Below are 72,089 nucleotides of genomic sequence, written 5' to 3' on the forward strand. Positions count from 1 at the left end.
TATTCTGTGTTATAAGTTATAAAAAGTTGGTGTTCAGAGTTCATAGACTTGCTTTAATCCTTAAGTTTGTTCAATTACTCCAAATAAATGTAAAATTGTTGTGAGCAAAAACTTATTTTCATGTTTCTATTATCAGGTTACATTGCATGCGAAAGAGGTTCCTGTGGTAGTGAAATGCATGTCATGTACCTGCTCTGCTGGGAAAGCACTGTGCAACCACATTGTGGCATTATTGTTTCAAAGTGCTCACTACTGTACCATGGGATTCAAGACAGTGCCATTGCCACTGTCATGCACCAGCTCACTGCAGACCTGGCACCGGCCTAGGACACATGTAATACTTTAACATTCATTACATTTAATGATGTTGGGCTAGAATTTTGTAATGACATTTGTCAATTAATAATTTCTCATCAATATATTACAGGGAATTGCTCCTGAGGCAACAAATGACATGGTAGTGCGTAAACCAGTGCCAAAGACTAAGGATCATGCCTGAACTGGAGTGAAATGTACACTGTACAGAGCATATGGTGGTAAGTCTGAATGAACACACGTCCAAATATTTTAATGTATAATAGAACATTGATTAGTATCTTTTCCCTTTAAGCCTTCAGTTGATATCTTCTGCAAATTATGAACATTTCTTAATTTTCTTCATATGTAAGGGTTTGGGGCAGCTCAAAACATTTTCATGTGTATTTATAGAGAGGTGATATGTGTTGGTGTCTGCTAAAACATGAAAGGTCAGGTGACAATGATATGTACATTTAACTTGACATATCTTACTTTTTTGTCAGGGCCTCTTCCAGATCCTCACATCATTGCCAGTGCTGAGAAACTTCAAGACAAACGCCCACAACCAGGCATTTGCAAATTGCTGCACGGGCTCGAGGCCCTTAATTTTGTGGACTCTAAATTTGGCCCTGTGCCATTTGGGTCTTTGCTCTCTTACCAGTGCCCTCCCGAGATAAGTAGAGACATTATTAAACACCCTGGTGCCCCTGGATTTCCTCAGTTGCCTTTAGAAGGTTACAATTTTAAGTTTAATTTCCAATTTGAGCCCAACTACAAGCAACAATGCCACTTAGAGAGCCTTAAGGTGTCAAGGGAGATGTCTGCTGCAATTGAGGAAGAAACACGACTGCAGTCAGAATGCCAGCTGTGGACCCAGGTACGCAAACCCCGACTTACAGCCAGCAGATTTGGTGAAATATGCCATGTCCGTGGAGAGTCTACTGCAAAATCCTTGGCTGCTCGCATTCTGAGAGGAACTCCTCAGACAGCTGCTATGAAAAGAGGGCTGGACCTGGAACCTGACATACTGAGGCAATATTCAGAGTTTTGTGATGTCTCTGTGACGCAGTGTGGGGTCATCATCCACCCTGATGCACCTTACCTTGCAGCCAGCCCTGATGCTAAAGTCTTCAACCCCAGAGAAACACCTCCATTTGGGTTGGCAGAGGTAAAGAGTTGTGATGTTGAAGATGTTGCTCAAGTTAAACACCTGATCACAGTTCGAGGCCAGGTCTGCCTTAAGAAAAGCCACAAATATTATTATCAGGTTCAAGGCCAGCTGGCCTTAAGTGGACTTCAGTGGTGTGATTTTATAACAGATACCCACACTGACTTCACAGTTGAAAGAGTATTTAGGGATGAGGAGATCATCAACTCAACAAGTTATTTTTATCACAACATCTACATGGATGCATTATTACGTTGAGGCAGAATTTTCAAATGTAAATAGTTATATGTACATCTGTGATGCATGTAATTCCTGTTGTAAATACTTTTTCATTTTACAACTTCAGTCAATGTTGCATTGTATGTAAATATATATGGGCTTTATAGTCTGTCTTGGTCACTTTTTGCTTATGTTCCATGGTTGCAAGGAACTGCTTCCAATCTTGTTTGTAGCTTTGAGCTGCTATGGAAGCTTTTTATTAGTTTCATTCACCTCACTTATATGCTATTATCAAATATGTAAATAAAAAATTGACAAGTTTTAAAAATATTGTTGTTCTTTTAATGGTTAAGGTGTAAATGCATTTTACTCTGGATAAACTTTTTACAGAATGCTTCACAACATTGTTTATTAATAACATACAAATCCCTATGTTCATAGAAAAGATAGTAAATGTAACAAATTTAAAAAATATATTACAAAGCACTTGTATTTACAGTATCAAATTTAAAAATATATTACAAAGCACTTGTATTTACAGTATATCTACACAGTGTCAAACGGCTAAAAGTACTGTAGAATTAGTCTCACCCAAGAAAGGAAACACTTCAGACGGGTTTGTCCCCTTTGATATCAAGAGGTCCCTGATAGTTTGAGAGTAGGCAACAGATGGCCCACAGCTGATTGACTGAACCTGCCATAGAAAGAGGAACAAGCCCATCCCAAATGTGGTACTCCTTCACCCTGCGTATCGCCCTCTCAACTAAAATTCTCAGACGGGCAATAGCCTGTGTTTTCTGGGTGTCCTCTGTGCTGAGCTGATTTGATGTTTTCAGTGGAGGGATGATGAGGGTTGCCCCCACCTGTGACAGCATCTTCTCAATGTGGAACCCCTTGTCAGCCATTACTCCATCTTCTGGTTGAAGTAACTGCAAGATCTGTGATTGGCGAGTTATTTCTATATCGGAGATGGAGCCTGTGTACAATTTAGATACAAATGTGATAACCCCACATGGGGCAATGCCAATTAGACCTTTAAAGGTGGTGTGGTTTTTATATTTGGAAAATGTTTCCGACTGTAGTAAGAGAGAAGATGCTGTTTCACAACGGATCTCGGTGCAGTCTATTATCACTCTCACCTGAGGGCAGTAGAGCTTGAACTTGTCAGGCATTGTGGCCTGCACTTGCTCTCTCGTCATCCACAATGGTAGCGAGCCAAGAACCTGGTAAAGGTAGCTTGTCCATGTTAAGATGATGCGACTAACCGTAGACAAGCTGACCTCGAAGAGGGATGACAGGGTTTTCTCCTGAAGCCCAGCTGCAACACGACAGAGAAACATGAACAGTTCATCAATGAGCGGAAGTTTTCGCTGAGGGCTTGGTGTCTCTTGTGCTGTTCGCTGTGCCTTGGACCAGTACAAAAGCCTTGAAGCAGAAGGGTAAACTGACTCCCAAAACACAGTGAAGACCTCCTTTGAGCTGAACCTAGTGTAATAACGAAAGTCCTCATCTGTGACACAGAACTTGAAAATCAGAGGCTGCTGCTGCTGCTGCTTAACCGTCAGCTGCTGGATTTCACGTTCTAGTGACAAAACCTGAAGCTCCAACTCTTGAATTCTCCTTGTGGCAGCATCCAGTTTACCTTTAAAGCAAGAAAAAACATACACCTTAATGGTTATCATTGAGTCATATACTAGTTTTCACTTCGTCTTCATTATTGGATGTTATTTGTTAGTGAGCTTGACAGTAATTCTTGGCTTTTATGAAATGAAGAGACTACAATAACTAAGATTACAATGTAATTTCTGTAATGGTTCTCAATCATCCAAATCATTATCATATTGTGTGGTATTATTCAGAGTAACTGAGTTTCCTGTAAAAGCATTTTACAGTAAGCACAGCTGCTCTGCCGACGAACCCTATAGTTACAAAGTAATTTTTTGCCACATAGAAAAACCTGTTAATCTGTTTTTGAATTACTAACCAGGAGAAGGATGGCAGGCATAGTCATGATCTTTTGCTACTCCACCCGCAGGCAGTGCCTCTTCTGTGAAGTCTCCTACAGGCATCTCCTGAGATTCATCTAGGACTGCAGCCCTAAAATGCTTCCTTGCTCTCTGGTAAACCGGCTGTCGAGCTTGTGAGGCTCTTCCTAGAGATGTGAAATAGATACACATAAATGTCAATATGGATATTTAGTAATAATTTCTCAGAACCAAAAAAGTATGTGTAATACCACCACAAATGCAATTATAACAAATGGCAATTTAAATGCCAACAGGATGATTTATTATGGTTTATATATGGACTAATAAGCTGTATAAAAAAAATACAGCTATTAATAAACATTTCTTCGTTTATTTCATACAAGCATACTTGTATGTAAACTGTAAATAATGTAATAAATTATGATTTATTGTTATTTTAAAGTACTACCAGGCTTAATAATGTCCTACCTTTACCCCAGTCATTCCAGGGGAATCTAGACGGCGTTGCTCCTTTCTTAATCCTGGTTCGTCCACTGGCTGATGTACATATATCCTCTGGGGTAAAGTGCTGACTACACACGTAAGTGCTCCCACGGAGGATTTTAAAACTCGGTCCCTCGTCTCTTTTGATCGCCCTAACCCAACGGGCACGTATTTCAGCGTCCACTGGAAAATCGTGGAAACTTAAATAGGGAAATTTATGTTTGTTGTTTGAACAACAAGGAACACTACAATAGCATCTACAAGATGACTGTGCCATGCTTATTGGATGGGAAACTGGTGAAAAATGAAAACAGGAAGAAATAAAGTAGTAAAGCAGTTATTAAAAGTTATTAAAGCAGGCTGACCGCGATTTATCTTGTTGCTAGCTAGTCTAACTTTCCCCTCCACGACAGAGACACGTTAAAGAATGCTATAAGTTACTGGAAATTATCATTAACGTTATCAAAATACGCTAAATATAAGAACCAATAACGCTAAATATGTAAACATTATTATTTTAAACTTTACCTTTCGTGTTGTTAGTTATCACCTTTTGTATTCTCCTGAAGTAACGTTAACCAGCACGCGCAAGTTAAAACGGAAGTACGTATACCCTGCTTTGCGGAAAAGCGGAAGTTTTCTGACGTCATTGTGAAAAGGGTCAATAGACCAATTTCGAGCCGACGTCACAGTTACGTCACGGCGCTAGCTGGTGGCAAAAGGAAGGGAAAACTGAAGGCGGCCAATACAAACCAGCACAGATTCGGCTACATAATAAGGAGCTTAAATTATTATTATTGTTATTAAATGTCATCTTTTTGTGTTGTTGGGTGCAAGAATCAACGGAGTACAGGCTCCAATTTGAAATTTTATCGCATAATGTTTTCTAAATGATTGTGATTATTTGTGAATCATCTATGATTTTATACATAGTTTTGATTGATTGTGACTTTACTTTTTGAAGAACCTGGTAAAAAAGGGTAATCAAATACATAGTTAAAAAATGAATATGCTGTATCTGGAATTTTTATTTAATCACATCGTTAAAATTGCACCGTAATGTCACTTACATTGTCGTCTTTGTGTCTGGCCGTGGCGCTGGCTAGGCAGAACTGCGGGTCGTAGGCTACCACACAAGGCTTAAATTGTACGTGACCATTACAGTTATAGGCATCTAAAGATTTATATGCACTCAGTTTCTCTTTACACTCAGTTTCTCTATCGGGTAGGTGTAGAAGTCAGGCCACTCAACCGGAGGTAGCGTTGACGTTAATCCTGTCAGATCGTCCATTCATTGACTGAGCGCGTACAGGTCAGCCAATCTGGAATGTACGTTAAAATAAAATTTTCCAAATAACAATCGCGGTCCTGGACAGTGAGTGACCTTGCACATTAAGATAAAATCGGATTTTCTCCAGTCATTATTAAAAAAACAAGCTTACAAAACTTGCAAACCAACGTTAGTAAAGCGGCCAGAGGGATCGTTCTGCCACCACCTAAGCTCCGCCCACACAAAAACGTCACCATGTTTACCAACTGAAAATTGGTCTATAGGCAACCTTTACCATGCTATTTGCATGACGTGCATTTGATATATATTTTTTTCGTTTTAGGCTTTGTAATCTGATGGCCATTGTTAATGTAAGTGCTTTTAAGTAGTGTTACAGTTATAGTCTGTGGTAAAAAAAAAAAAAATGCTGTCAAATTCTGTCATTCTGTTGCTAATGCTGTTTTCAAATGTAGTAGGCCTATTCCTGATTGCCATCCCATGGTCCTACAACTAACGTTACTCCCTAATTCAAAGAAGTTAGACGGTGTTATCCTTCAAGCAGATAAGTAGAGATTATTCAGCAAATCTCATTAATTTGTAATATGTTTTATGTTTTGGTTCTGTTGATCAAGGTTGTGCTGTCCTTTTTAAAAATTGTTTCAGGAATTTGCATCGCTGACTTATTTCCTGGTATTAGATTAGATTAGATTAGATTCAACTTTATTGTCATTACACAAGTACAGGTACAAGGCAACGAAATGCAGTTTAGGTCTAACCAGAAGTGCAATAGCAGCAAGTGCAGGATATACAGTGGTTCCATAAGTGCAGAACATGGATATGTACTGAATAAATATAGAGTTGAATACTATTATAAACAAAAATTTACAGATAGATTGTCCTATGAATATAATATACAGATAACTATTACTGTGAACAGAGTTTACAGCTAGATATGTACTGAATATAATAATATACAGATGGCTATTACTATAAACAGAATGTTTACAGATAGATATGTACTGAATATAATATACAGATGGCTGTTACTATAAACAGAATTTTACAGATAGATATGTTCTATGAATATATATACAGATGGCTGTTACTATAAACAGAATGTGAGCATAATATACAGATGGCTATTACTATAAACAGAATTTAACAAATAGATATATGTATAAGTTAGGCTAATGAGCAGTATAACAATGGATTTAAAGTAGTGCAAATAAAGTTTGGACAGAAGCTATCCGAGTGAAAGTGCAGTGGAAAGTAATTGCATATTACAGTTAAGGTACGATATTGCAATGTATATATAAACAGTCGGTACTGTAAATAAACAGTCGGCAGTGCAAATTGAGCATATTCCAGTCAAGGTAGTAGTGCAAGATGCATATGTAAACAGTTGTTACTGTAATAACAGTCAGCAGTGCAAATGAACATTATAGTATTGCAAATAACAAAATGGAGGCAGGTGTGAGGAGGGAGAGGAGAGTCAATCAGTATATGAGGGGAGTGGGATCAATGAGGGTTAGAGTTTAATAAAGAGACAGCTCTGGGGAAAAAACTGTTCTTTAGTCTGCTGGTCCTGGTCCGGAGGCACCTGAAACGCCTGCCGGAGGGCAGGAGAGAAAACAGTCTGTGGGCTGGGTGAGAGGAGTCCTTAAGGATGCTGCGAGCTCGATGCAGACAGCGTTTCCTCTGGATGTGCTCGATGGCAGGTAGTGGAGTCCCAGTGATGCGCTGGGCGGTTTTCACCACCCGCTGCAGTGCCTTGCGCTCTGCAACAGAACAGCTCCCATACCACACTGTAGCACAGTTGGTCAGGATGCTTTCTATTGCACAGCGATAGAAGTTCACCAGGATAGTGGAGGAAAGCTGATTCTTCCTCAGTGTCCTCAGGAAGAAAAGGCGCTGGTGAGCCTTCTTGACCAGGCTGGAGGTGTTGGTTGTCCAGGTCATGTCCGCCGAGATGTGGATCCCCAGGAACTTGAAACTGGAGACACGCTCAACAGCCATTCCATTGATGTGGATGGTGTCGTGTGTGCCTCTTGACACTTTCCTGAAGTCCACGATGAGCTCCTTCGTTTTGGTGGTGTTGAGGAGCTGGTTATTTTCGGTGCACCATGTGGCCAGGTGCTTGATCTCCTCCCTATAGGCAGTCTCATCGTTGTTGCTGATGAGACCAATCACCGTAGTGTCGTCCGCAAACTTGACGATGGAATTAGATCCGTACACAGGCTTGCAGTCGGAGGTGAAGAGGGAGTAGAGGAACGGGCTTAGCACACAGCCCTGTGGTACACCAGTGTTGAGTGTGATGGATGTGGAGCAGTTGGAGCCTGATCGAACATTCTGGGGTCTGTTGGTCAAGAAGTCCAAAATCCAGTTGCACATGGAGGTGTTGAAGCCCAGGTCTCCAAGTTTGGCTATTAACTTAGTTGGGATGACAGTGTTGAATGCTGAGCTGAAGTCAACAAACAGCATGCGTGCATAAGTGTTCTTATTGTCCAGATGTGTGAGCACAGAGTGCAGTGCCATGGAGACTGCATCCTCTGTGCTCCTATTGCTACGGTAGGCAAACTGGTGTGAGTCCAATGTGGATGGTAGAGAGTCTTTTAGGTGTGCCAGGACCAGCCGCTCAAAGCACTTCATTACGATGGGTGTGAGTGCTACAGGGCGGTAGTCATTAAGGCACTTCGGGCTGGAGTGTTTTGGCACTGGCACAATGGAAGTGCATTTAAAGCATGTTGGTACAGCTGCTTGGGCAAGAGACAGGTTGAAAATGTCTGTAAAAACCCCAGCGAGCTGCTCCGCACATGCCCTGAGTACGCGTCCAGGGATGTTGTCTGGTCCAGCAGCCTTGTGCGCGCTGATCCTGCTCAGTGCATTGCAGACATCTGTGGAGGAGAGTGTGATCGGTGGGTGGTCAGCTGAGGATTTGAGCTTGGTGGCAGTTTCTCTGTTGTCTCTTTCAAAGCGAGCATAAAAGTCATTTAGCTCGTTCAGGAAGTTGACATCAGTGGCTGCGGGGGTGGAGTGAGAGGGTTTGTAGTCACTGATGGCCTGAATGCCCTGCCACATGCGCCGAGGGTCAGCGTTGGAAAAGTGTCCCTCTATCTTAAGCTTGTAGCAGTGCTTGGCCTCTTTGATGCCCCTTTTCAGATTTGCTCTGGATGTGCTATAGGCTTGTGCATCTCCTGATCTGAAGGCAGTATTGCGTGTCTTCAATAGGAGTCGCACTTCCCTGTTCATCCATGGCTTCTGATTTGGGTATGTGGTGATCTGCTTCTGGGTTGTAACACTGTCAATGGTGGTATTAATATAATCCAGTACAGAGGAGGTGTAGCAGTCAATGTCCGTGTGAGAGCCACTGGTGGCTTGAGAAGCAAACATACTCCAGTCTGTGTGTAGAAACCTTTCCTGGAGTGAGAAGTCTGCCCCCGCAGGCCACACCTTGATGGTCTTCACTGATGGCTTCACGCGATTGATCAGAGGTGCATATTTGGGGGTGAGGAACAAAGAAAGGTGATCTGACTGTCCCAAGTGGGGGAGGGGTGTCGCGACGTAAGCTTCAGCCATGTTTGTGTAAACATGGTCTAAGGTTTTGTTTCCTCTGGTGTGACAGGAAACATGCTGGTGAAATTTCGGTAGCACTGACTTTAAGTTTGAATGATTAAAATCACCCGCAACAATAAACGCAGCTTCCGGGTGAACGGTCTGTTGTTTACTGATGGCTGCGTGAAGTTCTTTCATAGCAAACTTGGCATCAGCATCCGGGGGAATATAGGCTGCAGTTATAATAGTGGAAGTGAACTCCCGCGGTAGATAAAACGGTCTACATTTAACCATGAGAAACTCAAGGTTAGCTGAACAATGTCTCCCAACAATAGCAGAGTTTGTGCACCAAGCTTTGTTAATGTAAATGCACAATCCACCACCTCTGGTCTTACCGGAGCCATGTAATGTTCTATCCGCCCGGAATGTATGGCGTCCCGCTAGCTCGATAGCGTTGTCCGGTATTCCGCTGTTTAACCATGTTTCCGTGAAAATTAGAACATTACAGTTCAAAAGTAAACATTAAAGGGGTAGATGAAACCTAAAATGAAAAGCCATCATTTACTCACCCCACTGCAAAATATGTTTTTCTTAATTAGTGTTTTTATTTTGTTTCCAGTCCAGATATCTACAATTCTTACATGAAGAAGCATTTAATAGACACGTAAAAATTGTCTTGTTTTCTGAAAGAATAAGTCAAAATTAAGTGAGTTTATGCTTAAAACAAACAAAATTATATGCCAGTGCATTTTAGCATTCTAACCAATTTTAATTTTTAGTTGAAAAATGTAATTCATAGAACTATGAATAGACAACTACATCGAACCACAGTGGAACCCACAGTAGTTATTTTAATTATTAATATTATTTATTTATTCTTTTTTTTTTTCTTTTTTTTTCTTCCATTACAGGTCAATCTCTAAGCAACCAGTGCTGGATATTAAGTTTGGAAGGTCAAGGTGTGTGTGAAGGATCATAGCCTCTTCATCACTGGCCTGGCAGCGCTGTTTGCCTCCTCCTATAACTTCAGCTTGCAGTACCAGGAAGAGGCAGCACCTTGAGTTTGTTCAGAGGTTAGTCATTGGCATATTTGCCATTCATATATATATATATATATATATATATATATATATATATATATATATATATATATGTATATGTATATATGTATATGTATATATATATATATATATATATATTAGACTGAATTGTGTCACTAACCTTGACTTGACAGTATTTATTATGTTGACTACTGGTATGAACAATATGGCCCTGGTTTCCATACAGGGCTTAGCTTAAGCCAGGTCTAGGCCTTAATTGTCACATGCCTGTCCTGTCTTGTGTAGCACATGTGGTGTTTGTGTTCCTGTCTCTGTTTTGACCCCACCCTCCTTGTTATCTCATTATTGGTTTCATTTGCCCCACCTGTTGTTCCTCATCACCTGCCTGATTTGTCCCTTTTATAAGTTCCTTTGTGTTTGCAGTCTGTGTCGGATCGTTGTCTTGTACATGTCTCCTGTTCCCCCGTGACCCTGTTTGGTATGTTCATTTTTGAAGTTGTGGTTGTTTTGTATTTAGTTATGTTTTCCCCCTCGTGGGTTTTGTTTTGTGGTTAGTGTTTCTTTTTGTAATAAATATCGTTTTTTCCCTTTGCATTTTGAGTCCTCCTCCCTTGTTTTCTGTAATTCACGTGACATTAATAAAATTAGGGTATTTAAGCAGCTTTTATAATAATGTATCATTAAAAAAAAAAAAACATTACTGGTGTGCATCTTGAGATAAAACAGTGGCAGTCATATATTTTAAGATATGTCAGTGCAAGTTGTTTTCAGTTGAAGGATTAGTGAAAATTCTGTCATTAATTACTCACCCTTATGTCGTTCCAAACCTGGGGTCCCTTCTTCGTACGTCGCTAACTCAGTTAGCTGGATTTGATTGTTGGTGATTTGGCATGATCTTGGATCGTTTGGTTCTTCGACGCTCATCCTGGACTTGCTGTCATAGCAACAGGTGTGCAAGCTTAAACCTGCTCGGGAGCAGCTTATTTCATGTTAACAGGATTAGATCCCGGCTTCATAAGCGGAGCTGATGCGGGAAGTCCAGTGCAGCGCGATAGTGCACTTTCTGAGATGTTTTTTTTTTCTTACTCGTGAGATTGTCGTTTACATTATTAAATTGTTGGAAACGCACATTTATTTTCGACTTGTCGGAGTCGGGCTTTAACTACAGCACAAACTGTTTGCATTGCCCTAAGATTATTTGCGAGTGGCTCTTTCCTTTACACTATTGGAGATGCGGAGAACTTGATGGAAAGTGCTGTCTGTCGTGTCATTTGGAGTTTAGCTGGCGCTTTTAGGTTTAAAAAAGGTTTTTTTTTTTTTTTGTGGCATTTCCAAGCCACTTAAGACCCAATATTGTAAAGCAGTTTTTTTTAAAGCATTTTTTTTTTTTAGGCTATCATCATTTTTTATGAAGATCATACAATCATGACCATGCCGATTACAGTATATGTCACTCAGGCTTCACTAACGTGATTGGTACCATAGACTATAGGCTACCATAGACTGCCATCAAGGCCTCAATGAAGGGGATTATGTGAACAGAAAGGGGGTTCAAAAATGTAAATGTGCAATTGTGATTCTTAATATTCCAGATTAATAATATTATATCAAATAAAAAAAAGGCAGTTGACTAAAATCTTCCATAATCACAAATGTGAAAGCAAAATGGCCAGGATCTGTGCATGACTTAAGCATTTTCAGAGATTCACATTTATGCACATTATTTGAAAGTGGTAAGGAAAGTTCCACAATTAAATATCAAGCTCACTGTATTACATACACTTATGCTGATCCTAACAGAACTGCATTTCTTCATAGGTGATTATGACATGCTCCTGCAGACAGGTGTTTTATGACCCCATTCCCTGACCCAAACCAGTTACAATGCAGCTCTAGCCAGGACAAGGGCACACAATGAAATGAACTTTGGCTAACTAAAGGGAAGATTTCAGTGTCTGAAAAGTCTGAGGGTTGCACACCTGACAGGGCCTGTGACATTGCTGCATGTGCCATATTACACAACATTGCCAAAAAAAAATAATAATTTCATTAAATGTTTAATAAAAGACAAATATGCTTATTTCCTTGAGTTTTATTTCAGTTGTTCTTTGTAAAGAAAAGCCAGTGGTCAAGTGCCTGCAACAAGAGATATTAGACACATGCCTCATGCAACAAATAAAAAGGAAAAGTTGGCTCTACACTGCCCACCTGTAGGCCTATGTCTCCTCTGTCTGTGCAGACTCTTCTGTAGGCCTTTCTGTAGATGTGGAATCATGCAACTTATATTGCAGCCATAAAGCATACAAGTGTAAATGAAGTAAAGTTATATAATATGCACTTGCAGGTAGGCTAGTTCCTCCATATGACAGTTATCTGAGAGGGTTTATTCACTGTCCAGTGCAATGGAAACAAATGGACATTACAAAGTCTTATACTTTCTTTCCTTTGGAAAGTTAGAAAATGTCCACTTACTGCACATATTTCAGCTCCACTTTCTTGGGAACAGATATAAGTGTTGGTGTATTATGTAAAAGTGCACAAAAGAGGAAAACACAATGTCATTACAATGAACTACACTGGGGAAAATGTGATCAATAACTCATGGCAAAATATTTTTACATTCACATAAGTTTATCAGTTTTCACTTTCACAAGTCAAAGCAATACATCATTACTTTTAATGCGGCCTTCATTTAATGCAGCAATATTTGTACAATTATTTTACAGTGTAGGCTACTAAGATCTTTTCTTTTTTTCAGCCTTTTTATTGGTTGCTTTTATAAACAGACAACCATTTATTTAACAGTGCCTTTTATAGAAGAGAAGAGACTATAATATAACTAAAAATTACCATTAGGCTATGTAGAATATTTTTGTACTTCACTTTTATTTGTTCCCATGTTCTAGTGTGGTGACTCTGACATTACAATGAACAAAGTAGCCTAATTATGCAATTATTAAAATACAAATAAGGCTAATAAGTGATAAAAACATCTAACATGGCCACTTCTAACGGATTTAAATTGTCTGCTACTCTTTGCCAGCCCTCTCTCCTGGCTTTTGCAGACTTTGAGGTGTTCCCTGGCGTTTTGATTAAACATTACAATTCCGAATAAACTTCGAATATTAGTTCTTGCTCTGCTGAGGAGAAAAACTGTGCGCGCTCTTTGGCCACGCTGAGCAGCCAATAGCAGCGTTGCTGATCAATGTTTCCACTATCGATACATATCCCCTTTTAAACCAGCGCATGAACGCGCAATTATCTCAGATAACTCAATCCAGCGATACTAATCATAAACAACAGGTGAGTTCGAAGAACCCAATTAGCCGGATCATGATTAGCACGATGATATCATCTTGGATGTGTCATTTGATCTCGGATGTAATAAGCAACGTACGAAGAACGAGCCCCTGGAAGACCTTCGTTCATCTTCAGAACACAAATTAAGATATTTTTGATGAAATCTGAGAGGTTTCTGAACCACCCATAGACAGCAACGTCTTTGCAACTTATCCATGTAACTAGTGCAACCTTAAAGGAGAACTCCGGTCAATTTTAACATTGAGCTAATTTTTTTGTAAATTTGGAGTGCTGTCAATACAGAGAACAACGACAAAAATCGGTGTTGCCTACACAGTGTTATCCTCTTTTTAAAATTTGCACCCTGTTGACTTCAATGGGGCAAGTTTTAAACCTGCTTTTAGCCTCTTAACATCCTTGATGTGTCATTACAAGTGCACAGCCATGTGAGTGATTCCTTCAGAGTGAACACGAGTGAATCTGACTACAGTAGATGTGAAAGATCTTGTTGAAACATCTACAAATGTCCATATATAGGTGAAAATGCCCCTTGAAATCAATTTAAGGTGGCAAATATTACCCCTTAATAAAAAAAATTAATTTCTGTCACTGCTGTAAACTGACCACTGCATAGAATATGAAAAATATGAATATCTTTGTCAATCAGCTGTCAAAAGGCCTAAACAAGCCATGGCACCAAGCACAGAAACACAATCAGTAAAATGTTATCTAATTATTATCAAGAAAACTTTGAAAATATCGATCGAGACATATTTTGTCAATATTGCACACCCCTAATGCATGGTATTAATTTTGATTTCTTCGGGTCTTAAAAAGCCTTAAATTTGACTTTAAAAAATGTGCAGAAACCCTGCTTCATAATATTTAGGTTGAACCACTGTAGCTATATATTTACCAATGTTTTTACCACTTTTCTGGGCTTTGACAGTTGCAATGATATTGATATCAATGGAAGGACAAAACTATCAGATTTCATCAAAAATATCTTCATTTGTGTCCCGAAGATGAACAAAAGTCTTGAGGGTGAGTAATAATGACAGAATTTAAATTTTTGGGTGCAAACATGCATTTTAGTCTGGTAAATCATGTTGTCATATATGCAATAAACATTGCAAGGCTTGCAATTAAGTTAAATTATTTCTGTCACAAAGGTTTGGGATGGATTCTGGCAGTGTGTGCTCTTTATAAACGGAGAGTCTAAAGACTGCCTTTCCACTGATACTCTGATGGCACCGGATGAGGGCATGATATTGTTAATGAGCTGGGTGATGAGTAGACAAAAGTTGTAGAATAAAACTTTAAATCTGGCAACCCCACTTCCAAAAATGTAGTTAGTTGACAGTGCGCATGTAAACAGACACATTGAGTTGATGTATTTTACCAGGGCAGAACAAATATCAGTTATTGATCACAACATCCAACATTGCATTTTTTTTTTTTTCACAACATCCAACATTGCATTTTTTTTTTATGTTGTTCAGTTTTAGACAGCTTTTGTGCTGTCTCTCTTTGTCAAAATATATATACACTCAGTTAATAATATTTAATTGTTGTTTTTTTCTGCCTTTTAGACACTTGATTGACATCAATCCTGAACGTGGATCAAAAACAAAGAAAGGACAAGTAACTTCAAAGAAAACTGGCCAAGTTGTGCAAAACAAGAACACCACTGTAAGCCTACAGGTGTCCTGACTTCTGCGAAACCTTGCAGACTTTGAATGGGATTTCGTTTGCACTTTTATGGACTTCAAAAAAGAAACAGCATTTCACTGTCGTCATAAAGCTTGGAAGAGCCAGGACATTTTTTAATAGAACTCTGATTGTATTCGTCTGAAAGAATAATGTCATATAGACCTAGGATGACTTGAGGGTGAGTAAATCATGAGCTAATTTAAAATTTTGGGTGAACTATTCCTTAAATTAAGTGCTAACTGTTACCTGTTTGTTGTTAAGTGTTAAAATTGCATTTTATGTTTAAAAAGTAATTCAGCCAACATGTTCACAGAAGGCAATTTAACTAAATAAATGTTTTAAAACCCAGAAAATGTTGTTTTCTTTTTCCTAGTGTGACTACTCTTATGAAACCTTAAAATATAATATTTTAATTATGTAATAATAAAAGCAGTATTCCCTGTAAAAATACAATTTATTGCTGTCGACAAGTTTAATAATGTAAAATGTGGTATATACTGTATTTGGTAATTACAGTGGAGTACTGTAAATGCTGTTTACTGTAGTAGTGAAAAGTTTTACAGTGTACATGCATGTGATACTGATGCTTTTTTAAAGCTGTGGCATAGGTTATGGTACTTTGTGGATGTATTTGTCAAAAATGACAAAGAAAACACTGCATTATTGTATTAAAATACTATATTTGGTATTCACACAATAGACAAAATCTCCAACTATAGGCATTTAATTTCAAGCCATTCAGATATAAGATTTGTATCCCTAATATATGTGAAAGTATGTATTTTAGAAATAAGTACATATATGCATGTATACGGGCCATTCTACAGAATTGGTGCAAAGTCAGAGTTGGAAACATCTTGAATTTTTTTTGTTTTTTTACACAAATTTTGCATGTATGTAAATTGTATAATATCCAAGGTACGCTTTTCTAGTAATTGTGCAGTTAATTCTCATATTGTATTTTTAGAAAATCCTGGAATATTTTCCTTCTCCCCAAATTTGTCACTACCGAAACACAATATTAAATAATTTATTAAGAAGGCTTATAATGACCTATTAAGATTTTGTTTACATCTACCTTATAAATATATATTTTTTCTATTTAAAAAAAATATTTTTACAGGTTAAATCAATAAAGGTTATAATTTTAATAATATTTTAAATGTAATTTATGAGATTTGTTGTATTTTGAACCCAATCTTTCTTTGTAGAAGGCATAAAGTTTATCGTACTGATTTCAAAGTTAAGGATTCATTAGTTTGAATATGCATTGAACCAAACACTATCATAACATCTTAGTTGATAATTCAATATACTTTATTTTTGACAAAACATCCCATGTTACGGTAGTGACTTCACATTTTTGGTAGTGACAGTAATGTTTTGGTAGTGACCACAATACTTAGTTTGCCATGGCTGAATCAGACTGTCCATATTTATGTTAATATAAATAAATAACTATGATGCACATATGCAGTCAGTACATATAAGATCTTTACTGTCAGATGTGTGTCTGCTATAAGCACACCTAGAGCTATTCTATACTTTAGGTCTTGAGGTGCAAGTGAGAAGAGGTATGCTCATAGATTTTTCTTCCTAAAAAACAACAACAACTTACAATGTAGACTGTTTCAGAACCACTTTGTTTTATTTTCACATTTTCAACATTTTGTTTGAGTCATTCAGATAAATCTCCAGAACCACTGAACTGTGTGTGTGTGTTTACATAAAACATTAATTTCAGAATAATTTTCCTCATTCAGATAAATCTCCAGAACCACTGAAGTGTGTGTGTGTGTGTGTGTGTGTGTGTGTGTGTGTGTGTGTGTGTGTGTGTGTGTGTGTGTGTGTGTGTGTGTGTGTGTGTGTGTGTGTGTGTGTGTGTGTGTGTGTGTGTGTGTGTGTGTGTGTACTGGTGTCTGATGATCACCCTCACTGGAAGTGCTAGGTGGTGTGGAAGCCCTGCAAAATGTCTCCACCTCTTTTTGTCTTTTCACCATCATCCTGTGTCTTTTCTGTCTTTTCCTCCATGCTTTTCTGACCTGTCTTTGCTCCCTGTCAGATAATTCACTGATACTCTTCAACTTTCCTTCTTCCCTTCCCTTTGTTTCTTATTTCTTTCTCTTTCTTTCCTTAAAGGATTAGTTCACTTTTTAAAAAAACTTCTGCTGATAATTTACTCACCCCCATGTCATCCAAGATGTCCATGTCTTTCTTTCTTCAGTCAAAAAGAAATTAAGGTTTTTGATGAAAACAGAAGCAAGAAGAACAGAGCAAGGCGAGCATTTGTGCTTATAAAACTTAAACTTTTTTATTTATTTTTGAAATGACCGATCGTTTCGCTAGATAAGACCCTTATTCATCGTCTGGTATCGTTTAAAGCCCTTTGAAGCTGCACTGAAACTGTCATATATAAATGCCCGATTCTATTCTATTCTTCTATTCTATTTGGACCTTGAACCGTTTGGGGCCCATTGAAGTCCATAATATTGACAAAAATCATGGAATGTTTTCATCAAAAACTTTAATTTCTTTTCGACTGAAGAAAGAAAGACATGGACATCTTGGATGACATGGGGGTGAGTAAATTATCAGCAAAAGTTTTTTTTAAAGTGATCTAATCCTTTAAGTATTCCTCGTACTTCACTGGGTCTTCCCTCAACCTTTGTTTGTATTCTCTCTGTATCTCTCTTTTTTTTTTTTGTCATGTTGGTGTTTTCTGTCATTCTCCCTGTCAAGTTAATCATAGAAATTAACATTACTGACAACAACCTTACACCTAAGCTAGTATCATGGACTGCAACCTTAAGTAATTGTAACCTCATCACATTACAGAATTTTAACAGAATCTTGCATACTAAAACATACTACAGTAGTTATTTGCATAACTGTACTGAAATGTAGTTTATTCCTCCAAATAAAGGATTATGTGTTCCCTTTTGTCACTACCAAAACAATAATGTCACAACCGAAACTTCAAGACATGTTACGGTTGTGACTGTTTTGGTAGTGACAATTTTAGATACTTTTGAGCCTAGCTCGAAGATGCTAATCAGCACATGGTTAGCAATCACTGGTCAGAACAGTTGAACACATATAACAACTAAATTTTATGGAATAACATCCAAAAAAGTTCTCTCAATAGCAGAAAAAATGAGTTTGGTAGTGACATTCCTTAAAGTTACAACACAGATTTTTAGACTTTAGAACACATTTACTTCAAAATGATGGGATCAATCTACTCACCATATAGCACATGAGAGAGAGGGACACAGGAATATTTCCTGATCAAAAATGTAGGGCTGTGGTTAAAATCAGTCTCAGCCAATGGACTACAACATTCACTGTTTGGTAGTGACATGAAAATGCGGGACATGTTTTTTTAGATAAAGTTTCATGATTTAAAAATAAAAAATAAAATAAATATTTTTTTTAACTTCATTTTTTAAAAGAAAACAAAAATATATTTTTTAAAACAAGAAAGGAAAAATTTGCAAAAATTTTTTCAATATAATTTTCACAAGTTGAAATTTAGGGGTTAGGGTTTGGGACAGCCACCTCCTAATTGAAAGTAGCTCATAAATAATGATTTTATATATGTAAAGCTTACTGATATCTTAAATATTATTGTGGGTTTCAATAGATAATTGAAGGATCTTAGTAAACATCTAAGATTTTAATAATTAAATGCTTTTCAAATGTGTTTTTTGGATGAGGAACAGCAGTTTGCACCAATTCTGTAGAATGGCCCATACATATGCGTCATATGCTAAAAATATCTTTGCATGCCAGCAACAAGTGTCCCTTGTGAGAGGATTTTTTCAAAGGCTGGAGAAATTATCTGTAAAAAAAGAAGTAGGCTAAGTCCTTCCACAGCAGAGAAATTAATATTTTTGAATAAAAATCTCTAAAAAAGTGAGACATTGTGGCTTGATTTCTTTTATTAATATTCATTTTGCAGGACCAAAATAACATTATGCACAGTGAGGAGCCTATAGGTTACAAGCTTCACATATTAGAAAATTATAATAATAAAAAAACACCACATTTTTTTTAATGGCTTGTCAAGGTTGTTTCAGATCAACACCTGCAAGTGACCACTAGGTGTCACCGTTGAGACGGGTGTCGGATTGATTCGAAGCCTCGACACAATATGGCACATTTGGTTCAACTGTTTCATTGCTTCACGAGGCCTCGATCTGGCCATCACTAGTTACGGAAGCAGACGGACAACAAGGTAAGTAGTGATGTAGTGTTTATTTTCAACAGCAGAGTATCAAGATGAATCAACGTGCAGTATTTAGGTGAGTATCAGAGTTCAGAGGTGGAGAATTCTTGAGTGCAATTCGTGGATGAATAATAGATGTTTCTTTTGCAGAAACGGTGGGATGAAACTTCCAGAGTGGATTCAGACTTCGTATGAAGTGGATGACAGGCTGACGGCACACACTCACGCACCACTTGACAGGACAGAAGGCTTACGGCTCACACACCATTCGAGATGAGATCTGGACAGACTGGAATCGGCGTAGAGAACTGGTAAGTAAACACAGGTAAGTTTAGATAGTGAAACTCACAGAGAGAAACACTATGAGTCCGCTTCGGATAAATGAGCCTGGACAATGAGAGGTGCGTGGTGTGTGCTTATGAAGCAGGTTGATGGGGTGCAGGTGTGTCTAATTAAAACTCAGGTGACTGTGATCGCTGGGTGATTGTGGTGGAAGAATCTGGCCAATCCGTGACAATATACATGAGTTTGCCTCCAGTGAACGAACTAAGCCAAAATGTTATCTTGTGAATATTTGCTGACCAATAGTAAAACATGAAATTGGGTAAAGAGAGCCCACCATTCAGTTGCATCTTTGAAGCAACGATTTCTGAATTCTGGGCACTTTACCACCCCACAAAAAGACGGTGACAATCTGCTCAATAGATGTAAAAAAATGCTTTGAAAAATCGCTGTTACTAATACAAATTCAATCAAACATAACAACGTTTGCTGGAATCTCGTATGTTGAAGTAGCAGTCGTTGTTATTTCCTATTTTCAACCAAGAATAACCTAAAGTTCGCTGGAATCTCGAATGTTGAAATAGCAGTGGGTGTCATTTCGTAACTTTCATTTAGAAAGGGGCTATAAACATTTGGCAATACTTTGTTATTTGTGCATAGCACCCGTGTTTTGGGGAAAAGTGATTACAAAACTTATCTCAGCAATTTTTTTGCTTGCGTTTTCATATTTTTTAAACAGAAGTTGGTGTTACCTCTGGTTAGCATACCATACTGTATGCTACTTACAATATTACAGAAGAAACCAAACAGACTCTCTCTCACACACACACACTTTATTTCTGCATTATGTTATTTTTATTTTTAAAATATTTTTACGTTTAACTTTGGATTAATGACTAATGTATTTATAAACATTTTAAGGAACTCTTAATACTAATGTAATTACAGTTTTTACAGTCGCTAGGACACTTTTCTCAATACTTTTTCAAAACTCTTCACACAGTTCTCCTAACCAACTTTCAGCTCGGCACAGCAGTTCATTTCACATTCACAATGCACTAAAAATCACTTCATACATGTCTCAAATCAACACCTTCTTCCAGAACACTAGCAAAGGTTGACAGCCAACAAACACACTTTATCACCCACAAAACAATGACCTAAAAAACACTAACAACAGGAGCATTATACAATGTTTTCTTCTGTAAATGCTTTCTTTCTGCTACCTCTCTACTGTTTAGAATCCACTGCAATATATGTTACTAGAATGAATTAGAAATGATGCAGGGTATGCTTCAATACTTTATATATTTTATGTTTTTGGAGTAATTCCAAAATACAAGAATTTGTATCACACCATCCACCAATATCATAGACTGAAGGAGTGCTCCGTGGAGCTCGCTGAACTCCAGACACACACGCGTTTATGACCCTGCTCTGCGTAAATGCATTGCCTCTTTTGAAGCGTTTTGACATAGATTTCATTGAAGGTATATTGGAGCGGCCACACTGAGCTGTGCGTAACACCCACAGACGTGAAGTGAACGAGACAGAGGCTGTCCGGTACTGTCTGAAATGGTTAACTCTGTGGCGATGCATGTGCAAAACTAATCATAAAGTCAATCAGGATACATAACACAGCCTACTATAGGGATCTCCCAGCAGAGGTGTGGACTCGAGTCATGTGACTTGGACTCGAGTCAGACTCGAGTCATGAATTTGATGACTTCAGACTCGACTCGACAAAATGTACAAAGACTTGCAACTCGACTTGGACTTTAACATCAATGACTCGTGACTTCACTTGGACTTGCGCCTTTTGACTCGAGAAGACTTGCTACTTCCAATGAAAACTGGGGAAACAATGTTCACACGGCCGCGCCGCTCTCAGTGTATCTGCATCTGTGAAAAAATGTGCACCACCTGTATGCATGCAGCGAGCGCGCGCGCTGCCTGCACGACATCCAATCACTGTAGTCCCACGTTGTTTTGATTCGACAGCATCTAAGCAGGCACATTGCAAGACAACCAATGAAGCGCAACACGCAACAACGCATGCTACGAATTTGAACGAATGCTAAGCCCCTTATCGGATGTACCTTAACTTACTAGCTGCTACATAGCTGCCAACTCTCACGCATTCACTGTGAGACTCACGCAATTGACACTTTTCACACGCTCTCACGCCACACATCCATTTTCTCACGCACAGAAAAATCGCGAAGCAAAGAGGACACGGAGACCGACAGACTAGACAGAGCAGGTTAGTTATGATATAAAAAAATCTCTGCTCTCAGATTCTGTCAATTTTATTACGAAATTCAGACAATAAATACCGTTTTGGCGCTTGTAAATGTGACGCGACAGATCCCTAGCGGCACGTGACTCGGTCATCTCTAGCTGATAGTAAATAACGTTAAACACGAATGAACACTGTTGAAAGATACAGTACAACTTACCGAAATGTATATTCCTCATACATAATATCGACCCATCAATCAAAGGGGTCAATAAAACAGCTGGAGAACAATTATGTCACATAACATTTACCTCAGGAAAGCCATTTAATGACCATAATGTTAGTTGGCTAGAAAAAAAGAGCTATAGAGAGTATTTTGCTAAATATGTCTACTATATTGCATGTTTATTATATTTTTACTTATATCATTAAATAAATTTGTTATTATAATAAAAAAACGCATTATATATAATTTGTTATTTTTAACCTTAAATAATACTGCCAGCTGATAGGGCTCTCTGTATGTTTACAGCATTAGGTGAGTTGTTTTTTTCTAGAGAAAAATGAATGCCTATCTTGTGTAGCCTACCTAATATTTATCCAAATGAGTCAATATTAAATCAAATCACAATAATTGAATTGAACTGAAATCATAAAAAAGCGTAGCTTACCAGATATTGAACCATGTAAACATTGTAACATGTTGTCACTAAACCTAATAAAATTCAGTTTAGTTACAAAAATATTTTGGACACAATTATTAATAATTGCATCACAATTGCACAAGCAGAAGAAATAAATTCATGTAAAATTTGTGAAAATTAAATTTTCTGTTTTTTTACTGTATTTGATTAATGTCATTGTATAAAAAGAGGTTTAAATAAATACAAATCTTACAGACATACATGATTTGTATACATTTTATTTCTGTGGTAAGAGGACTTGAAATGACTCAAAACTAAAATGGTGGGACTTTGGACTCGACTTGAGACTTGTTGGCTTTGACTTGTGACTCGACTCGGGACTTGCCTCATCTTTGACTCGACTTGACTCGGGACTCGAGGGCAAAGACTTGAGACTTACTTGTGACTTGCATAACAATGACTTTGTCCCACCTCTGCTTTTTTGTTTTTTCACTTTCGCTCTCAGAGTGGTAAGATATGTGGGGACACAATGCAGAGGGCCTTCCTCGAATGGGCCTATGCCAAATTTGAGGTTGACAAGCTGTCTCAGGTCCAGCATTTTCAGTGCCCTGCATGCACACCCTCCACGTTGGCAGTTGCAGTGGATGGGAACTGCAAATTATATCGTTTAGAAAGCCAACCAGGGTGTGTAACATTCATGTACAATGAAATGCTAGTGAGCCACAAAGTACTACTTTTATACAATCAGTTTCACCCACATCTACATATATCTTTCAAGACCTGATGGGTTTTGATGGAGTCTTTTTGGCCAGTGATGCTGAGGTGTCCTCCTTTGTTGATTACATCCATGGAACAACTGGACATGTAAGCTAAATTTATATTTCTTCATGTGTAACACCACAATTTCACATTTTTATGAATGCTTGCCAGTTTTTTCCCCCAAAATTTAAACATTATTTGGTTTATTTCAGTAATAGAGCGGCATTACTCCATCAAATACCATGATTTACAGCTTATTTTATAAAATGTAACTGTGTAAATGTCTGTATTTGCCTTCATCTGTTTAAGAATCCAGGGAAAGGCAGATGTGGTGCGGGTCAGTGGACCGCAGCACGAGAGTCCGCCAACAAGTCTGCAAGCAAACTAGACGAGGAAGGTGTTGAAGTTGCTGTCTGCCGTCATGGGGTTTTGCTGAAGGGACTGAATATGTTGCGTGGAGAAATATTTGCACACCCATTACATCTCCAGAAACAGCTAGCTTCACAGACCGTCCAGTTCTTGTGCTCTGATGTGGTCTGCAAATATTGGCCATATCTGCAGAGAGTTGTGGACCACTGTCCAGAGTTGGAGGACTTGCTGAACATGCGCCCATTTGTCTCCATCATGCATGCAAAAGCGCATTCATGCATGTGTGAGGTAATCATGACAATTAGATGTATTTCTTATCATTTGTACCACACATTATGATTGTCTGTCCTCTGCCCCTACTTGTTGTTTTCTAAATAATAACATTCATGTAAATGTGTTACAGTTAAAATGGGGGGGACGCAGTCAAGAAGGAGCTGGAACAACAATCGGGGAGGAGGTTGAGCAGGTTAACAGCTTCCTCTCCCGAGCAGCCATATGTGCCAAGCACATGTCAAAAGCCGGTGAGCATTTTTCATGTATAGTTTTGTCCAAATTGAGACCAAGGGGTTTGAACACTGACGCTCGGCCTTTGCATTTGAGCTCCATGCATAGGTGCGCCCTTAGAAAACAACTGTCTAGGCAGCACTTTTACACTGATCTTTATAATAATTTAACTTCTGATCAGTGTAGTATCTGACCTTTGGTCCTCACTGTGAACCTAAATTACTGCACATACATTGTGTGTCAAGTTCGCACAGACATGCTAACAATCCAAGGAACAAGCGCAAGGCAGAAAACCTAGACCGGACACTGGCCAAAAGATACATCAAGGTACTAACTAGGCAAATATGTATAATGACATTTTTGTTTTTAAATTGTCTCAGCATTTGTTAACGCGGACATTTCTTTTGGACAGACTGTACAAAGGATTGCAGAGGCAACAAAGGGCCTGGAGAAGCTCAGCGCTGAGTTATCTCTACAGCAACACACGGTCCAGCACTGGGTGTCTGATGTTCAGCAGTGGACCTCAAGAAAAAATTATTTGATGGCATATTTTAAAGAACCATTGGCTCTGCTCTTGTACAGGGGATCTGAAAAGAGGCTGATTGTAAACTGAAATGGGCATTGATTAATTTGTTTGTTGTCGTACAAAGGAGCAACAATCCAAGATGCCCTGCAGAGGACCATCGAGGGGCTATATTTGGGCATCAGACAGCGACAATGTCAGCTGTATCGTCAGGCTGGTGAGAGACACACTAGTAATGCAGATTTGTGGAAAAATTAATTCACCACTGATTTATACATAGCAAAAATAGCAAAGCTATTTATATAAAAAAAAGTATGTTTACTACCAGTCAGGGCAGCATACTGAAAAACTGTCAAAATCATAATAAGGTTGAGTGCAATATCCAAATATTTCCAATATTTCTGCAAAGTGCAGAGATGTCCTGACCTATACCAATTTTGTCCTCTATTTTAAAAAATATATGATTGTTTAAAATAGATTCTGAAAAAACTGCAAAAATGATCACACAGAATCTGTCACAATAATCATAACACGTACATGCATATTGTGCAGTCTTATTTTGTATGGTGCTTTTGTGTAGTCATCATGTGAATGCACACTCGTTTTGAGTTTCTCACAGTGGGTGGGAATAAGCGAAGGCATCAGCTGAGAAGAAAGATTGCTGTTGAGAAGAAAGCCTTGGAAGTTGCCATCAATGACCACAATGCTACTGTGGGGGAAGTTGAAGAACTGCCTCCTCCCAATGATCTCCTGGCTGTGGACAACTACTCCTGGCCATGGGAATGCAAGCACTTCCTCTGAGATGCACTGAACACATATTGTTTGATGCACACATCTTGCTGTAAATATGGAATCTGATGTAAAAAATGTAAGACATTGGGCAATATGCAAAAAAAAGAAGAATGCAGTAATTTGTAAATGGATGTGATCGAAGCGCTGGGGTTCAGTCTCATCCTGTCAGGGTTTATGTCTCTATTGTAGTATTACAGCATGCACTATATCTTCTGTCCCAATAGTTTTATAGGAGGTTGTAAGATAACACTTTGATGTAATGTATTGCAGGTCATGGTGATATGGAGCGGGAAAAAAATGTTTTTGACAAGGTAATGCTGCTGGCTAGACTGAAAGAAGAAGAGGTTATTGTGGTTCGTGAAGTCAAGCAGCACATGGAGTACATGAGGAGTGTTGCTGGACTGACTGAGGAGTTTACCTCTCAGCTCACTGAAGACACCGATGGGAAATGTAAGGTTAGACTTTTTCTTCAGTTTGCTTCTCTGGAAACCACTGGCTCATTTCTTTATATTTTAATGTCACATGTTCAGGCAGTGCAGAGGGCTTAATGGAGAAAGGAGGTGAGGGACTACTCTGTGTGCTGAAGAGAAGAGTGTGTGAAGTTGAAGCAGGACTGGCTACAGCACACACAACATACAGAAGTGTTCTTGGACTGCAAACATTGTCCTTAGATGACTTCTCTGAAGAGGAAGACTTAGAGAATACTTCCTCAACTGATGAGGAACTGGGAGAGGAGTTATTAGGGAGAAAATGTGCATGACTCTATGAAGATGTCAAAGCACAAGATGTCAAACATGACAAATTACCTTTTTTTTTTTTTTTTTTTTTAGCATTACATTTTTGGTCGAAATGTATTGCGCATCCCTACATAGCTTCACTGTAGTTGTGTATAGTTTGTATATGTACTGTAGTTAACTGTACATAGCCTATTGTATTGTTCCTCTCTCCAACTGTGTGTTATTCCAGCTCATGTTTCCACATGTCTCTCTCTCTCTCTCTCTCTCTCTCTCTCTCTCTCTCTCTCTATCTCTCTCTCTCTCTCTCTCTCTCTCTCTCTCTCTCTCTCTCTCTCTCAATTCAGTTCAGTTCAAAATTGCTTTATTGGAATGACTGTACATATTACAATATTGCCAAAGCTTGTAAAAACACATCAAAATAATAACATTTTATAACATAACTTAAATCTAAATGTACTACTTAAATTAATTGTACAAATTAACAGTATAACAAATTATAATATCTGTGAACATTTTACACCACTGTGATTTAACATACACACACACACACACACACATATCACTGAGGGTCACTGTGGTGGACAGTAGTGAAACACACTGAGGTCAGACACACACCTTACACACACATTCACCTTCTGTCTCTCAGGCTGTGGCACACACACGTATCTCTCTCTCTCTCTCTCTCTCTCTCTCTCTCTCTCTCTCTCTCTATCTGAAGATATGTAGTTTTTATTTTGAACAGGGCATAGTCTCTTATTGTATTAATTTCAGCCAGTGAAGTGAACTGTTGTTTCAACTATAGTCATGTCTCTTTTGTTTGATTCATGAATAGCTTTCATTTCAGTCAGTTTCCTGTTTTATCCCATTGTGTGTGAGTTGTTCCCTTCGAGTAAGTCTGTAGTAAGTGTTAGGCCTATATTCTCAGGCAGGGGTCACCAACTACACTTGTCTGAGGGCCAGGACTTTTCTCAGCACACACTATCAGGGCCAGATGCTCTTGTACAATTAAAATAAATATTGTATCCTATAAGTAATATATTATTATATCAATTTGCCTTAAAATGTATGTTATTTTTTAGCCTTTGTCAGTGTTAACTTACTCATATTACCTGTACGATAGCAAGCCACTAGGGCGAAAACTATATTTTAGGCTTCGTATTCATGCGAATGTCAAATGCTGAGGCAGGCATAACAGCTGTCAAGCCCCATGTTAAAAAGATAGTGATGGGAAATGTCACTTCTTTCGCAAACTGTGTGATTGGTACATTTTTGCCTACGTTTTGTTTTGTGTTTCAGTCATGTGACTCTCGAGGTTCCTGTCGGGAAAACAAAAATGTCGGACATTAAGTGGAAAATTAAATATCTCTTGTCTTAAAGATATTTGTGTTTTATAATGCAGCACTACAGTAGATTGACGTCAAATATGACGGTTTTAAAATTCAAGCCTTCAGTTATGAAAAACAGTGTGTGTGTGTGTGTGTGTGTGTGTGTTTTACATTTTTCATAGCGGAAGTAGCAACATGGGCCGTTGCTATGGAGATGAGGACAGTCCGCTTGGCGTCACGTGAGCAGAGCAGTTGGTGCGCTGGTCTCCTGTTTTAGTTAAAATATCGTCATTAAACGAACATTTTTGTCTTTTCTTAGCATAGATCATATACATGCAGTGTAAATATTTATTAGACAGTGTGTGATATTTGATATATTGGCATGACCCTAAAGCGGAGGAACTACAACTGGGGTGCTGATGTCAACACAAGTACTGAAGAGGGGTCTAGCGAAGTTGTAAATACTTAATTGGTGGCATCAGACTTTAAATATTGTCTTGTTCTAAAGGGGATTTTTTATTTTCACACCATAGCTTGATAGATTATGACTACTCAATTTATAACCCATGTCAACACCTTTCTATAACAGTTGGTCTCATGTCCGTAACCCTTTTTGTCCCATAATTATAAGCCTTCAAATATGCCCTGAGGTTAAGGTTCAAAGGTCTATATCTAAATAAAGGTGTGTGTTTGTGTGTGTGTGTGTGTGTGTGTGTGTGTGTGTGAGAGAGATGGGCAGGGTTAGGGGTAGGGTTAGTGTAAGGAGACAGAATATACAGTTTGTACAATATAAAAACCATTAAGTCTATGGAGAGTCCCCACAGAGATAGTGAACCTGAAGTATGTGTGTGTGTGTGTGTGTGTGTGTGTGTGTGTGTGTGTGTGTGTGTGTGTGTGTGTGTGTGTGTGTGTGTGTGTGTGTGTGTGTGCGCGCGTGTGCAGAGATTGTGTGTAAGTGTGAGAGAGTGTGAGTGAGTGAGTTTTGTGTTTCTACCCCTGCCGTTCCCACACACGGTTGCAATTCTTAAATGATCTAACAAAGATAAAGAGAAAATATGAACAGTTAATGTGTGAGATCATTCAAACTTACCACCATATAATTCACTATATTCTCTTCTAATGTCGACCTCTTAATATAAAATATTTCATTACACAAATAACTATATTATATAAACGACTCATGGAAATATGAAAAATATAGTAAATGTTCCTCTTGTTGATATCGAGCCATCAGTGCATGTTATTATAAAGAAGCACAATGTTTGTCTTCATAATCTTTCATCATAAAGTTATAACTTTATAACCTGAAACAACTTTTCTTTTCTGTTTACTGTAATGCATAAAATACTCGGAAACTCTTTATGTGGATATCAGTTTATCAGTTATTAGAGTATTAAAGGTAGGGTAGGTAGGATTTGTCTAAAAAAATTATTTTCCAAATTTGTTTAAACTTTATTTATACATCAATACATAATTAAAATGTAAGTACTCTGAAAAAGAAAGTATAAAAATCGAGTGTCTGTAGACCTCTCACGACTGTTTTAAAGACAGCTCATTATTTCCATTCACTCCACCCCCTCCCTTCTGGGCTCCTTCCAAAGCCACGCCCCCAAAACACATGAACGCGCGACTCCGACCGCTGAGCTGAAGACGCATTATTAGAGGAGTGGAGAGGAAGGAGCACAACGAGCTAGTTATATAAGCTAAAAACAGGCTGCATTGATACACGTTTTTCCATTACCATCAGTTACATTGTGATGAAGATGAATTTCGTGTAAGATTCATAACAGATATGGTGTTCTGCATGTAGGGGTGGGAGATATTGACAAAAATGAATATCTCGATTTTTTTTCCCCAATATCTAGATATCGATTTTCAGGCGATATTTTTGCCATCCTTCAAAGAAATGTGTGCAAACTGGCAAAGAAGGTCCAGTTGGTCTTTTGACTTGCTGCATTTGACCTATATTATTGTAGGCTATAGAAAAAAAACAATAAAGGAGCTAACTAAACAGAATCTGAGGTAGCCCCTACTTTTTCCACTTACAAAAAAAAAAAAACGTAACTAGGCACTTCTTGCAACAGTGATTATTAAATCAAACAACAATATTGTTGATGATCAATTCAAAGTAAAAAAAAATATTTTCAAAACGCTATAAATCCATCCATTTTCCCCAAAGCGCTATAAATCCATAATTTATTTTATTTTTTTCAAAAATGTATGGTTTGTTTTTAAAAAAAAATCTTTTGTCTTTTATTTTTCGTGTTTGCATTTATGAGGAAAAAACAATATTACTTGACAGTTCTCCATTATGGCGCGATGGCTCTGAAAGCGGCAGTAAAAGACTTTCAAACTTTCACAGAGACCTCAAAACAGAAAGCACAAAGCCTTTCTTTAAAGGGATACTCCACTTTTTTCGGAAATAAGCTCATTTTACATCTCCCCCAGAGTTAAACAGTTGAGTTTTACCGTTTTAGAATCCATTCAGCCGAACTCCGGTTCTGACGGTACCACTTTTAGCATAGCTTAGCACAGATCATTGATTCTGATGAGTCCAGTAGCATTTCTTTCAAAATGACCAAAGAGTTTCAATATTTTTCCTATTTAAAACTTGACTCTTCTGTAGTTAAACCGTGTACTAAGATCGACGGAAAATGAAAAGTTGCGATTTTCTAAGCCTATATGACTAGGAACTACTCTCATTCCGGCGTAATAATCAAGGAACTGTGCGGCCGTACCATGAGTGCAGCAGGCGTAATGATATGACGCAGCGCCTGAAAATAGTCCCCAGCTCGGTAACTTCTTCCAACATGACCGGGACTAAGTTTGTCTAACCTATTAGACCTATTTTCAGGCGCTGCGTCATATCATTACGCCTGCTGCACTCATGGTGCAGCCGCACAGTTCCTTGATTATTACGCCGGAATGAGAGTAGTTCCTAGTCATATAGGCTTAGAAAATCGCAACTTTTCATTTTCCGTCGATCTTAGTACACGGTTTAACTACAGAAGAGTCAAGTTTTAAATAGGAAAAATATTGAAACTCTTTGGTCATTTTGAAAGAAATGCTACTGGACTCATCAGAATCAATGATCTATGCTAAGCTATGCTAAAAGTGGTACCGTCAGACCCGGAGTTCGGCTGAATGGATTCTAAAACGGTAAAACTCAACTGTTTAACTCTGGGGGAGATGTAAAATGAGCATATTTCCGAAAAAAGTGGAGTATCCCTTTAAAACGAATTTCGTTTTGTATTAATTGTATCTTGATTTTAATATTTTTTTCATTAACCAATTTCCTGTATTTAAAACATAAAAGTAAATATAGGCTATCAATCACAACATAAGGTGCTTGAACTGGAGATTATATCATCGTGAACCGAACCGTAGCCTCGCCTCACAGGCCTAAAAAATGTGAAATATATTTACAGAAATCTGGTTCTAAACAAAACCATCCAAAACAAAATAAAACTATGTAGCCTAATAAATGTGCATTTCTCCGGTGCGTTCACTACTGCGAAGATCGCGAGTCTATAGCCTATCGTCAACTTCATCTTTGCAGCCGACACAGAAATTAATAAACAATTAAAATATGTTATTGCAATATTTTACATATTCATAATCATTATTTTAGCAGGTTTTTAGGTTTATGGCGTTTTGGAAAAGAGCTCTTCACGTACAAACACCGTTTCACCAAGGCACAGCGGCCCTTCAGCACATAAGAACAAAAAGAGAAAAAGCACGGACTTACTAGTTACGAAACTTTGATGTGGTTGAACAGGTGAAACTGTCACAAATTCCTCTGCAACTCAAACCTTCTCAGTTGGCTACGAGTTATGAAGGAAGAGAACAGCATTACAGTTTTCAGCGCGTCCTCCTCTGATTGCTGTGTTGTGACTGGAAAAGTGCGTGCAGGAGCACAAAACGTAGGTTTGTAAAATGACATATGATAAAATAAAAATAATTTTAGGGCGAAGCAGGAGGTCGTGCAAGAGGCCGTGGCGTGCAACTAGGGTCTGAGGAAGTAGAGGCCAAGGACGGGGTGGTCGCTGGAAAGCTACGCCGATATTGACACACGTTATATTTCTTTGTTTATCCAAAGACTTTTTGTTCATTACCTTTTCTAGTACTGTCTTCTTTTTTTGCCTTGTTTGCCTTCGCTAACTGCATATGCCGGTAATGTGAATGGCTCTTTCTCTGCCATTGTTTTGCTATTCCTAGGTTCCTGCCTCTTGTATTCCTCAAATCAAACGTGCGCGCGCAAGTGGGCAGATCCAGTGGCAAAAGGGTGGTTGCTATGGTTGCGAGAGAGAGTGACAGTCGCCTAAGCCAATCCTTTGTTTCGTCCCGAATGGAAATAATGAGCTGTGTTACGTTCCCACTTTAGTCTAGGGGTTTCACAGAGGGAGTAACAGATGTAACAAAAAGTAAATAAATAAACGTGAGAAATCTCCTTTCCATCTATCCCAGCTCTAATTCTTTTTCACCTGTATCACCAAAAGGCTACACAACACCTCATTGATTTACAACTAGCAACAAAAGGAAACTGAGAGAAAGTATGCTGAATGAGTTTCTTTTTAATAAAGGTTTAATCAATATATTTATAAAGCAAACAAAGATCAATAAACAGACAAACAAACTTAAATAACCATATCGTCAGGAGAGGGCCAGGCCAAAATAACAAACAAAACAAGGACTTCCTAAAGTTTAAACCCAGATAACTTACCTAACAAAAATAAATGAAAAATTAAAGACAGTTGTCTTACCTCTCTCCCTGACTAGAAATAAACAGGAAAAAAATTAAGGAGTGGATACTCCAAACAAATTGGCGCCCAACTCCCTACACGGTTTAAACTCACATAGTTTAAATGGTCGTTGGACTCAAACAACAGGTTTCACCAAAGAATATAAGTTCTCTTTTTAACAGCAATTCACACACAATAATGTCTGGGATAGCTGGAGAGGGACCCTGTCGATCACAGTCTCTTTTTGGTTTTATACAGGCTGCCAACAGATAAGCCACGCTCCTGCTAATTGGCATCAGCTGCGGACGATTTGGAGTGCTGCATGAGAAAGAGAGAGAGATAGAAAAAGAGAAAACAAAAATCACCAGCACAATATAAACAAGACTACGTCACAGGACGTAACACCCCCACCGTTAAGATTATAAATAGAATTATTTATAATACAGTCACCAATTCACTTTCACTATTAAACATTCACATATTGTTGTAATCATAAATCATTAAACCATTTATGACCTAGACAACGCATCCGCAACAATATTTTCGGAGCCTTTTTTGTAACGGATGTCAAGATTAAACTCTTGTACCGCAAGAGACCACCGCATAAGCCGCTGACTCGCATTGGACATGCGCTCAAGAAAAATTAACGGGTTATGATCTGTGTACACTACTATTGGAGCAACACTACCACCCAAGTACACTTCAAAGTGCTGTAGTGCCATCAACATTGCAAGTGCTTCCTTCTCAATAACACTATAGTTCTGCTGACACCTTGAGAACTTTTTAGAAAAGAATGAAACTGGATGCTCTACACAAAAACTGTCCTCCTGCAACAGGACCGCACCAACTCCTGTAGCTGAGGCATCAACCTCTAATTTAAACGGGGCATCAAATTGCGGGGCTTTGAGTATCGGAGCATTACAGAGCAAGTCTTTTGCTGCATTAAAAGCATACTCACAACTGGGTGTCCAGACAAACCTCTTTGTAGTGCTTAGCAGATCAGTTAGTGGCGAGACAACTGAGGAAAAGTTTGAGCAGAAAGCACGATAGTACCCACACATCCCAAGGAACCTGCGCAGTTCACGTTTATTAGAGGGAATCTTGTATTCGAGGATAGCTACAACTTTGGCCTCGACAGGCTTCACCATTCCCTGTCCCACTTGCTTACCCAAATAGTTGATCATTGCTTTTGCAAACTCGCACTTGGCAAGGTTCAAGGTCAATGAGGCATCGGAAAAACGCTGAAAAACATTCTCGAGGGTTGAAAGATGTTCTGTCCAGGTATGTGAATGGATAACCACATCATCCAAGTACACTTCACAGTTTTTCACACCTGCCAACACATTATACATTAAACGTTGGAATGTGGCGGGAGCGTTTCGCCAGCCTGTACAGGGATGTGGATTTCAGACCGCCCTGGTGATTTATATAGGACACCACGGACTACGACGTGTTGGTCCTTGATATGGGGACAAAAACGCGTCAGCGCGTTGTGCACTGCCAGCATTTCCAGGCAGTTGATGTGTTGGAGCTTTTCTCGTTCCGACCACAGGCCGAAGAACGGTCTGCCCTCGAGCAGCGCTCCCCATCACGAGGTGGATGCGTCTGTCGACACCATCCTCACTCTCGAGGAAGTCCCCAGGCTTACACCTGATTGGTACCAGCCGTCCGCCAACCAAGGTATCAGGGCTGTCACACAGCTTTGATTGACCTTGAGGCGTAACCGGCCGGACACCCACGCTCCGCGCGGTACTCGCGCTTTCAGCCAGAACTGCAGCGGGCGCATGCGGAGCAAGCCCAGCTGGAGAACTGATGATGCTGAGGCCATGAGACCCAGCATCCTTTCAAACTACCTGAGCGGGGTGAAAGGGCCGCGGCGCTGTGGCGACAGCTGCGCCGTCATAGACTGCGAGTCCAGAATGATACCCAGAAACGAAATCGTTTGACTGGGGTTCAGTGAACTCTTCGCCCAATTGACCGTGATACTAAGATTCTCGAGGTGATCGAGTTAAATGGTTCTGTGCTCTATGAGCTGAGATCGTGATTGGGCTAGGATCAACCAGTCGTCCAAATAGTTCAGCACTCGCATGCCTCTGAGTCTGAGAGGAGCGAGCGCTGCGTCCATGCATTTCGTAAATGTACGAGGTGCCAGGGACAAGCCGAAGGGCAGGACTGTATACTGGTATGTCTGACCCCTGAAGGCGAATCTCAAGTATCGCCTGTGATGTGACGCTATCTGTATTTGAAAATACGCGTCCTTCAGATCTATCGACATGAACCAGTCTTCTCGGCGAACATGCGCAAGAATTTTGCTGGTCGTGAGCATTTTGAAACTGCGTTTCACTAATACTCTGTTTAGCCGTATTAGATCCAGAATGGGTCTGATACCGCCGTCCTTTTTGGGGACTAGAAAGTATCTGCTGTATAGCCCCCCTTCGCTTTGAGCTCGGGGAACACGCTCTATCGCCCCTTTGCTTATCAGTTTTGATATTTCGGCGCGAAGTAGGTGTGCTACTTCTGAAACCACCGTAGTTTGGACGTGCGCTGTGAAGCGGGGAGGGCGTCGACAAAACTGTAGCGAGAAGCCTCTCTTTATAATGCCTAGCACCCAGTCTGAAACCCCTGGAAGCGCTGCCTATGCTTCTGCATGGCTGGCTAAGGGCTGGATGCGAAGCGCGCTCTGTTCGCCGTGCGACAGAGGCGCTTCGGGGCGCAATAACGTAGGCATTATGCCTGTGGCATTCGAGGCGGGGGGCGCGCTTATTACAGCGGGCAGAGCGCTCGTCCTCGACCTTACTACAGCGCTTGACTGAGTGAGGGAGGGCTGAGCGGGTCCCGTGGGACTCATGTCTGCGAGTAAATGTGGGCGGGAAGCGGGCACATTCACTGCTTTGGGCGCGCTGTCTGACTGAGCAGAGCGAGCGCGCACAGGTCTCGTTTTTACAGAGAGCCTGTGGTCTGTGAGACATAGTGTTTGTGCGGGCACTTTCACTATGTTGGAAGCGCAATCGACCTGAGTCGATTTTATGTGCTAAGTGTAGGGCTGTGCTTGTGTGTAGAGATGGGCACTGAGGAGTGGGCATCGACACTACACTTATAGCACCATCGGCCGTGGCCGGGACACCAGAAAATACACTCTTTTCGGGATATATCTGGGTAGCCGTAAACACGGCTTTTGTGTGCAGGCAAGCAGGCGGCTGAGCGGGCTTGCGTCTTGCAGAAAACGCTGGAACAGTCGCAAGTCTTGGGACTGAAAGAGCGGCGCGCTTGGGTGAGAGACCGGCCGCACGGAGCGGGGCGGAGCGGGGCGTCGGCTGGTAGAGCGAGAGCGGGGCCTGGAGCTGCGCTGCTGTCGCTGCTGTGAGGATGCGGCCGAAGGCGGGGGCTGAGGCTGAGAGCTCCGCGGAGTCTGTTTTTCACGACTCGCTGCAGAACCGGAGCGCTTCGGGAGGAAGTGCTTGAAGGCTTGAGACGCTTTCTGGGCTTCAGTAAATCTCTCCACGAACTCGGAGAGAGAAGAACCGAAAAGGCCAGCGGAAGACAGCGGGGCGTCGAGAAACGCGTTGCGCTCGGAATCAGCCATCTCCGTGAGCGTCAGCCATAGATGCCTCTCAGCAACAGTGGCGGAAGCCATACACTTTCCCATGGCTTGTGCAGCAGACTTGGTCAGAGTGTTAGATCTGAAGCGCTCCTCAAATCCGCGATGCAGATAGCCTCAGGTCCCATCTCGTCCAACTTACGGAGGAGATCACCCTGAAATATCTGCAGTGTAGCCATGGTGTGTAGCGCTGACGCGGCCTGCCCAGCAGCGGAGAAAATTCGCGCGAGCAGCGTCGACGTCATGCGGCAGGCTTTTGAAGGCAACACCGGTTTAGTCCGCCGTCCAGCAGAGGGCGGGCAAAGGTGGGTTGCTATCGCCTGTTCCACCGGTGGAAGTGAAAGGTAGCCTCGGTCTTTCGCATTATCCAGGGAGGAAAATGCTGGTGACACAGACGAGCGCGTTCGCGCAGAGAAGGGCGCATTCCAGGCCTTCGCAACTTCTTCATGCAGCTCAGGAAGAAAAGGAGCGGGCTTTGAATCCGGAGAAGTGCGCTCACCAGGGAGGAAGCTACCATCCAGCTGGGTGCGAGAGGGGAGCTCCGGTGCAGACCACTCGAGGCCGAGGCTCGCCGCGGCCAGCGCGAGTACTCGCATGAGCTCTCTCTCGATGTTGGCTCTCGTAGTGGGCTTGCGGGCAGCAGGCGCGAGATCCTCGGAGCTCGCCCAGTCCTCGCTGCCTGAAGCTAGCAGAGAGCAGGAATCCTTTTCCCCTGACGCGGCCTCGGAACCGACTTCCTCTGATGAAGCGGCGGCAGACTGCTCAGGGCGCTGAGCATCAGGAAGTGATTCGGGAGAAGCCGGTGAAGCAGGCGGGCGAACCGGCGAGCTTAGTCGGGCTGGAGCGGGTTCCGGGACCCGCTGCGAGTGGCGCTTCTTACGGCGCGGCAGCGCGGCGGGGAATGCAGGCTCTGAGAAGAATGCCAGGCGAGTCCGCAGAGTCACCATCGGCAAAAGCTCGCAGTGAGGGCAGCCGCCGTCAGCGAGTGCGAGCGCTGCATGGTCCTCACCCAGACAGGAGACGCAGACGACATGGCGGTCTCCCTCGGTGAGTGGGGCTCGGCACGAGCCGCATGAAGGCATCTTTAAAAAGACGCAGCTCTTTTAGGGGGTGAGTGTCGCAAGGCGAACACACACACACACACACACACAAGAACAGTAAAAGGATAATGAAAGGATATGCGTCGGAAAGCGCAGCAGGTACGGCTGTAGAAGGCGGCGTAGGCCAGCGGCTTCAAGTGGCTCGTCCCGCTGAAGTGCTTGCCTCAGACGACGCTTGCTTCCTCGTGATCCAGCGATGCGTGCGCTTCGCTGAAGAGATGAAAATCAAGTGAATCAGCCTTTTCGAGCTCCTTTTATAGAGGTTAGCCACACCCGTCTCGGCGGGAAATGGCAAGGAGGGCGCGAAGCGGAGCAGCCAATGAGCGAGCAAGCCGTCTCGCCATAGCTGACTACTGCTGCAACGCGCTTTACATGTATGAAAATTAAGGATAATTTTTTGCTTCAGTATTTCGTGAAAAGAGACTTTTCCCGTAGCGTTTTGATAAAAACGCAGTACAAGAGGACTCTCGTAAGAGAACAGCAAATAACTGCCAGTGTCCTTACCAGACACAGGCTGCGTTCACACTGGGCAATTACACGCTTTCACAGTGACCCGGTCAGGCAGACTGGATCATTAGCCAGTCAGGACACATCTACATCTGTTCACATTAAGTGGCCACTGGATCTGGATAACCGATTGCATTTCTGAAGTGTTGTCCATAATATGAGTGTGAAATTAATGTGAAGGAATCTTACACTGGTTCACACTGGGCTTCTGTGCTGTATATGAATATGAATTTGTTTCCCCAAAACTATGAAACAGCACAACTGTTTTCAACACTGATAATAATCAGAAAGGTTTATTGAGCAGCAAATCAGCTTATTATAATATTATATTATATCAGCTTATTATAATGATTTCTGAAGGATCGAGTGCTGCTGAAAATACAGCTCTGCAAAGCAGGAATTGCTGTTCACAGCAGAAAACAGTTCTTATACAGTAATCTCTGAGCTTGCTGATGTCCACTCTGTTTCCCTCACTTGTGACTCTTGGACTAGCGTTGCTCAAGACCACTACCTGACTGTCCCAGCACACTATTTAGTGGAGGGCAAAATGAAGCAAAAAGTGCTGCAAACCAAAGCTGTCTACACAGCCCAGACCGGACATGCCGTGGCAGAGGAGATCGGCGACATCCTGAAAGAATACGGCATTTTTGACAAAGTAGTGGCTGCTACTGTGGATAATGCAGCAAACATGGACATGGCCATGAAAAGACTACAGTTTGTGAAACTGGGCTGCTTTGCTCACACACTCTTCAATCTTGCAGCACAGAGTCTCTACTCCCTGACTGCAGTGACTCAGTGGACTGCAAAGAGCCGTACCATCATTGTGTGGATGAAGAGGTCCTCGATGGCACAGGCTGTTCTGCGAGTGAAGCAAGATCTCCTCAGTAAGAATCACTAAATGTGTTTCATTTGACCAATAATTAAAATGCCTTTTTTAGTAACGTAAATTTTGCATGCATTTAATTTTTTCAAATAGTACAACAATAGCTGATGTCTGAATGTAACTAAATCACATAAATGTTGTATGGTGATGTTGCATAATATCATTTGTTTCTCTGTATTTGTGATTTTATTGTGTGTGCCAGAGCTGCCGCAACACTCACTCACACTTGATGTGAGAACTCGATGGGACTCTCTCTGCCTTATGATGGAGAGATTCCTAGAGCAATACCCTGCAATTCCAGCAGCCAGCTTGGATCAACGGCTGAGAGAGAATATGGAGAGGGACCGGTAGAGCTAGATAGGAGAGAGGAAACTCAACGTATTTATACAGCACAGCACCAATACACAAGATGAATAAAACACTAAGCAGCTCAAGATTCAGTCAACTTCAAGTGAGAGTCTAATGTTAGATAATTAGTAAAAGTGTAGTAAAACAAAGTGATAAATAGATAAAAGTGTAAGCAAGAATAACTATTCATTTTATATTATAAAATGTATCCTAATTGTCACACACAGACTTGCCCGGCTGAGTGATGAAGACTTCAGGAAGGCAGAGGACTTCATTAGCTTGATGAGAGTTCTTTACACTTCCACACTTTGCGTTTCAGCGGAGAAGAGCCCCACATGTGGTCAGATCCTGCCAATCCTCAAAAAGCTAGAGATGCACTTTACTGTTGTTGAGGGAGACACAGTATTTGTATCCAATCTCAAGAAGCAAGTTTGGGCAAACTTGTCCAAGCGATATCAGGTAAAAATTAGGTGAGCTTTCATTAAAGAACAATACATTAAATAATTCTATTCCTGTGACTTAATTGTATATTTAAATAACATTTTTATTTTACAGAGCGAGGACATCAGGCACTTTCTTGAAGTGGCAACAGCATTAGACCCACGCTTCAAACAAAATATGGACTGTGATGATGACGCTGTCGGTGTCTGGGACCGAATCAAGAGACAGACTCTGAGCACGAGCAGGTTATATAATGCCATTAAAGCTCAAACATTTAATGTCTCCAATTCAGTCATCAAAATATTTGGTCTATAAATACCAATTATGTTATTTGCAGTCAACAGAGGATGATTGTGGAGAAGGTAGTGATGTCAGAACAATGTGGTGAGAGAAAAAAGCTTGAGAATGATGAAGTGGAGGAGAGATGAGAATGTAAGCACAGAAATGCTGAAATTTTATATTTAGGATCTTAGCCTCTGCCTTTTAGTGAATAAGTCTATTTTTTGTTTTTGCAGCAAAAACCTCCAAGAAAACATCCAAGAAAGTCTCCATTGGAGGAGCTTTTTGCCGACGAGGACGCAGAAAAGAGGTCATCACTACAGAGGAGGACCATGTCCATCCAGGACCATGCAGAGAAGGAGATGCAGATGTATAAGGAGACACCACCAACCTTTACATCTGATGACCCTCTGCTGCCTGGTGGTGGAACCAGCGCATGACTTATCCTTTATGTCAAACATAGCCTTTTCGTATTTGTGTGTTTGCCGTTGCTAGGAAACATTGTTTTGTTTGCAGTGTTTAAGGTGGCACAAGTGAAGCTGAAGTTGCGTTTGTGAAGATTTGTAGTGGCCGCGTTTTATGGGAATTAATTTTGTTAAAAGTAAGGACTTATATTTTTAAACAGGGTTCGTACACATTTTTACCATTAAATGTCCATGACTTTTCCATGACTTCAGGGTAAATATTCATGACTTAATGTTCCATAAAACGTCTGTGTATACATGTGAAATAAGAATAAAAATCCATGTTCAAATTACCACAGCTTATCTTGAATAAAATAAATGAACAAGCAAAATAAATATTTATTTATTTAAATAATGCTGACACAATAACACAATAAAAATAAATAAAAGTCAAACCCTGACAACTCCTTAGACATTTATTAACATAAACCCATAGGAGGCTATTAACATAAATCAATGGGAGACAACAATGTAAAACCGAAAAACAAATAAATAAAGTGTCCAGAAACATTGTCATTAACTGGATAACCATTTTTAACAAGTTAACATCAGTATTTGAATTCTCCATTCCCCAAAAACAATCAACAGAGTTTATTTGTTCATTTCTGCAAGCTTCTCGTCAATCTGTTTTCCAGTTCCCTTTCGAGGGAACTCGAACTGCGTCGGTTACGACACTAGGGGAACGCCCTTCAGCGTAGCGCGTCTGAATTTATGAATGAAACTCAGTCCAATCCTATTGGCGTTGCGTGATGACCAGGGCTTGACATTAACTTTTTTGCTCACTAGCCAATGTGGCTAGTGGTTTTCCAAAGTTACTAGCCACACAGCATTTTTACTAGCCATATTTTTGTTTTTGTGAAATTACCTGATAAAAGTTGACTATGGCGTCCTAAAATTTACTATTTACAACCCTTTTAAATGTAAACCCACTGTACTCACCCAAATCAAGACTACATAAATATATAACAAAACAGGTCATTATCATTAGCTCTGATAAGGTTGTGTGTAAAGCTCCTTTTTTTTTTTAAATAAAACCATGTAATATGTATTGTGATGATTAAGAGGAAATTAAGTGATTGAAGCACACGCCCCCTTGGTCTGAACGAATGAATGGATGTGTAATTAAATCAATGCGTACAGGTGAAGGGGGAGGAGTGGAGGATTATTTATTGAGGTGTGGAGTTCTGCTCGAGAGAGAGGTGGGAGAGCTCTCACTTGGGTACCCGTTTGACGGCCGCTCGCGGTAACTAGTATCACCGGCGGTGAACATAGCCAGCCAGTGGGGGGGTAAATGTAGACAGATAGGGACTCTGCTTGGATTTAGGAGAGCTCTGGACACATGTACTCTGTTATCAAGTTAAAGAGACTGGAGAGGCCGATCCTGTCTGTTGAAGGACGGTCCCCGGTTCCTGTGTGCATCTATTGGATGCGAGCCCGTCTACGTGGACCTGTCGAAAATTGAGGATTTCCGGTAGCCCGCCCCTCCTTATCGGACGTGAGCTGGACTGTTTCACGGGACATTGTAATCAACAACCCAAGGGGGGTAACACGTTTTTTTAAGAGCCTATCATGTTTTAAAATTAATAAAGAATTTTGTACGTTTCACATACCATCCGAGTGTGTTTGATCTCTGCTCCCCTAGCATTTTGTTCGGTTGTTACAGTATTATATGTCGCCACATAGCTCCACTGGCATACGATGTAACTCCAGCAGGGCATGCAGCTAACTGTCTCTTCATTTCTGTGTTGTCGGTCACAAGCGCAAAAGCGCAAGGCAACATGTGCATGTACTACTCATTAGGGCTGTCAAAATTGCTCAAAAATGACGTTCGAATATTCCCTCTAAAAAAAAAAAACAGCCTATATTCGAACTATTCGAACATCTGGTTGCGCATTTTGTCAATGACGCGCATTACGTCAATAACAGGACAAATTAATACAAAGAGACATAACTACTTGTATAGGTAGTTTATTTAAGTTTAACATATTTGACAACGTATTACCTACACAAAAACAAGTAAATCAACTAATGGCCAAGACCGCAGACCTCACTCACTCTCGCTCACTCACTCGCACTTGCAGACTATCTCTCTCTCGCCCTCACCCTCATGCTGCGTTCACACCAAACGTGAATAGAGCATCTGGCGCGAGTGTAAAGACGCGTTTACGCGCGTCTGGAGGTCTTGCGGCGCGAATGAGGCGTCACGATCTCTGTGCATAACGGTTTAAATGAACAACAACAATAAGCAAATGTTGAGTGCTGAATGATCAAGAGTTTTGTGCAAGCAATTTAAGGTCGCGGCTCTTATATAGCAGGCTTCATTCAGTGATTGAAACAAATATTATTTACAATAATTTAAGTTTTACAGCAAATATAAAACCGACATTGAACGCTCCGAGCGAGCTGTGCTGTGGTAAACATGGAACTTTTCCTTGACATGAAACAGTAAATAATCAAACCAGTGGAAGCCTGCAGTGCATGAAACTACTGTATCTAACCTACCTTATTCATGCAATATCTATTCAGTCAATAGTAGCCTACACTTTAGTAATGTTTCTGTTTAACGTTAACACTTCTTCCTGTTACCTGTCCCTAACCCCTCAGGCAGCGCGCCCACTCGCAAAGCAGACAGCCGCGCCTCTGCTACCGCGGGCGTTTTTCCACATTCGAATATTCATTTTCACCTTCGAAATTCTGTTTTTTAAAACTATTCGAATATATATTCTAATTTAGAATATTCGTTGACAGCCCTATGGGAGTTGTAGTGTCGTAGTGTCACACTTATTTCAGATGCGTTTTGAAAAGACTACAATTATTCAACCTGCCAAAGTGGCTAGTTGGAGTGACTATGTTACCCGCCACGAGCAAAATCCACCCGCATTTGGCGGGTTGGCAGGTGTTAATGTCAAGCCCTGGTGATGACGTAGTGTGTGACGGCATATACGGATGTGTACAAAAGTACACCGGCACACAGAAAAGTCAGCTTTTTGCTATTCAGCAAGCGCTCTGTGTGTGTGAAAGTCAGTTCGTTCTATTTGGTGTTGTTTGTCTGTTCATATATATATTACCCATGAGCAGTTTAAAAAGTGCGTGTTCCCATGCCCTCGTTTTATTATGGCTGGGGACACACACGAGATGTGTGTGTCATGTTTGGGAATGCAGCACGCCCAGGCAGCCCTCGAGGGGGCTGCTTGCGGTCTCTGTGAGACTTTTTCTATGAGAGTGCTGCGTTCCCGCCTGGCTTTGTTTTCTGAGGACGGCCAGATGCGCGCTCCCCGCGGTTCAGGTCCCGCATCCGCCGAGGCGATGCGGCGGCTTCGATCGTGGGGCTCGCAGCGAGAGCTTGCAGAGGGGATCGAGACTGCCGAGGCATTTTCTCTATCCTCATCTGAGAGTTCAGATTCCCCTATCCCCTGTTCGGGACCCCGCCCCGCGGCTTCTCCCGTTCGGGATGTAGACCCAGTACTGCAGCTGTCTGATTCTGAGGAATTAGACGTGCTCGGTATTGTGGAGGGGGATCTAAATGAGACACAACAATCTGCCCAATCTGTTCAGTCTGCACCAAGTTATGATGAGCTTTTGGAGGTTGTGACACGGGCTGTGGAAAAATTAGATATTAGTTGGCCACAAGAGAGGCAGGAAGCGCGCGTTAAAAGTAAATTAGACGAGCGCTTCCTGCAACACCGCGCACAGCCGGTCTTTATCGTTCTTCCCGGATTTACACAACGAGTTGTGTAAATCCTGGAACAGGCCATTTTCAGCGCGCCTGTCTAACCCCCCAATATTAAATTATAGTAATATTGTGGGGGTTAAGGAGAACGGATATGGGATGATGCCTCGGGTTGAGGAAGCTCTGGCCAGCTATCTTTCACCTGACCTTGCATCATCCCTTAAAACACCGGCACTGCCCACCAAGCCATGTCGTACTACATCTGCTTTGGTGGGCAGAGCTTATATGGCGGCAGGTCGGGCTGGTGCGAGCCTGCACACGATGGCTATCTTGCAGGCATACCAGGCCGACCTGTTAAGAGATATAGATCAAGGCGAGGGTCCTACTATGGAGGATATAGCTGAGCTTCGCAAAGCCACAGACCTGTCTCTCCGGGTTACCAAAGAGACGGCCCGTTCCATCGGTCGATCTATGGCAGCACTGGTAACCACGGAGAGGCATCTGTGGCTTAACCCTCTGGGGTCTGAGCTGTTTTCTGGGCCCTGGAGGTGTTCTGACATGCTCTGACATTTGTGCTTATTTCTGTCACTTGTGACATTTTCATGGCTAAAGTCTTATTACACTGTATTCAGCACAAACTCTGCTACAATAATATATCAACAGCATGTGTGTAAAAGTTTGTAGTTTTGAGATAATGACATTTATGCGTGGTTTGTGAAAATACAAAAAAAAATTCTCACTGAAATAAGGTCATGAAACCCATACTTATTATTTCTTCACAAGACTTTTGAAAATTGTATGACGTAGCCTAGAATATTTGCTCTAAAACTATGTGAAAATCACCTTGACTGCTCATTCAGAGAAGACAATATATTGATTTAAAATTTTTACGACGTGTTTTGTGTGAAAAAGCAATATGCGAAGGGGCGGATCATCTCATTAATATGCAAGCTTTCCACACCTGAGAAAGACAAAGACACGCCCTAATGGCCCTATTAGGAGCTTATCAGGGCCCATCATTCTGACCAACCTTGCACAAAGAATGAGGAGATTTTAAAAAGAATGGCTTTTAAAATTGTTTGGATTTATTTACAACATAATCCAAAGATACACAACAAAAAAACACTTATTGATAACAATGATCCAAAGAAAGAGACCTTTGTGCCATTCCTAAAAACATTGTACATACCTTTCATTTCCAAGGTGTTTGATTTTCACTTTACCATGTTCATGTACAGAGACATGTACTGTGAATGTTGAAGTCAGCAGGACTCAGTGGCATCTGGTCCTGAAAAAAAAAAAAAAAAAGTGAACATACTGATATCAAGAGAAAGGCCTGCACGATTTTGGGAATACATTTGAGATTTTTCTGGTTAAAATTGCTTTTTAAAATTCACAGAATACACACACACACACTCACACAAATGTTTCCAACAATATATTATATAATGAACAACAGGTTTGTTGTGCCTTGTAGGTATAGGCTATGCGCAGTGCTGCATAAAATAATAACAATATAGCAGCCTATATACATTTTCAAAAAGATTTCAGTAACAACTAAGCTAGAGAAAAATATATTGATTATCATGTTACTTCAAATGTTTCCATTCGTTATGATGATATGAAATGAGATAATAGTAAAAACATGAAGCCGTTTGGAGCGTTTTGCTTTTCCAAAATATGATACATTCAAACGCGATCGCGATCAAAAATATGATACATTCAAACGCGATCGCGATCAAAAATATGATACATTCAAACGCGATCGCGATCAAAAATATGATACATTCAAACGCGATCGCGCTCAAATATAAAACATTATGGTTAGGCCTACCATATACATATCTACGTTTGAGCAGATATCCACAAACACAGTAACAGTAAACACGGGTCTAAATATTATAATATTCACCATATATCTAGCAACAGTTTAACTGCAATGTGAAATTTATGCAACAATAACAAACTAATATGTAAGAATTTCTTACCTTATCTTGATTGTCTTCAAATCGCATTCTTCTTCTGGGGTAAAGCCAATGTAAACTCACGTCTTTCAAACTCGACGAAAAGCAGAGACTGATGAAGTGTTTTGTTTTTGAGGTAATGAGCGCGTTCGCGTTCCATGTGGAGATTTGCATGTGAATGTCTTTTGCGCGCGTGGGCGTGGTCAAATTAAAAGTAATTAGGAAGCGTTTGAGAAGCTGGACATCTTGTTGGTTTTATACAAATTACTTAAACAGAAAATATTTGTTTTCAGTTTGAATCCGATCATTTAAAAGTACACACTTAAATGTTTATAAAGGTATATGGCTCATAAATGTGTGACAAGTATTCGCTGAGTTTGGTTTCAGTTTATAGACGTGCTCAAGAAAAAAAAGTTCACCGCGACGGAGAGGCAGAACGCACACCCTATTTATTTTCTTTATTTTTCAAAAGCACAATGTTTTGATTTGATTGTAAGTGGACACATACAAAAGTAGAAATATCACAGATTCTTTTTTTATATTTATTTTTTCTGTATGACCATAAATGACGGAGTAATTTAAGTTTAAAGTGCTACAATGTAAAAAAAATCCAGAGCTGCCCTCTCAGGCATCAAGGAGAAGGACAGGGCCTTCCTCCTTGATGCACCCGTTGCTACCACTGGTCTGTTCGGCGAGGTGGTTAATGCTGTCGTTGACAGATTTCAAGATACAAAAAAGCAGAGCGAAGCATTCAAGCAATATCTCCCACGCCGTTCAAGGTCTAGGAGGGCGGCTGCTAGAGATCAGTCACAGCCATCAGCCAGCTCCTCTTACCGCCAGAGCCAGAAAGGGAGTGTCGCTTCTAGAGGTCCCCCTCAAAAAGCTTGGGACTCTAGGTGGCGCTTTCACCCACAGCCTCCTGAGAAGGCGGATCTGAGGACCGTCATCCAGTCTAGGAAGGCAAAGGGAAAGAGGTCCTAACTCCTATGAGACCTCGGAGGGCCGCCCCCCCGAGAGAGAGCGATTGAGGTCCCCTCTCTCGTTGGGCCCTCAGGAAGCTGGCGTCAGTATCCCGCCGTCTCTGACGCTTCGGGACACGCTAGCTTCCAGCGAGCACACGCTGGTCTGTCTGCCCCAAGGGCTTGCATCCAGTCTGCGTTTGGGTTCGCACACCGTGAGTCGTTGTCGGTCTTTCCCTGCCGGTCCTCCACTTCAGGGTGCCGTCAAGGACTTGCACAAAACACTGGACACCAGCCCCGAGGTGAATTTTGCAGAGGCATGGCAAAACCTCGCAAATATTTCTCCATGGGTCCTGCGCACTGTAGAAATTGGGTACAGACTGCAGTTCCAGGTCCGCCCACCAAAATTCAACGGGGTGGTCTGGACTTCAGTGCACCCAGAGCAGGGTCTGGTGTTGGAACAGGAAGTTCACTCGCTGCTGGCAAAAGGGGCCATAGAGCATGTTCCCCCACCAGTCAGGGAGTCCGGGTTCTACAGCCGGTACTTCATAGTTCCCAAGAGGGATGGAGGGTTGCGTCCAATTCTAGATCTAAGGCACTTGAACCGGTCTCTGAGGAGATTCAAGTTCAAGATGCTCACTATTCCCATCATCGTGAGTCAAATCCAATCCGAGGATTGGTTTGTCACAATAGATCTAAAGGACGCATACTTCCATATATCCATCCTTCCATGTCACAGGAGGTTCCTGAGGTTCGCTTTCGGGGGCGAAGCGTACCAATATCGGGTTCTTCCATTCGGCCTAGCACTCTCCCCTCGCACATTCACCAAGTGTATGGATGCAGCTCTGGCCCCGCTGAGGCTCCAGGGCATCCGTGTGCTGAATTACATCGACGACTGGCTAATCCTGGCCCAGTGTCGAGAGTTGGCAGTTCGGCATCGAGATGTCGTCCTTGGCCATATTCAGCGCTTGGGGTTGAGGCTCAACACGAAAAAGAGCGTGTTGACACCCGCCCAATGGACTACGTTCTTGGGGGTGGTATGGGACTCGACAACGATGCAGGCACAAATGTCTCCTGCACGTATCGAGTCCATATTGACCACACTAAACAGGGTGAAGCTAGGCCACACCATCACAGTAAAACACTTCCAGAGAGTGTTGGGTCTCATGGCAGCAGCGTCCAGCGTGATACCCTCTGGCCTGCTGCACATGAGGGCCCTGCAGTGGTGGTTGAAAGCCAAGGGGTTTTCCCCGAGGGGAAATCCATTCTGCATGATAAGGGTTACGCGCAGATGCCTTCGTTCCCTATCAATATGGAAGAAGCCTTGGTTTCTGTCCCAAGGTCCCAAGCTGGGAGCGTTATGTCGCCGAATTACGATTTCGACAGACGCCTCCCTCACGGGCTGGGGCGCGGTCATGGACGGCCGCTTTACGAGAGGTCTCTGGCAGGACCATCATTCCTCATGGCACATAAATTGCCTAGAAATGTTGGCGGTGTTCCGAGCTCTGAGGAGTTTTCTGCCAGACCTCCAAGGTCGCCACATTCTCGTGAGAACCGACAATATGTCAGTGGTGTCCTATTTAAACCGCCAGGGGGGTCTGAGGTCGCGCCCTCTGTGCAGACTGGCGCATCAGATCCTCCTGTGGTCCCAGTGGAGACTGTCGTCTCTCAGGGCGATGTATGTCCCGGGGGACCAGAACCAGGGAGCAGACATACTGTCGAGGCAGGGGCTGAGGCCCGGGGAATGGAGACTCCACCCCGAGACGGTGGAGTTGATATGCGAGAGGTTTGGCCCAGTGGATGTGGACCTGTTTGCGTCTCGAGAGACGACTCACTGCCCACTGTGGTTCTCCCTCACACATCCAGCCCCGCTGGGGTTGGATGCTATGGTACAGACATGGCCGAGGCTACGTCTGTATGCATTTCCCCCGATCGCTCTGCTCCCAGGAGTTCTGGAAAGGGTCCGTCGAGATGGGGTCAGCCTGCTATTAGTAGCCCCGTTGTCGCCGGCCCGAGTATGGTTCTCGGATATCATATCACTCCTGGCAGGCCCGCCATGGCAGATCCCTCTGAGGAGGGACCTGCTGTCCCAGGCAGAGGGCTTAGTTCTTCACCCTCGGCCAGAGCTGTTTAAACTGTGGGTCTGGCGCCTGATGGGGCACAGTACCTAGAAGCCGGCCTGTCAGCAGGAGTGGTTGAGACTATACTTACTTCCAGAGCTCCCTCCACGAGGAAACTGTACGGCCTGAAGTGGAATGTTTTTTCCATTTGGTGCAGAGAGCGTGAATTGGACCCAGTTAACTGCCTGGTGGCTTCAGAACTGGAGTTTCTTCAAGACCGCTTCTTTGCTGGGCTTACCCCATCCACGCTCAAGGTTTATGTGGCTGCCATTGCGGATTTCCACGCTCCTCTGAGTGATGGACCCCTGGGGAGGCATCAGCTGGTCATACGCTTCCTACGTGGAGCCTGGAGGATGAGACCTGCGACTCGCACCAGGGTTCCCACCTGGGACCTGGCAGTGGTCCTCGAAGCGTTGGTTGAGGCCCCCTTCGAACCGCTGGAGTCGGCTGAGGCCAAGAACCTGACACTCAAGATGGCTTTTCTCCTTGCCATCACCTCTCTTAAGAGGGTGGGAGATCTCCAGGCACTCTCGGTATCTCCTCAGTGCCTGGAGTTTGCTCCTGGGAGAGTCAAGGCCATCCTGCACCCCAGTTTGGGCTATGTCCCTAAGGTGCCAACCAATATGGCTAGGTCTACGGTTCTGCAGGCGTTTCATCCCCCACCTCATGTGACGGCAGAGGATGGAAGACTTCACCTGCTCTGCCCTGTCAGAGCATTAGACATTTATGTTCAGAGGTCTTCACAGTGGAGGAAGGCGGACCAGTTGCTGGTGTGTTTCGGGTCCCCCAAGAAAGGGCTTCCCGCCTCTAAGCAAACCATCAGCAACTGGATCGTTCAGACTATTTCCCTGACCTATCAGGTGCGCAATCTGCCTTCACCTATGGCCGTGAGGGCTCACTCTACTAGAGGCATGGCGTCCTCCAAAGCCCTCCTTTCAGGGACTCCTATCCATGACATATGTGAGGCGGCTGGCTGGGCCACTCCGCACACATTCATGAGATTCTAAAGTCTGGACCTTCCCTCTACACCCGGCGCACGAGTGCTCTTGTCCTAGTTGTGTCTGAAGACAGTTTCACACTGGGACAGGCGGGGTTTTTGTTGTGGCATAGTGGGTATCTCGTTCCCCTAGTGTCGTCACCGACGCAGTTCGAGTTCCCTCGAAAGGGAACGTCTCGGGTTACGTATGTAACCCTTGTTCCCTGAGAAAGGGAACGAGACACTGCGTCGGTTCGCCACGCCTCACCCCGCCTGGAGCGACTTGCTTCATAGCAAAGCTGACTTTTCTGTGTGCCGGCGTGCTTTTGTACACATCCGTATATGCCGTCACACACTACGTCATCACGCAACGCCAATAGGATTGGACTGAGTTTCATTCATAAATTCAGACGCGCTACGCTGAAGGGCGTTCCCCTAGTGTCGTAACCGACGCAGTGTCTCGTTCCCTTTCTCAGGGAACAAGGGTTACATACGTAACCCGAGACGTTTTCTGCAGAGATGCTTTCTTTTAACTCTTTGTTGATGGAAAAGCCGCACAGTTGCACACAGTTCTTCACATTCAGCCATGCGTCTCGGGGTCAAGGCACTGCATGCTTCTTCTCACTCATGTGTGATGCACTGGAGCCTTTTCCAGCAACTTCTCAAGGAGTGCAGTCAAGAGTTTCTTGCAGTCTGTCCTCATCTCTAGTCTCTGCCTTTCTGAAATGTGTGTGGAAGACTTGAGTTGGTTGAGAGTAACTTGTGCTGATATAAATCCAGTATCAGTCTGAGAGCTGTCCTTGTGCAGACTGCTGTCCTGAAAGGGCCCTGGAGGAGCTTTAGTGTAGATGTGGCCTCTTGCAAGTGCTTTCCCTTCAGAAATCGCCAAAAAATTCTAATTATTTTAAAAAAATTAGGGGTTTTATTATTCAGTTTGATCACTTCATTTGCAAATTTACAATCATATAAAAAAAAATATATATATATATATTTTGAGCTAAACACTTTTATTTTGTAAACATTTAAATATCAATTAATTTATTGGACTTCAAGAAGGAACATTACAATAACTGTGTAACACTAGACAAATGAAATATAGTCTAAACAATTACCATTCACATTACTTTAAATAATCATATATTTTATATTTTAATTATTTTTTCTCTCTATGACAGAGTATTTAAAGGGCACCTATTATGCAAAATTCACTTTTACATGGTGTTTGAACATAAATGTGTGTTGGCAGTGTGTGAGCAAAACCACCCTAGAATGATAAAAATCCACCCAGTAGTTTTTTTACAATCTCAATAAATCACAAGCACTGTCTCAGAACGCCCTGTTCTAAGATTGCCCTCACTGAGACGTAGAATTGCGCTAAGCCCCACCGACGCGGTTTGATTGACAGTCTGGTTTTGGCATAGACCCCGCCCTCGGTGATCTGTACGCCATCGCCATTGTTTCAACGACAGCCGGTAATGTCTCCTAAGAAGAGTAACGTTAGGTGTTCTGTTGTGGGATGTAAGAATGGACATAGTAGTCTTCACTGACATCAGAGCCACTGAAAACACAGCGGATGGATTTTATTTATGAAGAAAAGGCGCCACTTAAACTTCCTAAATACGTTTATGTTTGCGCAAATCATTTTCTGACTGACTGTTTAGTGAACGAAGGTCAAAGTTAATCCTCAAGTGTGGATCATTGCCTACTGTTCGCGATCCAACGTCACCTCCAGAAGAAGTAAGTGTATTTTATGATTTTTGAGCAAATAGTCATTTCAATCGATGTCAGCCAGTTCAACAACAAATGCGTCTAAAGCTATTTATTGTCGTCGTCATAGGATGTCTCAACAAACAACGTCAGACAGTTTTATGTCACGTATCATTTTTTGCAGCAATTACAAATGTAAATAAATTAAGGTCTGCTCTATCTCCATAGACAGTATATAAACGTCTATCTCCCTGCAGCATATGTTTTCTGGTTCTGTAGCCATCTTCTCACATTTGCCACATAAGCACCTGTACGACAAGTAATGTCAACTTGACGCAACAGCACCCCTGGCATAAATATAATTTCGTTTGTACTTAAGAAAAAAATAATAATTTGTTTGTACTTAGCAAACGTTATCACAGTATTTGTGTGTGTGTAGTTTCAAAAAATTGCGCGAACGTTATCACAATTTGTGTGTGTGTGTGTTGCACATCCATGATTGCAAAGGGGACGCGATTAAAACTTTGTACGTACATAAATGTATCAAATAACCATTCCGAGACGTTTAGTCCATTCTCATTCGTGTTTATTCTGTGCCGGAGTCTCTTCATCATCTGGGTCCAGCAGGGCGGGGATTATGCAGCTCATTTACATTTAAGGTGGTACACACCAAAACAGCTCTTTTTAACCCTCAGGGGACCACGGTGTTTTTGGGGCCTTTGAGATGTTCTGACATGCCTTGACATTTGTGCTTTTTTCAGTTATTTATAAACATGTTAATGGCAAAGGTGTAAATTCACTCTATATAGCACAAACAGGGCTACCATAATATGCGAGCAACGTGTATGTAGATGTTTGTATTTTTAAGAGAATAATGTTTATGCGTGGTTATTGGAAAAAAATAAAATGAAAGTTGCTGAATTAAGACCAACACATATTAAATATGTGTCCACAAGACTTTTGACTAATGGATCTTGTCCCTTTGAGTTCTAGCTTCAAAATTATGTGAAAATAGTTTTGCTTTATCGTTCACAAAAAAAAATACATTGATTTGAATGGTGTAAAACAGGTTTTGCTTGGAAAGCCAATATGCAAGGGGGAGGAGTAGTTTACACCTTAGATTGCATAATCTCTGCATAATCTCCCCACCCACTCTGCATAATGACTCTGCCTAATGAGCCATTCATTCAGGTGTGACACTGACTGAGCCACAATGCAAGGACAAAAGATGTATTTAGAAGAAGACTTATATTGACCATTTAAGATTTCGCTTACATTTCTCTTGTAAATATGTTTTGCTATTTTATTAAAAATGTTACAATTACAACAATAATTACAATTTCAACAATATTTCAAGTGTACTCTTTCTTTGTAAAAAAAAAAAGAAAAAAGATTATAGGCCTACATTTTATCATATGTATTCATTAGTTTGAATATAGCCAACATTGGAACATCTAACATCTTAGTCTATGAATTTATTTTTGACAAAAATAGTATTTTTTTTTTTTTGCAGTTTAATACATTGCTTATACAAATACATTTTTTTCAACATATTCCAGTGGACTTTTACTCATCTCAGTAGGCTATAGCAAAGCAGTTTATTCTTTCACACACAGACGCGCGATTCATATTTAGGCTAAACAGTCTTTACAAATATGTACCCTTCATTCATCTCACAGAAAGGCGAGTCATATTACAGAAATGCGATTCATCTTTTTGCGGTTTGCATAGGCCTACACTAACGTTATTCCATAACGTTATTCCACACGTGAGAAAAGAAAACAGCCTACCTCACTCCTCAGCGGGATCTGCTCCTCATATCAGGAGATATTGCTCCTCATATCAGCACTGTTCTGAGGAATCTTTTCTCCATAAGGTAGGCTATATTATGCCTCACTCGATCGCGACGCGCTGTGTTTACAGCTGATGGGCGTTTCACAGATCTTCAATAGTTCTCAGAATTTGCGTTTGAATAGCACGCGCTCTCCGGGGAGTGGTCACATTACTGTGAATGAGCTCGTAATGAGCTCGACTGGAGTCGCTCTCTTTTTATACAGATTACAGAAGCTGAGAATATTTGTTTTTTATATAAGTTACTTCATTTAACAGATGCGATCTCAAGCTTTATGCTCGTGGGTCTGTTTGCCTGTTTGACTGAATTTTCGCGGAGTTATAGATCATTTTCGAACGCGTTTCAAATGGGAGTTTACTGACAGAGAGAAGGCAGAAATCGCATCATGTTAATTTTTCTTTATTTGTCAAAAAGCAAAACACTTTATTTTTATTGTGAGTATACAGAAAAAAAATAGAAACTGAACAGGATCGATTGATGTATTACACGAAAATGAAAGATCAAAATTAACAGAGCATTTGGTGTTTATTTTCATTGCTAAAAAAAAAAAACGAGCAAAACGCGCGGGCGTGTTTGTGGTCCCCTGAGGGTTAAAACAGGCCCCAAAAATGACATTTTCAAATGGTTATAATAAATTAACTGTGGGGTATTTTGTGCTGAAACTTCACAAATACATTCTGGGGACACCCAAGACCAATATTACATCTTGTAAAAAGGGGCATAATAGGTGCCCTTTAAGTCGTCCCTCCAGGTCAAACTGGGCTCTGCACACTGGACGACTGTCCCCCTGTCTTCAAGAGGCCGACACTGTGTAATGACCCAAGGAGAGAAAGGCTGTTTGAAGCCTCTTCTAAAGCCTCCCTGGTCTCCTCAACGCTTATGGCATCTTGGATCTAAAAATGTAAAGTTCTAAGTAACATATCAACTTGTACATTAGCAAAAACAGTGAATTATCCAGGACATCAGCATTAACCAAACACATGCCTTCTGCAGCTGGCTCCTGAACCCCTCGTCAACATCTTCTGTCAGGTCCACATCTTCTGTTGCCTCTCCCACAACAAGACTGAAGATATGTGGGGCAAGAGTGGATCAGGCAGATACTGATCATTCTTCCAATCAACTTGTAATCCCCTTTTGAGATGGCTGAACAAGAAATTTCAAATAGACATGTGTATTCACATTTGTTAATTTCACTGTTGACATATTTCCAACATGGGTTGGACCCTTGAATAAATGTGAACATGACTAAATGCTTACCATGGCTATCCAGGGCCAGTGACTTTGAATTCTCTGTCGCTTCAAACAGGCTCCTGCTCTGTGTATCCGTCATTAGGAGACAACAAATCTCCCTTGTTGTCCCAGCTTCATCCACTGCCCCTTCTGGGATATCGCCAAGATCCATAAACAACACCACTCCTTCTGAAAGAAGTAGAAGCCTCAAGGAAGCTCATGCACTCCATATACTTCCACCTCTTCCTCTGTTTTCCAGCCTGTCCACTTTTAGTTTCCTTTTCCTCACATAGGTGTCCCTGAGGTTTTTCAACTAAACACAGTGCGTTTTGTAATGTCATTACACATTATTGTATGTAACACACGGAGTAACAAGTTAAAATCATTCAACTAGAAACTGTAGATATCACACAAAGAATGTATAGTATACTAAAAGCAGCCCTAAATAGTCTCACTACATTTTGTTAAATGTTCAAAGTAAACACGGTCTCTGTCTCTATCTTTGACGACAATAGTGTTAGCTTTCTATCCCCTGTAGTTTAGCCTGCTAGCCTACACAGCACAGGACTATACAACAACTAAAACTATCACACAACATACTCACAGTCGAAATATCCGAGTTGGTTGGCAATGCTACGCCACACATTGTCTTTCAAATCGTTGTCCTCGTAGTTTTTATTAGATTTGTCAAACAAAACGGGATTCGTCGACACACAAGTAATCAGAAGATTCATTCATTTCATTTCATTCATTTCATATTTTATTTCATTCTTTTGAAAAAGAAATGAAAAGGAGCAGAAAGAAGATAAACTTATAATATCTGCCCCTTATCAACATAAGTTAAATTACAATTCCAAAGAGGTGCGCACATATACAAAGTCATAAATCAAATATCACATTTTCCTGCTAAATAGAAGCATTATATTTCTCTATTAGTAATGCTTTTACACTCTTCTTAAAAACAAAAAACGATGTTGAAGTTTTAATTTCACTATTTAGATTGTTCCACAGACTGACACCTTGTATTGAGACACATCTTTCCTTTAATTTTGTTCTAAACTCGGGTTTCTGAAAGACTTCAGTTCCTCTTAAATTGAATCTACTAACTCTCTTGATGAATCTATTTAGCAATTTATCAGGTAATGTTTTCAGATGAGCTTTATACATTATTTTTAGAAGGCTATATTCTAATAAGTCATTGAATTTTAAGGTTTTTAACTGTATAAATATTGGATTTGTGTGGGCCCTATATTCACTTCCATTTACAATGCGAATGGCACGTTTTTGTAATTTAAAAACTGGTTCTATATAAGTCTTGTTTGCACTTCCCCATGTTTTGTTATGTTTCTTTATTATCCCCAAGGGGGCAATTTGTTCCACAGCAGCCATTGGCACAGCCAACACATAAATACAGTAAAGATACAACAAAATGAACCATAATTTGTTCAAAAAAAAAAAAAAAGAAAAGAAAAGAAAGAAAAATAAATAACACAATTAACCCATAGATATCATCCTGGAAAAGTTACAAATTGCGATGTTTAGAGCTGGTTCAAATATTTAACAGCTAATGGTACAAATGATCTTGTGTATCGGTTTGACTTTGCCTTTCTAGAGAAGGCAAACCTTCTCCCTGACGGCAAGAGCCGAAACTCTGTGTGTAGAGGGTGATAAGGGTCTGCCAAAATGGCATTTGCCCTCCGGACACACCTAATCTGGTAGACCTGGCTCAAATCATTAAGGTTGACACCAGTGATCTTCCGACACTGTTTAACAAAGCTTCCCAGCCTATTCTTTCTAATCAAATTAAGATTGCCGAACCAGCAGATCATTGAAAATGTGAGAATTGACTCAACAAATGATGAATAAAACATTTTCATAAGTGAACTTTCAACATTAAAACTCCTCAGTTTCCTTAAATAAAACAATTTTTGATTGACCTTTTTGCAGATCCTATCTGTGTTGGCCTCAAAAGTCAGTTTATCATCCAGTATAATTCCCAGGTACTTATACTGACTGACAGTCTCCACTGCTGAGCCATTTATAATGGTACATGGCAAGGCAGGTGGTTTCCTACGGAAGTCAAACCGCATGTCTTTGGTTTTTGCGACATTTAACTGTAGGAATGACTCCTCGCACCATTCTATAAAACTGTCCAAGACTGGACCATGGCCCACCTCATGGTCCTGCAGAAAACTAAGTATCACTGAATCATCAGCATATTTGATTATGGATGATGATTCAGAAGTACTGCGACAGCGATTTGTATACAATACAAATAACAATGGCGATAAGACACACCCCTGGGGTGATCCAGTAGAGCACACCAAGGCCTCAGACAAGGTGCCATTTACACAGACTCTCTGTAGCCTCCTAGTCAGCCAGCCAACCAACCAACATATGGTACCAACATCTATTGCAGGAATTTCAGAGAGCCTCTGAGCAAGAATATGGGGCTGCATGCAATTAAAAGCTGATGAAAAATCAATAAAAGTAGCCAGTACATGTGTCTTTGTGCCCTCTAAGTGCCCCGTAACACGGTCCAGCAGTGTTGCTGTGGCATCCTCCACCCCTTTGCCTGCCTGATATGCAAATTGGAGTGGGTCAATAATATTCTGTGACATAGCAAGCAAGCTCTTCTTCACAATCTTTTCTAGCCCTTTCATGACTAATGACGTAAGAACCACAGGGCGGTAATCGTTCAATCCCTTAGGTGATGGAATCTTAGCCACAGGAAAAACAATTGATTCTTTCCATAATGCAGGAACATCCATCTGTGACAAGGAAAGCTTGAAAATACAAGAAAAGATATCACATAAAAATAAACCACAATTTTTAAGCAGGCGGCCACAAACGCCGTCAGGCCCGGGACTTTTTCTCTGGTCAGTCCCCTCCAAAATTCTACAGACCTCCATTTCACTAATCTGAATTTTACTGCCCTCAGGAGCCTCCCTAAATTTAGACAGATCCTCAGAGAAATCATGACAATCAAATCTCACATAGAATTGGTTCAACTCCTCAGCCAGGGCAGTGTCAGACTTATCAGGGTGAAACACCCCCTTTTTTTTATCTTTAATAGAGACCATAGATTTAATTCCCTTCCAGGCATCACGAAGGTTATTGTTCTTCAGTTCATCCTCTACTTTATCTTTAAACCTTTTTTTGGCCAGCTTTATCTCTTTCTTAACCAGTTTATGGGCCTCTCGTTGCTGGTGAATATTACCCTGGCGGAAAGCTAACTTCTTCTGATTAAGAACACTTTTAAGAGATTTACTAACCCAGGGTTTGTTATTTGGATATATTCTAATTGTCTTTTTGGGAATAATAATATCTTGCATGTGTAGTACATAACTTGTCACAGTATCGAGCAATTCATCTAAATCATTACAAGCATATTTAAAGACATCCCAGTCAGTGCTATAAAAACAACCATTTAGTTCTTTAATGGCACTCTCTGTCCAAAGAGCAACCTCTTTGTGTTCAATCTTCCCTCTCTTAAGGGCTGGCTGATAGACAGGGGCTAGAAGAACACAATTATGGTCAGAGGATCCTAACGGAGCCATTGCATATGATTTATACGCCCCTTTTATAGTGCCATAACACAAGTCTAGCACTTTGCCATGTCTAGTTGGGCAATCTACATATTGGTAGAAATGACCGAGGGGCTTTTTAAGACAGCAAGAGTTAAAATCCCCCAAAATAAAATGTGGAGCATCAGGAGAAATACTCTGCAAATGGTGCACAAGTTTGACAATGGTGGATGTGGCATCTGCCAATCTGGCTTTAGGATGGATGTACACCACCGTCAAAAATACTTGCGGAATTTCACGTGGCAGGTAGAATGGACGCAGTGAAATAGATAAGAGTTCAATATTGGGAGTGCAGATCGATTCTCTCACTATGACTGTCTTACACCAGCGTTGATTGACATACAGGGCCACGCCCCCTCCCTGTGTCTTTCCGGTCAGCTGCTCATCACGATCGAGCCGGATAGGTTGACCAAAGCCATCGATTTCATAGTCGTGGCTCGGGTACTGATCTTTCAACCAGGTTTCAGTCAAAGCAATCACACACGCGTTTTTATATTCAGGAATACTCTTAACATGTGCCTGCAGCTCGTCGATCTTATTCCTCAGTGACTGCACGTTTCCTAGAATAATAGAAGGCAATGGCAGGCGACGAAGCCCTCGCCTGCGTAGCCTCTGTCGCACTCCTCCTCTTCGGCCCCGCTTCCGCTTTCGTCCAGCGGACCGCTGCCGACTGTCTCTGGTCCAGTGTCTGTATGACAAGTGTACACACACTTGCCCTCCTCCTTCCCGGCCGCGCCTCCTCGCTCGCACCGCTGTCAGCACATCCAAATTAGCAGCTCCATGACTGTAGATCTCCGGCGGAATGCAGCTGGGTATCGGCAAAGTCCCGACAGCTAATTTGCCGCACCCTATGAGGAAGTCCCGGCTGTATTGTAGCCTACACGGCTGGTTGTTTGCTCCGTAGCACTGGACATTTGTTTGGAAGCTCAAGATGGTACCAAAGGTGACAATGTTCATAAGCAAAGCATTCATAAGTTCCATGATGATTTCACGTAATTAAAAAGTGTCAAAGAATGTTAAAAAGGTTAAAAACACCATGCGCACGACGGTAAAAAAAACATAAATAGACAAATACACGCAGACCCAACCACTGCTGTTCGTCGCCGCAATGCAGCGCCGGAAGTTGCAATAGCCAAAAAGCCATGCCTCAATGCAATAGGTCAGATGTGGAACAATCAATGAATTATATAACAAAAATAAGGCACATTTATTAACAGATTCTTTTACCTTATGTAACACGGCTATAATTTGGGATACCCGAGATTTAACATGGTCGATATGGAATTTCCATGTCAACTGTTCATCAATCACAACACCTAAAAACTTAAATTCATGAGTCCTTTCAATCTGTACTCCTTGTACTGACAATGCTGCATCAAAATCCCTATTTATACAACTAAAAATCATAAATTTTGTCTTACTGATATTTAAAGACAGTCTATTGGCGTTAAACCATCTCATAATTTTCCCAAACTCATACTCTACAACTTGTAATACGTCATTTATATTTTTGCCAGCATAAAATAAAGTAGTATCATCCGCAAACAAAATACATTTTAGTAACTTAGAAACATTTGCTATATCATTCACATAAAGAAGAAACAGTACTGGACCTAGTACCGATCCCTGGGGTACACCACAAGTTATTGGATCCATCGGATTTCTTCCATATCACTTTTCATTTTAGGCTCAGTTTTCTTAGGTGGTGCCATTTCCAAGATCTCCAAAACTTCTTTGAATTTCTTACTTCCAATTTAGCAAGACTAACCGTTGTAAACTCTTAAGTTTGCAGAGCTCTCACAGAGCGCGACCATCTTGGAACGTGACGTCACTTCCTCTAGAGCAACTTCCACCCTCTAGAGCAACTTCCACCTGAAGATCCGTCATTGTTGCTGTGACGTCACCTTTGTTTCCTTGTATGTGATTGGCTTAAGCCTTTTCTGTCGCCACAAAAGTAAAAAAATAAAATAAATCGACATCGAAGCGAAAAAAATAAAAGTCATTTTTTCACCTCAGCACATTCGCGTTCGGTGTGGAAGCACTCGTTACACAAACAGCTGATCAAAAAATAAAACCATCGCGCAAATTTTTTGTGCGTCAAAATCGCGTCTAGGGTGAAAGGACCTTTAGAGAGATGTAAATATTTCACACAAAAAAATCCCATTACTCCTATACAGTTGCATATATTCTATTGTCTAAATCTAAATATGTCTATTTGTGTCTCAAAAAAGTCAAATGAAAATTAGGGCAGTTTGTTCTGATTATAGGCTTACTATAAATATCTGTAAGTTTTTTTTTTTTTTACCACACACATTAGCTCATAGTTACACATAAATTCCACATGTTTGATTATGTAAAATATTAGAGAGGAGACAGTAACAGACCTGACGTCTTGCTTCATGGTAAGGCTGATGCGCTGATCCAATTCGTGTCTCTGCAGCATGCCGAGTATTTCATGGCGAGATACCCCTTCATCATCCTTCTAACATGTACTGTAGGTCCAGTCTAGAAAATAACAAATAAACCTGATTTCCACGTTCCAAAATCATACCAGCTGATGAATATGTGTATCATGAAATAATTAAGTTGTTTTTTCAGTGCATCACATGATCAACTACTAAATTCAAATGTTGAATTTATCCAGAGACAGGCGCACTCAGAGCTGTCATATATCACAACTTTTCAGTGTTTTCAACCACATAGGCTACTGTTTATTTTAGGTTTCAGACATATAAATTCACATAAGTACTAAAAAAACAATACAACAAATGAAAGCGTTTATCTGTATTTCCTAATGATGAGAACTATGCATATACATTCATAAATCAGTCAATTTTGTATTTTATTATGAGATATTTTATTCTAATGTGATCAGTGACTCAAACACTGATGGACCAAAGAGCGCGCATTTCGACATTTGCAGTAAAAACTTAAAATATACATTTCTCAGAAAATGCATTTAATACCAATATATTGAAACGTCTGTTTATATACTCCATTAATAAAGGAGTCCAGACATTGGAAAAATATCAGTCCACATGCGTTTTATATTTAATATGAGGGAAATAGACATGCATGCATGCGTGACACAAAAAATCTTTAACTTTTAGGTGGCAAAATATTTTTTTTAGTAATTCTGTCAATTACACTAAGGTTAAGCATACCAAAAGTAATACTACCCACCGGATGAAGAAGGGTTGGCTCTCCACAGAACATAATATAGGGAAGAGCGGGGCACAAAGTAACACTTTTTGACTTTCTCAGTTTGTGTAAATCTACTTGTGGTTCAGAGTATTTATTTTTTTCCCACATTAATTTCCCACATGTCTACTACAATTATGTGTTTTTGTTTTATTAATACAGTATATACTTTTTTCTTGATATACCCCGAAAGAATGGAAGTGAAATGTGACAACATGCCCCATAGGTGGGGTACATTGTAACATGTGAGGGGCACATTGTAACATGACCATATGACAGCTTAAAATGTTATCTGATCTAATAAAAAAATATACAAAACAAACTAAAACATTTTCTAAATTCATATAAAATAAATGGCCATTTTTAATAATTAAATATAAACTAATTTTTGAATTTTGACTACGAACACAGGAAAACACAGCTATACAACATAGTTCAAAACAAATAAATAATTAGTAATTTCAAGTAACATTGACTCTCAGTCTTTATTCACCTTTTTCTCACGTTTTCTCAATAAAATTAATAAAAGTATAGAATATAATAGCATATTTCTAATAGGGGCACATTGTAACGCAGTGTTACAACATGCCCCCGCCTGCACAACTGGGATTTAAACCCTGCTAGTGTCTTCTGCTAGTTAGCAAAGCATTAAATAACTATCTCAACTGTTAAATAACATATTGGAGATTAAAATAATATCAGATTTTTCTTATTTTAAATAAACACAAAAAATAGAGATGAAAAATTAACTTAAGTAAGAAATTTACTTTTGCTATGTTTTAATAATATAAATGTCTATGGATATCTTCCAAAAAAAAAAAAAAATTGCCGGATTTTTTTTTATATATATAGTGTTGATGTGGCAACTGGTAAATACACAAAGTTTCGTCATCCAAGCATGTGCGGAAGTATTGTAATGAATTAAGCCACCCCTAGGGGCCACTGGCGAGCTTTCTTACGGCTTGAGACCTATGCTGCCACCACCTTTAATTCTAACCCAGTCTGGTCCGGGAGGAGCACACCAAACACACTCCAAAACAAGAATTTCAGAAGCAATACACTTTTTATTGGTAACAATAACAGCCGTATGGCATTCTCTCACTTAAATATCCTGATTACATATACTGGTCATATTATTTCATTAAACCGTGAACACACATTTGAAAGGGAAGCAATTACTCATTCCAAATTCACAGCAAACTATAAATATTGTGATATCTCAGGCAAAGCACACTTCATTAGAAACTCCAATCATCAATCACATGCCCTACGTGTAATAACCAGCACAGGCAATCAACATACAATTCAAGAGGACAGTAATCACCAATGGCTAAACAACAACAACACACATAAATCGTATAAAATGATTAAAATAATTTCGGACTTCCCTGTCCACGTCCGACGACACCCTGCCGTCACTGTGAAGACTCAACCTTCCCCTCCGTGGCAATGATAGGAAGGTCTCTTTTAGCCAGCCAGGTCCACCTACACTTACTTCCCTATCTCTCTATATTTCCTCCCAACTGTCTACCTCCAGGCCAATAAGTGGGACCCCGGTTTTCTTCACGCCGGTGGTGCTAGCCATCCACGAACGCCACAGATCCCCTTTGTGAACCCAGCAGGCTTAAAACACAGTTTATCAGTCTCTCGTCGCTCGTCAGTGTCAGACAACCCCCATTTTAAAAGTATCCAATTATTGTTCATTGTCCACAGGTGTCCCCGAAAACATCATTCCTTCCATGTTTGTCCGTAGCAATGACGTCACGCACCGTCCATCGATTCATAATCATTACAGTATTTAAAACAAGCGTGTTACAACTAGCCCCGCGTAAGGTTGTGCCCCGCGCTCCCCTATAATTTTACCTTATTTTTCGTGTTCGCATTTATGAGGAAAATGCTTAAAACAATGTTACGGACGAGTCAGTTCTCAGTTTCGCACGTGAGCTCTCTGAAAGTGACACTAAAAGATTACTTTAAAACTCTCACTGAGACCTCAAACAGAAAGCACAAAGCCTGTCTTTAAAGTGAATTTCATTTTCTTAATTTTAATCAATGTTTCATCAACCAATTGCCTGGATTTAATAAATAAGTAAATATAGTAGACAGATAATCAGGACACGGAGGCGCCGGCGAACCGAAACTCAGCATACTTGCCTCACAGACATGTCTACTTTTAAACAGAACAATTCAAAACGAAAGAAAACAGACTGCTCTCTATGTAATCCGTATGAAATGTGCATTTCTCTCTGGCGTGTTCACCTCTGCGAAGATCTTGCATCAGCATCGTCAACTTTTTCAGCAAATGACACAGAAAACACTTGTTTATTAATAAACAAATAAAATGTCTCCTTGAAAATGTTTCATGATTATGAAACATATTCATAATCATAACTTTTGCCGGCTCTTATTGACAGCTTTTAGGTGCTTTATTGGCAGTGCCAGCGCCACCCATTTACGTACGCGTCACCACCGCATCAAAAACATGATTGCGTGATGAAAACATGATGAAAAACACCACCTAAACATAGCCTAACTGGTTAGAAAGAAAACACAGGACAAACAGAGTAGGCTAATGCGCATATGTCCATCTCGCGAATGTACACTCTTCTTCTGCCGCAGTGGTTCTCAACTCCAGTCCTCGGGACCCGCTGCTCTGCACATTCTTTATATGTGTCTATTATCTGACACTTCAGTTCAGTTCACAGAGTCTCTCTTGACGAGCTGATGATCTGGTTCAGGTGTGTAAAATAAGGGAGACATACAAAATGTGCAGAGCAGCGGGTCCCGAGGACTGGAGTTGAGAACCACTGTTCTACCATATTCTCCCATTAGCCGCTTTTCCACTGGCCAGCGCGAGCGCAGAGCTGTCATTTAGTCTTTATTTACAAACTTGGACACCACACGCGGCTATTGACTGACCACGTACAGGTAATAACTTACTCGCACTTTTCATTCGTTAATGTCTCGCGGTCTTGCTGTTTTTTCCCCCGGGGTTTTTTTTTTTTTTGAACAATTAAATTTTGGGCTAAAAGTGTGTTGTAATGCAAGCGTTACTGAACATGTACCGAGTAAAATATTACTGAAAATTGATTAGTAATGCCTTACACTACTGCGTTACAGCAAAAAGTAATATATTACTGTAATGCATTACTTTTGTAAGGCGTTACTCCCAACACTGCACAACACTGCTTCTCAGAACCGATGTTTTTACGCACGACCAGATGAACCGAGCTCAGCAAGGCCCTGAGCTCACGCCCTGCTCCGGGGAAGTGACCAGCCTCTGTCCGACTTTAGAGCGCTCCGTGGATAGACTGAAGGAGTGCTCCGTGGAGCTCGCTGAACTCCAGACACACACGGCCACGCTTTCTGCACGTTTATGACCCTGCTCTGCGTAAATGCATTGCTTCTTTTGACGTGTTTTGACATAGATTTCATTGAAGGTAAATTGGAGCGGCCACACTGAGCTGTGCGTAACGCCCACAGACGTGAAGTGAACGAGACAGAGGCTGTCCAGTACTGTCTGAAATGGTTAACTCTGTGGCGATGCATGTGCAAAACTAATCATAAAGTCAATCAGGATACATAACACAGCCTACTATAGCCTCTGTGCACAATGGGCGGAGCCAACGTTCGATTTCAGTCAGAGTTGGCATATCAGTTTCCGGTTATGAGCCTGTCGATTTCACTAGAATTTTACCACAGAAATGGCAGCCGCCGCTAGCAGTTCTTCCTTTTCCCGGTGTCTTTCGGATTTACCGGCAGTGAGCGTCAGCGACATCCACAGGATCGTCGGTGCCCTGTCCCGCACCCCGACAAGTAAGAGGGACAAGGGATTTAAAATGTACATTTCTTCGTACATTCACAACTATGAGGGTAAGTATCTGATAACTTCTAGCGCTTGCCTAACGCTACCAAGTAAACATACCAGCTAGTGTTTGTGACTATAAATGTATATAAATGTTTAATATAAATGAATATAAATGTTTGCTTGTTATCAAATACTAATGTTGTTATTCAACACAAATGAAATACTCCTCCTTCTGTCAGTTTCCACAAAAGATCAGGATTCAGGAGAGGTGGTCGTCAGGGCAATGTGCTACAGGTCGCTGACGAAAAAAGAGAAACCTCACAGCTTGAGTGTATGGTGATGCTAGTTATGGATAAGATAAGATAAGATAAGATAAGATAAGATAAGAAGATAAGATAAGATAAGATAAGATAATGTAAGAAGATGAGATAAGATAAGAGTTTGCTTATCCAAATAACCCAGCGTTTTTGATGTTCCTGGGGATTAGCAATGTTTACTGTAGTGCTACATGTTTACTGTACCTTCACTGCAAAAAAAATGCTTTCTTAATTAGTATTTTTGTTTTGTTTCCAGTTCAAATATCTAAAAATTCTTAAATCAAGAAGCATTTACTAGAGACGTGAAATGACATAAGAAATTCTATTTTGTTTTAAGATAAAAAAGAAAGTAATTTAAGTAATTTTTGCTTAAAACAAGCAAAATTATCTGCCAATGGGGTAAGAAAAATAATCTTGTTTTCCATTTGAATTAATATTTTTTTCTTGTTTTCAATTCGAATTAAATTCCTTCCTAAAACAAAATAGAATTTCTTATGTCATTTTACTTCTCTAGTAAATGCTTCTAAGAATTTTTAGATATTTGAACTGGAAAAGCAATTTTTGCAGTGTTAGCAGCTAGATGCTACAGGTTTACTGTGCATTGCTTGTCCCCACTGGGTTTTTGCTTGCATTAGTTATTATGTTAGCAGGTGGGGAATCAGCTAGAGTAAAGTTTAGTGAATTGACGATGGTGACTAGAAAATAGTGACTAATGTAAGAGCAAGCAGGTTAAAAGGTAAGTTTATCTAGCTGGTCCCCACTGGATGAAGGTTTTCTTGTTCATTGTTTTGATCCTTCAATTAAGCTACAGTCTGGAGTGAAAGGTACTACTACTGAAATAAAAGTGGAAAATTATATGGCATAATATTCAGCACATTAATCCAACACATAGCTTAGAATATTGTCTTATCTCCTAACTTCAAAATGTTAGACAGAAGATTCAACATCAGGAGTGATCTGCTGGTCTAAAGAAATGAGTCACAATGCAAGACTGTATCTTAAAAGAATCTGTAAGCAATGAGGATACTGACCAGGCTATGATAAACTATGACATTCTGACATTGCAGGTGGTGCTTAAAGACAGCAAGCCTGTGCAGCTGATTCACCATAAATGTTCTTGCATTGCTGGAGCTGCGCTGTGCAACCACTGTGTTGCTCTTTTGTACCAGTCAGCCCACTACTCGCAGCTGAAGGTGCCTGTAGTCCCCCCTGTGCTAAGCTGTACTGAGGGAGAACAGCAGTGGCACAAACCTAGGACTTTGGTAAGTCAACCAAAACTAATTACTGTTTTGTAGTTATGTTGTTTTACTGGAGATGTGCTTAAAGTATATCCTGCAAACACTACAGGGTATAAAACCAGGCCCAGTGGACAAAATGGCTGTGCTGTCTGCTAAACCGAAGAGCCGTCCTAAAGCAACAACAGAGGGTATAAGGTAAAAGCAATATTGTAACAATACATGGGTATTTTGATTTCAGGTCTATAAGCCATCGAGCATTTCCACTTATACATGTTTTACACTTCACTTTGCAGGAGCATGCTTTACAAAGGCCTCAGTGGGGATCTACCTGATCTTTCCGTCCTTCGAGTGAGTTTACCCTCTTATTTAACCAGTCTTACCATTTGTAATGTTGTGTGGATCTGTACAAAATGTGCAAGATACTGTGTGCATAGAACTAAAATTGTGCTTAGTTGATGTTGAGTTTTATTGCTAAACTATACACTACTCCATCCTAAGGTGACTGAGACATATGCCGACTTCTCCAGAGCGGAGTCGCCAATGGTGTGTAGCATGAACATCAGCTGTGAGGTTCCATTGGTCAACTCTGCCCTTGGGATGGTGCAAGCCGGAAGCCCGATTGCCTACCAACAGCCAGCAGCAGCACATAGAAATCTATCCTTCCACGTCGCCCCACCTCGTCCATCCCTACCCTTGCAAGATTACCACTTACAGCCCTCAATCTACATGTCTAACACCACTGAGGCAGAGTGCAGGCACTTACAGAGCCTACAGGTGACTTGGGACATGGCAAATAAACTGGAAAGTTCGACAAGAAGCCAAAGCTCCTGCGAGGAATGGCACCAGTTGCGGAGACCAAGACTCACTGCCTCCCGTTTCAGGGAGATCTGCTTTGTCAGCAACAAATGTGAGGACAGTCTGGCTGATAGGATCCTGAAGGGAACATATCAGACAAAGGCCATGAGAAGAGGACTGGAGTTGGAGGCTGATGCCATATGGGAGTACACTCAAATAAAGAGGGTCAACCACTATCCGTGTGGATTTATAATCCACCCAGACACGCCTTGGCTGGGAGCATCTCCGGATGGACTAGTTTTTGACCCGACAGAACCATCTCCTTTTGGTCTTCTAGAAATTAAGTGCCCAAATGTTAAAAACTACGTTGACTGTCCCTATGTTAAAATGACCTTAGGCAAAATGGAGCTGAAGACATCACATGCGTACTACTACCAAATTCAGGGGCAGCTGTTGGTAAGTGGCATGACGTGGTGTGATTTTGTTGTGTCGGCGGAGGAAGACACATTGATTGATAGAATATACAGAGACGTAGAAGTGTTCAAGGTCATCAGAGACAAAGTTGACCAATTTTATTTCAATGTTTATATGCGAAAATGCATGTAACTAATCAACTTAATAAACAATGCAATCTGGACAAACATGCAAACTTGGCTGATTTACTTTTTACAATGTTGGTTTAGACAAACAGCACATAAAAGTGGAGTCCATATAATAAATAACATTTATATACATAAGTAACATATTTGTTTTAAGAATGCACATGCACACACACACCATTCAACACAAGGTCAACATTTCAAACCTCATTTGCCCAGGTCTTGACCAGAGGGCCATTTTGGAAATTAGAGAGTAGACAGGCGACTGTAAAAATTTGATTAATACTCCCTGATATGGCAAGCGGGATTGTGGTTTCAAACAGTTTGTTTTCCTTCACTCTTCTGATTAGCCTCTCTACATGTACCCTCAAGCGAGCAATTGACTGTGTTTCCAGCACATCTGCCTCTGCCATTTGGGCCCTCTGGATGACAAAGGCTGGGCGGTAAACAGTCCCAGGGGCCAGGTCGTCCACCAAGAACCCTTTGTCCACCATAATTGTTGTGTCAGGGGTAAGGAGGTTTTTGATCCCAGACTGACGGAATATTTCCTTGTCGCTCATGGAGCCCTCGAAGAGGGGCGAGATGAATGTCAGAGCTCCATGAGGGGACATACCAACCATGGCTTTAAAAGTGCAATGTGATTTGTAGTGTGAAAACACTTCACTTTGTAGAACCAGGGAAGATGGTGTCTGGCACCGTAGTTCAGTGCAGTCAAGGATGACTTGTGTGTCACTGTATGCACTGAACTCTGGTGGAAGATTGTCCTTAACAGCTGCAGGAGACATCCAAAAACAGACTGAGCCCAGCAGAGTGTAGAGGAAGTTGGCCCAGGTGACGATGATGCGACTTACTGTTGTCCTATGTATTTTGAAGCGAAGAGCCAGTTCCCTCTGTGTGCAGCCAGTGGACAGGTATGTCAGGAACAAGAAGAGCTCATCTATCGCCAGCAGTTTCTAAGGGTTGGGGAGAAATATATAGATAGATACTTTATTCATCCTGAAGGACATTTTAGACATCCAGTAGCTTATACTATGTACAAACTAGGGGTGGAACAGTACATGTATTCGTATTGAACCGAAATGGTACGGGCGTCACGCTTCGGTGCATGAATATACACGGAGAATACACGGTACAAAAAATAAATAAAATTTGCGTGCAAATTAATGAATGTAATGCAGAACTACTGTTAGACATGCAATAAACCACAACATTGTGCTTTTGTCAAACTGTAAACTCTTTTCAAACTGTACAAACAAACCTACATCTGTTACCCAACCAAAATCACACACACACTGTTTAAAAGCAAAAAAATATTTATCCGACCCCATTTTAAAACAGTCTGTTGGTGCCATCTTTTGGACATTGATCATATTGCATTGGTTTTCATTTCTTGTCCTCAAACAGAGGACCAATCTGTTTATTGTTAAGTTACACATTAGGGTTGTGCCGATAGACGATCGTATCGTGTATCGACGATAGACAGAGATATCGCCGATGGCAGAAATAATTGGCTCGTTTTTCCATTAATGTATTAAATCATTATTATTATTATGAAGCTAGTATAGTTATTAAATTAATTAGGAACTACAATTATATTTGCCTTGCCTAAATTCATAACGACATCACCACATAACCACACTTGCGCCATATCACGCGCGTATGAGGACTCCTCAAAGAAAATGTTTTTAAAACAGACAAAACAAAAACTACATCCCACAACGAAATTTCATTGCAAGGTGATCCATTCACAAATTGTCAAGAGTGCTTTAACAGACGCATAATTTTTATACAGAGCCTAGATGAAGACGCGGCATCGTTGTTCGTCAGTATTTTGTTTCCATAGCACATTAACAAAATATTTAATGACACGAATAACACTAAAAACAATACAATTACAAAATATTAATTATAATAATAATATCAATAAAATGATATAGGCCGCCTAGGCCTAATAAAAGTCTTTAGTTCACGAAGCATCTGTGAAACTCTGCCATCTGTGAAAATCACAAGCAACTTCAAACTTGTTTAACAAGAAATATTCTTCTAATTTTTTCGCTGTCAATAATGTAAGTCCACAAGAGAAATATTCAGCCAGTAAATTAAGATAGTTGCTGTACCGTTATCCACCGTCGACTCTGAGAGAACGTGCTGTTAATGCAGCGAAAGCTCAGTCCGTTTCTGCTTTCGTTTTCAGGGATTGAGCGCGTTTACATGCACGTTATTAACTCGATTATGCTGAATAAACTGACAATGCATGTGGTCATGTAAACGGATTAACCCGTTTTCCTTTATCAGAGTCAAGTCACAAGTTTAAGTCGGCGTATAACCGATCGACTTTTAGATTTTTGCCTCTGATTTCTCCTGGCATTTAAAACACCTGTGTTATTGAAGTGCGGTGCGCATGTGAAGTGCATCCAGACAGAGAGAGCACTGGTAGGAGGACATATATCGCAGACTCCGACTCTTTCTTGAATCAAGAAATTAAAACGTGTTCACATCTCGTCAAACAGTCAAAATGCTGCAGATCTGTAACGGCATGAGAGGATAATGTGTGTCCGTAAATTTCCCGCTGACATGTTGAAATACTCCGAGTCAGATACAAGAATGATTAGGATCTTTTTTTTACCTCACTATACCAGGAAATAACCTGATTTAGCCTATTAATAAACACTCCACCTTTGCTAGCAAAATAGAAAAAAGATTCTCATTTAAAACAAAGTAATAAAACAAGCAAATTGATGAGTAAATAAGCAAGTTAATAATCAAATAAGTAAGCCCCGCCCCCTCACGATAATATCGTGTATCGCCGATCTCACAGGCTGACGATAGGACGATATGAAAATGGAGCATATCGCGCAACCCTATTACACATTCTACATTGACTAAAAAAGATGGTATTTTAATGGTAGCATTATTTTATACAGAAATCAATAATTTATAATTCAGATGAGAATAAAGTTAGTGTTAATTAAAATTAAGGAAAACAAATATATGGATCTGAAATATAGCAAATTAATTTTAAATTCATTCAGGTACAATTACCAAACATATCTCAAGGTCTTTGTCTTTTTATTAATTTAATTAATAAACTAATTGTATAAAACTATTGTCAATGCACTACAAATAAACTGGTTCTATGCCTTTACTTTATTAATAAAACTTATTTAAAAAATACAAGGCTTAAGACATTTATTTTCTTGTGGTGGTACAGCCTGAGACATGCACAATAAAAAAAAATTGCCTTCTACATTTTTGTTTTGTTTTTCCCTCCATTGTACCGAACTCGTACCGAACCGTGATGTCTGAACCGAACCGTGACTTCTGTGTACCGTTCCACCCCAGTACACACAAATACATACATTCACCCACATAAAAATGAAATCCCACACAGATAACCATGTGTATAAAACCATGAGAAAGGCACACTTACAGTTGGTCTGGTGACTGGGCTTTCAGTGACTGTGCTGGTGGAAGATGCTCTCTTGGCTCTGCTGGTCACCCTAATCATTTTTAATGTTGCACTCTCTATCAGGCTCCAAAACGCCATCAGGTGCTTGTAAGATGGGAATCTGAAATATAGTATCCTCATCAGAAAGGGAAAACGGAGAAAACTGTAGTAACACACAGAAACGGACAATGGCAGACAAAGTACACAAATACTGTACATCAGTGAAAGTAAATCACTTAGGCTAATATTCACTGCTGTTGAAATTACACAGCCTAAGCTCTCATTCTGTGCAATGTTTTTTTTTTAAATATTACTTTTGTTTTGTTTTCTATTTTTCAAGGTAAATGCAAAATGTTTCGACTGATGCTGTGTTGAGTTTGGTTATGCTAACATTAATATTGCGCACAGAGGGGTCAATAGTCCAAGTATAATAGTGGCCATTGCAATGACAGACTAGGATGCACTACCGATAGGCCAGAGCAAACAAAAACAATTACGTAGTAATTCACATAATTAGCCTCCCCAAGAAAAGTAGGTACTGGATTACATTTACTTAGTTACTGTCCAACACTGAAAACAGAAAGTGGGATTGTACATCTTACCTGGTGTAAAATCTAATGTCCTCAGGTGACGAGGCAAATCGCTGAAGTCCAAAAGAACTGTTTAGATGGAGAGTTTGGACTTGTTCTCTCAAGGCCTCAATTTCTGCCTTCATCCTCTTGTACTCTTCCTTGTCAACACAAACGGTGGGTCGGGCTTCGTGCTCCATCGGAACGGCTTCCTCATCTGGGATGGCCTCATCC

General features: G+C 40.8%; 1 long non-coding RNA gene across 1 annotated transcript; it reads left to right on the forward strand.

Annotated features, from left to right (window-relative positions):
* Positions 1 to 178: 178 nt before the first annotated feature.
* LOC311289617 lies at positions 179 to 1,589 on the forward strand. Its single transcript, XR_014627173.1, has 3 exons — positions 179 to 334; positions 428 to 536; positions 801 to 1,589. It is a non-coding gene; the product is annotated as an uncharacterized lncRNA (long non-coding RNA).
* The last annotated feature ends 70,500 nt before the right edge of the window (positions 1,590 to 72,089 follow it).

This window comes from Rutilus rutilus (assembly GCF_951802725.1).
Source record: "Rutilus rutilus genome assembly, chromosome: 4".
NCBI lineage: Eukaryota > Metazoa > Chordata > Actinopteri > Cypriniformes > Leuciscidae > Rutilus > Rutilus rutilus.